Below are 72,089 nucleotides of genomic sequence, written 5' to 3'. Positions count from 1 at the left end.
ACGGTTCTTTAATTTTCAATGGGAACGTACCAATAAGCTTAAATCCAGCTAATTATTGGAAATTGATGAATTTATTAGTTCTACAAGTGGACGTATTAAATTAATTAAGTCAATAAAACTTTAACTTTAGCTGGTAGAAATAAATTAAAAGCACCAATATGTATTCTGTAATAACGTTTGCTAGCTAGTACGACACAGTTTCGTCGCAGATGATACGTACACACGTATCCTAGTTACTACATTTGACTTGGATTATTTAATTATGTCACTCACTCACTTTAAATCAATTAACTAATTAATAATTACTCTAAGTTTACTTATGAATAAAGTTATTGAATTGCTGCTTAGTTTGATTATCACACTATTAGTGCATGCGTTGCGGATATTGTATGCATGTAATGACAAATTATGGAACATGAAGTTGCTAATCCTAACTCCTAAGCTTTGCTCTAATAATGATTAATAAACTGATTAACGATAAGGTTAGTTACTTTTTGTTAATTACGCACTAAGATAAGGTATTGGATTTATCTGTTTTTTAGCAATATCTATGTTTGATTAAGGGGTCAATTAGGCAGCGTAAGCACGCACGATTAGGGCTGGTTACGATATATACTTACTTTATATATAATTTGATAATGTACTCTACTTTATATATAATTTGATAATGTACTCTATCGATCGATTCAAGAAGCTGGGATGCCATGACTATATGAGTAATACAACTTCTTTTAATTAGATTTATTTTGAATTTAGGTAGATCTTTTACTTTATGAGCTTATCATGCATGAAAAAGGGCGAAATGTATGTAACATGTAAAGGAGGGTACAGTGATTTAATTTACTGATTTGAGTTTAATTAATAAAATTTGGTTGTATGCCATCCTTGTAATAAACATTCAACTCTATCTCTTAAACTAATAGAATCATCTCATTAAATTTCGTATATACTTGTTCACCTTAATTTAAATTGGGAGTGGTTTGAGTACTTAATTAATTAATAGAATTTGATTTTTTAGCTTATATTATTCATTCCTTGTAAACATCTTCATTTCTACAATATTATCTTTAATACTATAGGTTTGTTAGTGGACCAATATCATCTACACTTTTATGGTCTCGTTCAATGCCTCATATCACCTTTATTTCGCTAAGGTAAATTGTGGACAAGTTTACAAGTATTGTATAAAAGAATCTCACAATAAATTGATCATTTTTTTAAAAAATATTTTAATTCGAAGTAGGTTTTTTTTTTTTTCTTCTTTTTTTTTTTTTTTTGAGGGGAAGAAAAATATCATTAATGTCTACCTAGTACTCGGTTGGGGTGTTATGCCCCGTGGGGAAGTTATAGATACTCTCGGAATAGCTTCAAATGTTCTGCACCATGCTTATAATGCTGCCGTATTCTAGAACCAAGTTTAATTTGCTCCTATAATACAAAAAATGCATTCAGAGAACTCTCTTTTAAAAAATTTAGAAAAAAAAAAAAAAAAAAAAAAAAAAAAAAAAAAAAAAAAAACCTGCCTCTTATGCTAATATTATGAACTATGATAATATCATAATATGCTCTTTTGTGGTCAGAAAGTCTTAGTTGACAAACTGTGTTGTTATAATGTACTCCCTCTTTCCTTTATTTTTTGCCCCATTGTAAATATATAGGTTATACTTATAAAACTTTGACTATGAATTTTCGTTAATTTATAAGTGATTATATATTAATATGGGATCTTATTAGAATCGTTTCATTGTATATTTTATTAATATCAAATTTTTATAATTTTCATGCATATAGAAATTGAGATATATACGTTTAAACACTTAGAGACAGTGAAAAGTCAAATGGAGTAAACAATAAGAAAAGAGGGAGTAATGTATGAAATCTTCTTATTACGTTTTCAAATCTTAGACCAATTCAATTAGGCTTTAACTTATTATGCAAGTTGACAAATAAAAAGTGCTGATAAAATAACAATAACTGAATAATTCATCTATAATTTTCACACCCGCAAGTTGCAATGCCGCTGCTAGCTAGCTTAGTACTATTAATTAGGTCATCGCATTCGCATGATTCTAACAATTACAGATCTAATTATTGTCTAACTATTGTTTAAAACAACTCGCTTATTTAATAAGCATATAGCTAGTATGTTATGTTTCGAAGTTATGGGATTGTTCGATAAAATTAATTTTGACCGCAGCCGTAATTTATTCTTGATTATTGTTGAGATTGTTAGTACGTACTGGATAATTGATGTTATTCTAAAAGTTGAAAAGTGACAATTAAGGATACTAATTGTGTTAGGAAATAAGGATGTAATTGTATTTGATTAATCTGGAACAAGTCAATGAAAAATAAGAATGAGAAAAGCAATAAAAAAAGATAAACAAAGAACGCAAGGATTTACGTGGTTCGATCAAATTAAACCTACATCCACGGGTAGGGAAATTGAGAGTTTCTTCACTATAATGGAGAAAGAACGAGAGAATAATACAAGGAGTCCTAATGGCTCAAAAGGTATGATCGAATTGATCAACTAAAGGGTCCTTTTATAACATAAGGAAACCCTAATTAAACCCTAAAATTGTTCCCCAAGTATATTCAAGTAGTCATCATAGAAAGTTTTAGGAAATTATCCCCAAAATAATTAAGCTAAAACTAGACCAAAAAAACTGAAATTTTGACTAGGCATGGGGTGCCTGGTTGCGTACTTCGTCAGCATATTTCCAGCAGCATCTGTTCTTCTTAAAACGGCCATAACTTTCTTGTTTCTTATCGAAATTAGGCATATAATCTACTGTTGGAAAGATCTTGAAACAAGCTATCACCTCCAACTTGAATCGCCTCAAAATCACTTGTAATTTGAGAGATATCTGCATTCAAAATCAGCTCTACTAGATTTTGAGTCACGATTATTTAACAAATTGAATTCAAAAAAATTAACCCGGTCACAACTTTAGTACTTCACCAAACATTAACATTTGAATAAGTATTATTTCGTCAAAGCATTAATCGTGAATGTGGAAATTATACGGAATATGTTTTTCTTTATGTATCGAAAAATGGATATATATAGTATATATATAGGTCATGCTATGAAATTTTAATTTCCTACTAACTAATTATGACTAGCTAAGATGGCTTTATGTTCATATCCAAGTTGGCTAATAAAAATTGAGTAAGAAAATTTGATTAGTAATGCATTACTCAGCAATAGGATTATTGGATCGAATATAATATAACTAATCCAGTTTCATACACTAATCACAATTACTAATGATAATCAAGAAGTAGCCATGTAATGCTAATTCTTCATGCATGTGCAATTTTATGGATTCAATAAAATTGATGGAATATTCATGAATTAATAAATGAATATGATTTTATTTATTATTTTAAGCCTTATAATTTATACATTGGAAAATCTGTGGGCGTAATTAAATTGGTCGTCTTCCTCGAGGTACTATTCACATGTACTGTATGTGCAAGTGACATCAAAGACCAACGAACGTCTAAATTTTCCAAGCATCATCATTTGCGTTTTAGGACTATTCTAGCAGAGCATACACGTCTTGGGTCGTTGCTATCCTAAGTCATGCATAATGCGATAAATCGTTACAGGCTGTGTTTTTATTCTCTATCCGGAATTTGTAGTCACAATATTATTGTCAATATATAAGACACATACTTCTTACGCATCATAATAATTATAACATTTGTTTTTGGTAGATCAAACTCTAAAAATGCATTTTCTCACGAGTATCTTGTGTGATTTTGGTGGATCGACTCGTTCCAATTTGTTTATTACAGATATAATTTATATTGACATGTTATTAATAACTGTAAATTAGTTTTCGATAATTGTACAAATAAAATTGTTATAAATATTGTAAAATAACTAGGTATATATGAAGTAATTTTTGTTAGATTCTCTAAGTAAAGTTATCACCTTTTTGAATTATGACTAAATTTTAGAATTTGGAAGTAAGTCCAAAATGAAAGGAATTGATCAAAAAGAGTCGGATGGAACTATTAATTAAGCAAAAACGGTTGTTCACTTATATTGTAGAGAAAGAAAATAGTTTCGAATAAGGGTAAACAAAATTATAAGTGAGGAAATGACTAACACCAAAAAAAGTCAGAGGAAGTGTAAATTTTTTCATAATTAATACAAGTATTTAGTTAGATTTAAAGAACTTACTTTTGATGTATCACATGTATGTAACAAAGAACTCATGGTTTCCTTTTATAAGCGCACACAACATTTATTTTTATGCGGTATTTTAAGGAGACTAAAGTCATGCATGTTGTACACGTACAAGAGAATACATATTCTATTAATGCAATTCAATAATGCTTAATCCTTATTTCAAAGCCATCTCATTGTTCGTTTAATGATCGAGTTTTGTCGAGAATGAGAAACTTTTACTACATATCGCGGTATTGGACTTGATTACTACATTAAAAAGTTATTTTTTTAATGGGTGAAATAATAAATAATTTGATCAATTAATATTGTAATATCGTATTCAAGAAATCCTTTAGTTTAAACTAACCATTTGAGTATTATTTCTTATAAAATTTTATTAATACCTCCATTTCATATTAGATACAACTTTAAGAAAAATTCTGTTTTATAAATAATACCCCAAAGTTATATCTAATATGAAACAGAGGTAGCATATAAATTTTCAAAGTTAATGACAATTATAGTGTTGACAACAAACAAAAACAATAATATTACTGCATGCCCTTGTTATTATTAATTTACTATTTGCATAATAAAACTGTTAAAGTTTCTGTTTTTTTTTTTTTTTGGTGAAAACTGTTTTAGTTTCCTGATTTCAGCGAGCAAATTTATTCATATTATTGCCTACATCTTTTATCTATGTGCACCATGTAATATATTCAAAGAATGCTTTATTATAGGTGATAATGAAATGAATTTGCACAAAGAACTCACTTTGAAAATAAGGCCTTAAGAACACTAATTGTCACTTTGAAACCTTAGCTTAGCAATCAAATCAATGCAAGTTGAGCAGATGAGTTTAACTAGAGTCAAATAGTTTAATTTGGTCGGTTATTACTTTCTACTTTGGACACTTGGAATTCAACGTAACTCAATAATCAATTCTGCCGAAGTACCGGACTAGCTGCTACTCAATCGTTTCAAGCTTGACTCCAAGTTTATGTAAGTTGTGAGCAGAACCGAATATGAAACTTCCAAACTCGATAAGCTCGAGCATGGTATATATGATCAAGTTATTTAATAATAAGAGTGTCTACCCGAGTTCAAGATTTAAAGTTTTATTATCTTCTCCCCATATGCTTTTAGTAGTTTTTTTAGCCCAATATTTACACTTCAAATACTTGAAATTATGTGATGAGGTAAAGGGATTTTCGTCTCCTAATACCATCATTTGGTAACTATAAATGACTGAATGAGTCTTACCTCACTTGGTAATCCTAAACCTTTAGGATATAAAGAGATAAGACTTTTTTTTTTTTTGAAGCAAGACTCAAAAAAGAGTCGTATCTTAAATCTTAAAGATTTAGGGTTCGAATCTTATCAATTGAGCTAATAACCTTTTGTTTGGTTGAATAAAATGTATTTGTCTATTAAAGGATAATACATTAATGATTTGTATGTCAATTGGTTTACATCCCTACAAATATAATCTTCCAAGAGTGTCCCCTCATCAAGAAAAGTATATATGGCTTCCATTGTTATTCTATTTATTATGCATGAATCACTTCCAACCAAGCACAAAGCGACATTGAAAAAATCAATTCATGAATTAACATAACTATCATGAGCTCTTTCCCTAAATAATGTTGGGAAATTATCTAATTCCCAAATTACAGCTACTCTTTTTTTAATTCCCACCATACCGTCCACGTCACCGGTTCAGTGAGAATTTTTTTAAAAACGGGTTTATTAGAAAACCGCTACTTCAAGTAGCGGTGTGCTACTAAAAACCGCTACTTCAAGTAGCGGTTTACTTATTAGAAACCGCTACTTGAGGTAGCGGTTTATATTTAAACAAATTTTCACAAAGTGGGGTTGTTGGTGTTTTGAGGAAAACCGCTACTTGAAGTAGCGGTTTTTAGGTGTTTAAATTGGTTTTTTTTACAAACCGCTATTTCAAGTAGCGATGTACTGAATAAAACCGCTACTTCAAGTAGCGGTTTTCTTAATAGAAACCGCTACTTCAAGTAGCGGTTTATATTTACTAAGTTTTTTTACATTCAACTACGCATGGGAGGTAAAGGCTGGGTAAGTGACCTCCTTTCACTTTCCCCTTCTCCTCTTCTCTCTCTACGCCTCACTTCTCTTTCTCTCTCCTTTCCTCTTTCCTCTTCTCTCTGAACTCCTCTCCTCTTTCCTTCTCTCCTCCCTCCTTCTCTCTCCTCCGCCATTGGAGGTGCTGTCTACGCAACCTACGCTCCTTGGAGGTGATGTCTGCCTTCTTTCTCGCCGGTGTCGCATGGTAATTCAGGTCAAATTCGACCATGAAACCTCTAGATCTAGAGGTTTCATGATCGAATTTGGCCGTATTAAACCAAATTCGATGAGAAATTAACATTCAATTTCGGTGTTAAGGTATGTTTTTTTTTTGTTAATTTTTGGGTGGTTGTTTGGTTAGGGTTGTAGATCTTGGTTTGGTTTGGGTGTGTTTGGGTGGGTTAAGGTGGGGGTTACTAGGTTGTGGTGGTGGTGGTTAATTTGATTTGATTTCAATTTAGTTCCACTCTATTGGCGATTGATACTGCAGGAAGTAATCAGTGTATATGCAGAAAATTCGACATTTTCAGGTTTGATAGTTCGTACTTAGCGTTTTGAGCCTTAAAAAGATGCTATAGTTCCTACAAATAATTTGTACAAAACGCACAAAGTATAAGATTTCTACTAGTAGTTTTTACTGTATGTTTACAAATGTTATAATTTCTGTTAAAATCTTGTCAATTCATAAAAAACTGGAAGGATTTTTGCCCAGATCAATCAAATCGATATTAGCAAAGCAAAATTCACACATAATCAATTTTGTGATTTTTTTTTTTTTTGGTATCAAATTATCTGTGTTTCCAGATTTTGGAGTACATGAACAATTGGTGGTAGAGAACTCGGCACTTTTTTTTTTTATTATTGTGGGTGGTGGTCAAAAATCACTTTCCCCTTCTCTTTGTATTTTATTGATAGTTTTTTTAAAAAAAAATTACATCAAAAACCGCTACTTCAAGTAGCGGTTTCTATTTTATAAACCGCTACTTAAAGTAGCGGTTTTAATTTTATAAATCGCTACTTGAAGTAGCGGTTTGTTGTTGGACCGATAAAAAAAAAAACCGGTTTTTTTCACTTAGCTGACGTGGACGGTAGATTGGAAATTAAAAAAAGATTAGCTGTATTTTGGGAATTAGATAAGTTCCCAACATTATTTAGGGAAAGAGCTCAATTATCATTCCATTAACAATTAAAAGTAGCCAATAAATACAAAAATATATCCATCATCCCTACTAAAAAAAAGGGAAAATAAACGTACTCAAAATACAAACAAATTAAATTAACTTGTACTAGCATCAAACTTTCATAGCTAAAACACCCGCTTCCCCACCAAAAAAATAAAATAATATTGAACCAATCACATCATTCTCCATATCTAAAAACTATTTACCAATAATTTTTTCCCTCCTGCGATAGCATTGTATATGATACCGTATAAGAAAATAATGTATACGAAATTCGATATTACTATCCCGAGTCGTGACTACCCGAGTAATTAATCTTAAGACTCCAAACTTTAATTTCCCCATTAAGCCCACCACTAAACACCGAAATCCCATCTTCACCCTCCATTTTCGCAGCTAATGACTTAACAGGCTTACTATGCCCAGTCAAAACGCTCAAACAACAGAATTTTCCTTCAAACCCACGTCTCCAAATCCTCACCGTCCGATCAGCCGAACCGCTGATCAGAAAATCTGAGACGTTGATCAAACACAAGATGGCCCCATTATGACCTCTAAGGGCCCCACTGACCACCATATACTTAGCACTATCTTCTCTTTCCCAAACCAATATCGAACGGTCACAAGCACCGGAGAATAAAATCGAACCGTCAGAATTCAACGCTAACGCATTTATAGCTGATTTATGTTTCTCCAATGTGGCAATCCCTGAATGCTTCTTCTCCGACCCGGATTTTTTGGCCCAAACCCGAATCCGACCGTCAGCCGAGCCGGTATAAACCGTTCCGTCGGTTGAAACAATAACGGCATTAATCGCATCTTCATGCGCCGTTACAGATTCATAACACCGTAAACTCTTTGGGCCCCACACTTTCAACGTTTTATCCCAAGAAACGGAGTATATTTTCCCGTTCGTAACGGCCAAACTAGAAACGGCGTCGTTGTGTTCAACCCATAACCGGGTCTTATGTCGCCTGACTTTCACGTGATTCTTCGGAACCGGATACCGGCGTAACCGGTCAGTTAAGGTAGGTAAAGTAGAAACCATCTTATGCTTCTTACTCGCGGTTAACTTCCACACCCGGATTTTCCCATCCTGGTGGGCGGAGAAGATCTTACCCTCGGAGAATGTTACGGACTTAACGGCACCGGCGGAAGTCCCGTCGGAGTTGAAGGTCTCGAGGAGAGAGAGGGTGGATGAATCGTAGACGTTGATTTGGTGGCCGGAGGAGACGTAGAGGAGAGATGATGCGAAGGAGAGAGAAAGTGATGAGATGGAGGAAGGTAGTGAGAGAGTACAGGAGAGAGAGTGGGTGACGGTGACGGTAGCGGAGACGTCGAGGAGAGAGAAGTATTGAAGGGAAGGGACAGATGGCAGGGTTTGAAGGGAGAGGTGACTTTGTAGGCTAGTGTTACTTGCGGGTGAGGTAGAGGAGGAAGAAGAAGTTGTCGCCGGGAAGTTGTTGGAATCGTCGCCGGCGACGGTGGAGGTACAGAAACAGAAGCGAGTTTTAAGCTTCATTTTTGTTTATTTTTATTTCTGGAAATGGAAAATTTTAGAAGAAAAGTAGACGGTTTGAAGAGAGGAGAAAGAAGAGGGTATAAATAGAAAGTGGAGGGGTGAGTTGTAAGGAGAGTGCCAGCGTGGAGGAGAGAGAAAAGTGAAGAAAGAATACATGCAAGTTGGTACGTTGACAATTTTTGGAGGGATGGGATGTCAGGTTGCATGCACTATGTATGTCTATGAGACTATGACTGCGTTGTGGTTTGCGTTGATTTGTGTGAATACTGATAAATTTACCGAATTTACTCATGGTCTTGCATTAGCTTTAAAGCTGGGCATGCGTGCCAGCCTGCAGCGGCCTGGCCGGCACACTCGGTAACGCGGTCGTGCCATGGGCGGTGCCACGTGCAAGCCAACTACAAAATAGGCACGGCACGGCACGAGTCCGCTGTGCTAGCCCTTTTATGGCACGTGGGCGGCCCGCGTGTCGGCCCGGCCTGGCACGCTCAGCAACGACTCTAATAAAACGGCCATAATGCCGTTGCAGCGTTACTCTTAATCTCTAACGGCTCTTTTTCCCTCTAACGGCCATTAACGGCTACTTTGCTAAATTTTCCTATAAATTCCAAATTCCATTCACTTCCAAATCACAATTCAACCCATCTCTTCTTTTAATCTCTAATTCTCTTAATCTCTTATATTTTCTAATTAATATTTATTAATATCGAAAAAAATTAAAAGTTCATAATCGTAATTAGTGGAAAGCGTTGAATCACGGTTGTAAGATCTAACTAATCTTTATTATTGTTGTAATTATTATTGTTATTACTTATTAATTATATTATTGTTATTAATTATTATTATTATTGTTATTGTTATAATTGTTAATTATGGCATCACCCAACCTGAACAACCCATCATTCTCTAGGAAAACCCCATTTGTCCGTGGTAATAATTCGAGGGAATCACCTAATCCAATGAGCCCCCAAATTCTGAGTCTTTCCATTCCGACCAATGACCCCGGTAACGTTCCCCTAGGGTTTGAACAATTTAGGCACGATGGTACTTCCGGTTTTCAACCCTATAATATGAATATGCTCGGATTTCCACAAAACCAATTTCCACTACAAAACCAATTTCCACCAAAAAACCAATTTCCACAATTCGGTCAATTCCCACCTAATTTCTTTGACCCACAAAATTTTTATACTAGCCAAGGTAGCCAACAAGATACCCTAAATGCCTCCGGTTCTACTACTAATCAACAAATCCCAGAATCTACAAACACCCAATTTCCAAACACACAAGAGCAATGGTTAACCGAAAATGACATGGTAAATATTAAAAGCTGCAAAAGTGATGTATGACATTATTTTGTGCCAAATAAAGCCCAAACAAGAGAAAAATGTAAAACATGTGGTAAAATATACTCGGCAGAATCCAAGTCCGTGACGGAACACTTAAGTAGACACTCTAGAAATTGTGCACAACTAGTTAGTGATCCAACCCAGCCAAAAATTTTCCAATTTAAACACGGCTTTACCTACAACTATGAGATGGATAGGGATGAACTAGGGAAAATGATAGTACACGCCGAACAACCTTTTCTTTTCTCTGAAAATGACCCATTTAACACTTAAATTAATAAAGCATTACAACCCCAACATAAAAGAATCTCTAGGAAAACCATTCGTTCCGCTGCCATGAAAAACTTCCTAGAGTACAAAATGCGGTTACAAGACGAATTGAGTAAACTTAATTATAGAATGTCTTTGACTGCCGATTCTTGGGATAGTGGTTATAAATATCACTATTTATGTGTGACTTGCCATTGGGTAGATGATCAATGGTTGTTACAGAAACGAATAATTCATTTCAAAATGCTAGAATACCTCCACACCGATATTAACATTGCTCACCATTTAATGGAAGCAATAAATGAATACAACCTTCGAGAAAAAATCATGCCTATGACATTTGACAATGCAACCTCAATGACATATACTACTAATTATGTCAAACAAAACTTGACCGATGTAATATTAGATGGTGACGCACTTCATATTAGATGTATTTGCCATGTTTTTAACTTATGTGTACAAGATGGAATTAGAGCAATTGGTTCATACTATATAAAAAATTAGAGATGCTATTATGTCTATTAATAGCTCAAACATGAGATACCAAGAATGGAAGAGTTTTCTAAAGCAACAAAAGATAAGAGCAATAAAAATCAAAACCGATTGTCCAACTAGGTGGAATTCCACCTATGACATGTTAACCAAGGCAATTGAATATAAGAATCCTTTAACAATTTTTTACTACGGAAAATTTCCAAACAATGATATATATGAGGATGATTGGGATAAATGTGAAAGATATATGCAATTTTTACAGTTATTATATAACATGACGTTTTGTTTTTCTTCTGTTTATAATCCTTGTGCTCAAAACTTTATTTCAAATGCATGTTTACTCGCCCAACTTTTTGCCGATCATCGCAACCAAAGTGATTATGATCAATATCTTCCAGCAATGGAAACAAAGTGGCGTAAATATTATAGTGAAATTCCTTTGATTTATATTTTTGCTTCCATATTAGATCATAGGCAAAAGTATGAAAATACATTTATGTTAGTTGACATTTATTTTCAATGCATGCTTATTGACGATAATGTAGAAACCTATAAGAGTAATGTGAAGGATCAATTTTTTGCTTTATATAGAGTTTATGAAACCAAATATGGCACCATTCCTCGCTCTGGCCCTTTCCAACCATCCAAAAACGTAAGTAAAAAGGCCAAGCATTTATTTTCACTAGCTATTAACTTGATTTCAAGGTTTTCAGGTGATTCATCAATAAGGAGAACGCAAAGCGATGTCTCGTAGTTGCAAATGTACCTGGAGTTATGACTTCACCAATTAAGGGCATGGACGACGATGAGATAAACAGCCTCGACCTCCTTGCATGGTGGAAACAACAAAGCTCGAAGCATCCAACTTTGGCGGTAATGGCACGAGACATTCTTGGTATCCAAGTCTCCTCCGTTGCCTTCGAACGAGCTTTCAGCGCATTCGGGAGGGTTTTAGACTAGAAGAACAAGTTTAATTAAAACCCGAAACACTTAAAATGTGCGTGTGTTTCAAAAATTGGTTGGATGTTGAAAATCACTCACAAGACCATTCTTACGACGACAACGACAACGATGATGGAACCTCCGCTTCCGACCGTTCGGGTTTGGCTAGTTCCCAATCTATTCAACTAGTCGATGACTTTGAAGGCGAAGAAGAAGAAGAAGAAGAAGAAGAAGAAGAAGAAGAAGAAGAAGAAGAAGAAGAAGAAGAAGAAGAAGAAGAAGAAGAAGAGTAGATGAAAAATAGACAATTTTTGTATATTGTAAGATTTTTATCATTATTAATATTATCATTTTATGATTTTTATCATTATCCAATTTTTGTTTAATATCCTTGTACGATTTTTATCATTATTATTATCATTGTACAATTTTTTCAAGTAATAATAATTTGAAGTATGCATCATTCACATCCAAAGTTCAATTTGCCTTTTTCCCGTTAAGTTATAATTTGTAAATAAATATAACAAAAAAAAATATAATAATTAATAATACAAAAATAAATATAATAAATTATAAACATTAAACTATAAAGTAATAGTATAAACTAAATATAAATATAAATATAAATATTAAATATAATAAGTAATAAAACATAAATATTAAACTTAATTTATTTTAGAAAAATAATAGTATAACCTTTTTTTAAAAAATAAAACAAAGAAGGGTGCCGGCACGCAAGCCAGCTCGGCATGTGGGTCATGCCGTGGGCTGGCCTGCGATTTTGGCTGGCACGGCAAGGCACGCTTCTTTAGGCACGTGGCACGGCACGGCACGGCTCGGCACGCCGGAGACCACGGCCCGCGGTGGCCCGACACGGCACATTGCCCACCTTTAATTAGCTTGTTTTATTTTCACACTCAGATGAAAAACCTAATTACACATGGTAAAACATATCCGACTTGAGGGTGTGTTCTATTCACCTGATTTTTACTTATTTGAACTTACCTGAACTAATCTGAACTTATTAGACCTTATTAAAGCTTATTTCAGTTGTAATTTGAACTTGGGCAACTCTTATCAGAACTTATTTTTCATGAAATAAACTTATCTGAATTTATTAGACTTAAAATACTTGAAAATAAGGTGAACAAAACATACCCTAATTTGACCTAAAAATGATAGTCTAAAATCAATTAGAAGCAATTTAATTAGAATTATTGCAGCCTGATCCGAAAATATTTATATATACTAGAAATCAACCTATGTTCGAATTAATAATCCAAAATGATCTGTGCCTAATCTAAAATCAAGCCGAACATATTAAATATTACTTCAACTCGATTGAATTGATATTTTTTTTAAAAAAAAAAATATTTAGAAAGTACCCTGTGTGTCAAAATAAATTAAGCATAATTACATAAGTGTGTAACAACTACTCCCTCCGTTTCACAATGACTTTCCTGTTTGGAATCTTTGGACTGTTAAAAATTAGAGAGAATCTTCTAAATTTCTCTCAATATATAAGAACAAATATAGTCAGATCATGTGGGATCTAGTTTGATTTGTCTTGATGAGTATATTATTAATATCTAACTTTTATAATTTTTGTTAGTGTGAGATTAAAGATATTTGCTATCAAAGATTTGCAAAAACTTGCATCAATCTACGTAAATAGGAACATAATTTTGAAACAAAGGAATTAACAAGTATACATTGCTAGGAAATCTATTAGGGACACCCAAAAAGAATAACGGGAAGAGCATTAAGAGACTGAGGTGATACCTTAGCTCAGACGTAGTCAAACTTGAATATTGGCTAAAAAGCAATTATTATATTCTACAGAGTGCATAAATCCATTAGATTAGGAGCAACCTAATGATCGAAGAGGTAATTGAGCTGATTATTAGATATTTAGAATAGTATTCAATAAGAATGCATGCTTTGCGTATATGATTTAAATAATGCTTGCGTATGATAAGGGTAGGTGATGGACTAGCTACTCTAACTCTACCTTTAGGCTTAATGTTAAAATCATGTCGAGTTTATTATAGTAAGACTCTACTTGTTGGTCAGGAATTTATTTATATGAAAGTGGTGCAATACAATAAAATGTACCGATTCGTACTATTTGGAGTTGGTTGTAGTGATAATTTGGATAAGCATAAAAAAAAAAAAAAAAAAAAAGTGGTACGGTAGTTAGTCTAGTAAGGATGATGAGAAAAAGTACTAAAAAGTAATAGTGTGCAAGTTGGTGGGGAATTGAAGTGGTAGCAACTAGCAAAAGCAGCTTCGATGAAGTTTTGGTGAGTAGGGCCGAGATATGGCGCGCGGCTTGCTAAAGTGTGTGACGCGTTTGATTAAAGATTTAAAGCTAACTGGAAACCTAGCTTCCCGTACACCACTACCTTTACTGCTTTCAATTATCACCTTCTATGAATATCAGGCCCCGGTAATAATTGGACTTTTTATTTTAAAATAAACATTATTATTTTTCCAATTTTTACATGTGTGTCTCATTTGAATTGTTTTATTCATTTCAATAGTATTGCACCTCGTTAACTTTTATACTATTTATAATTTTATTTACTCTCATTTAATTTTTAACTATAATCTACATATATTTAATGAATGATATATATAGTCATGTGAGATCTTGTTAAATCGTCTAGATTTAGACTTTTTTTAAAATATCAACTTTTTATAATTATTATTACTTGCGAGTTAAATTTATTAACAATCAAAATTATGCAAACGTGAAAGTCAACATGGTTCAATATTTGTGGAACGAAGGAAGTTTATCATTTGAAAATAAAAGGTTGACCTATACTTATGAGATATTGTTATTAGATCCATCTTGATGTATAGTTTTGAAATATTATTTTGTACTTTTTACGGTACAATTTTAGATTATACATTACTCGTATTAATTAAGATATAATTCTTGAATAAATTAAATGCATTTAAAACCGTAAAAAATGCTAATTAAAAAAAAGTACTTTACTACAGAGTAATAGAATGAATGCTAGAAAAAAAAGAGTATTTTGTCAAACTTATTTGCATATCTTAAATTTTATCCTAATTAATTGTGAATTTAAATTAGATACTCCTTATATTTCTTGATTTGAACTTTTTGAATACTTATTATTTTTGTGCATGTGACTTATTAACATCAATTATTTTCTTGAGCTTATTGCCTTAAAAAAAAATCTTGAGCTTATTTTTCATAAAATAAGTGAAAATGAGTAAATAGGACAAAAATGTAATCTTAATGGTAGGAACTAATAAATCAAGTAGTGATAGTAGATTATTAGTGGTAGTGATACAGATCGAAGCAAGGCCATCTTAGGTTTGTATTTTTTTTTAGTACAAATATTGATCTTTTTATTAGAGAACACTTAAAAAAAAAAAAAAAAAAAAAAAAAAAAAAAAAAAAAAAAAAAACCTTAATTATTATATCCATCATTAAGGTGGGACAAGAAATATCATCAAGTTAAAATCAATAATTCATACTACTATATATGTGATGAGCTAGCTCCAACTAATTAACCATTATGCTACTCGAAGAATCGTCTTCAATTCGTCCTTGTTTCCTTCTTTAGCTAGATATTGTAACGAGTGATTTTTAGTAACTTCTTGTAGGTTTGATTGACAAAAAGTGTTATGACAAATTAGGAAGTCAATAAAAAGAAGAATTAAAGTGTATGTTGTTATTTGTGTGGTTTATTGGAGTAAGTGACTCCTAGTAATTATTGATTCAAAAGAAGTAAAGTGTTAAGTGTAGTTGTTTTTAGCCACATGATAAAATACCAAATACTAATTATACCCAAATGCATAGAGCTGTTCTATCAAATCGAAACTACACACAAGTCAATTCAACATGAGTTAATGATCTTGGTGTATTGACACCTAGAGAATGATAAGGGTTCTTCATCGGGCTGGAATTAAATCTCTAATCCCAAAGTTAAAAGAGCTACGGCCTATATTTTCCAGTACTCAGATATATGGAGTACTTGTGAATTATAATCAAAGTTGTTGCTTGAATCAAGTACCATACCGACATGATCCATACTCCTTGCTAAAGGTTACGACAGAATCTAAGAAATCAACATTACCGTACATCCGTACATTTAGGGTCGCTAACTGTCTAGTTAGACCTTGTGACTTGTGAATGGTTAGTTAATTCTTCAAGCTTTATAAAATTTAAAAATAGTTGTTACGTAGAAGTTTTATTATAATCATATAATGAAAGTATGATCTTTCGATTAAGCACAACTTATATCTGAATTGAAATGGACTAACTCACCTAATTTTAGTGAAATGATTTGGTTTAACTCTAATTGTAATTCAGTTAGTCAACAACTTTTCTCTGATTATTTTGCTTTATCTAGGCTTTGGTAATAACGACAGAGGATGCTATGGCTACTCAATTAATCACCCGATAAACACATTAATTATTTACAAAGTATTTCTTAGGATAGGTCGATACTTAGTAATCTCCATATACTCCTTTTATACAGATTAAAAATTAATGAGCAGTTTGAAAAGATTAGAAAGTACGAGTAATTCTTTAGTGAGATGGTTGTAAGGTTAGTCGGTTATATATATACAGTATATGTATACAGTATATATATGGGTTACTACGACTGTATAATATAATTTTGAGATTAATTGATTGATTATGATTTATGAAATGACTTTTATAAAGTCACATATATGGTGTAGTGATATTTTTCTTTTCTTGGTGTGGTTGATCAATTCGGATGTTCGGGTCGAGTTTGGTAAGGTCCGATCCAGTCGGGTCCATTTCAAATTTGTGTCATGTTAACTTATTGTGTTCATGCGAATTCATATTTGAATCGAATATTTTTCAGGACGATTAGAATCGGATATTCTAGGCGTGAGACTGTCTCCTATGTACAATTTGTCATTATGTAATTAAAAAATCAACTACCCAAATCATTAAATGAGTAAGGACTAAGGAGCCCATGCATGGACCTTAACTGTCAAATTTCTCATATGAAATATGATAAATCATATTTATATAGGATTCTTAGACACATTTATGCTACTTTTGTAGCCTTTTTTAGTTTTTTTGATCGTTATTAGAGTCATGTTTGCATAAGTCATCACATATCACTCTATTACGCTACGTATGTGTTTTTCTTAATGTTAAGTTTCAGGTGATTTCATAGTCATTTGGACGCTTTTGAAGTGTTTAGAATTGATTCGAGTGATATTTGGACGAAAGGTCGACTGATCGAGTTCAACGATCGAAGAGTTTATGTACGTGAATGTTGATTTTGAGTATTTATGCATGATGAATGAAAAAAGCATACATCTTTCGAAAATGATATGAGTAACAAACCTTTGCTCACTCTTTTGATCATAACTTGAGTTTTACAGATCGGATTGAAGCTATTCAAATTGGGTTGGAAATTAGAGTTGAAGAGCTTTCCAATGATAGGTCACATGCTCCTATACGCTTTCTAGAACTTGAGATACAGCCCTGCGAACCAGCGGATGACCAGCGCCCGCAACTCGACGAGCAGCCCGCAGAGGAGCTACTGATCCGGGCGCTGGTTTGGGCATGGACAGCAGCTCGTGATGGGCCTTGTCTTCCCACTATCGCAAGGCTTTATCGACTATGATTCTAGTTGTCGCCTTTAATCGACCAATCATCAAACTACTTCTTATTTTTGTTTTGTTATTTTATATAATTTTATTTATTTATTTATTTTTAAATTAGAATATAGGATATTATAAATACTTAATGAGATATTATTTTTTCCTTATGCTGCCTTTCATTATTTTATACGTTTGTTTTAGTTTTCTCTCTAGCCCTAATTTCTCATGGACAACTCCATGGCCGGATTCCTCCATGGATTTGTCCTTGAGTTTGTTACTTTAATTCATAAAGGTATTTTATTTCTTTATTTTAATTATGCTTTCTTTTTTAGATTTAGTTTTAATTATTTATCTCATGCTTAAGTAGCTTTATTTCTAGGGTTTGAATTCCATGTTTATATGATGAATTTTGATTATTGATTTCTCTAATTGATAGTGTTTTATTGTTAATCTTGCAACCTGATGATCAATTGTTTGATTAATTATTCTTAATAAGAGTTTTAACCGAAAGATCATACTTTTAGAGGCTTATTTACAATTAGCAATTTTGATTATGTTAGCGAACATACTGCATATGTTGAATTGAGAGCGTTTAGACACGACCGTACGCTTAGCAATTGCTCTACATAAGTGATTAATTGAATTTTTGATGGTTTTATGATTGATTCTGAATTAAGCATGGTGAACCATAACCCTAGGTCTTTTTATTAATTGTATTCTTATTTAATTTAGACTACTTTTCTATCCCAATTTGTGATATTATTTAGTTTCTCCAATCCTTAGAAGTTAGATTGAATAATCATCTCTCTGTGGATTCAACCTACTTACCGTATTACACTAGGTTAGAACCCGTGTGATGCACGGTTTATATAAAATCTATTTTTATAATTTGTACATTTAAAAAAATGGATAAATAAAAATAAGAATTATGCACCTTGTACAAAAATATTTGTAATTTTGAAATTTTAGATTTTCATCGGAATTATGATATAATACATGTTTATATAAAATTTGTTTTCTTGGCCTTTTTTTAAAAAAAAATCATATAGTATATAACATATAATGAATAAAAAATTGGTCAAATTTATTAAATTCATGATAATTTTGAAAACTGATAACAGAAAATTGAAACATATTTTTCTTATTTCCTTTTTTGGTTTTTTATTTAAAAAAAAATTAGAAAACTTGAAAACAAAAAATGATGCCAAACAAGCCCTTATTCCTCGTTTTTTTTAATGTAATAATTTTTATAACTCCCTTGACAATGTGTAATTTCAATTATTAATATATTAATATATGAAGTATAGCTCGAGACAAATATAACAAGATCTTATATTATTAATATTTTCCTCAAATGTAGATCATCAAAGCTAGTCAAAGTAGAATACATGAATAATTTAAAAGTTAAAGTGTTGTACTTAAAAGAAAACGAAGAAAGTAACATAAAATATGTAGGCTTGTAGTTGTAGCCTTGTACTAATGTAGTACTCCGTATTCCCTTCCCTTCAAAACTTTTATATTTACGAAAAAATAAAAAAAAATCATGTTGGATACAGGTGGTTACAGTCACCGGCTTGTCCAAGCTAGGGTAACTAGTATGATCCCTGTGAAACGTTTAATTGATTATTGACATGTAATAATATCATGCAATTTCAACTTTAAACTATTGTAATTGATTAAAGGCTCTAATGTATTTCAGCATTAATTTGTTACATACAAATTTCTTTTTTAGATGAAATTTTAGTAGTGATTTATTTGAATGTACAAAATAATAATGTTACTCCTTGATCATAATATTATTATTATTATTATTGACAAATTTAGACATAATTCTAGTCTTTCAAGCAAATGGATATATTTGTGTGATATCCATCGGAAGACAATTTATAAACATGTCTGGTCAAGGTCCATGAAGACGAGAGCGAAAGATTTGTGATAACTAATCCTTCCTTTCATCAACTTTTGTTTTGCAATTTAATCAACGTGACAGTGGTTCTAGATCCCTGATTGTCACACATCACTGACAAAAGTAATTACGCTTAGATTAGTATGTATAACATCTCTCAATTTGGTTGATAAATTCATTTCAAGTCCAAATTTTTTGTATTTAGATCAATTTAGTCTGGAGTACAGTCGACTTTATAGGTCAAATAATATAATACTCTCTTTATTTAGAAGTTATCTTCAAAAACTACTTTATTTGGAATACTATGCTATCTACAAATATGGTTAATTATAATTCATAAGAAAGAAACAAAATGAGAAGGTTCTATGAGCCTTCCTCGAAGTATAAATAATCTCTTTCTTGGTAATAGCAACGTATTTGAGAGTGACTTACAATGATAATAATCAGTTTGATGTACTAACAATAATAACCGACCTTAAATCATCAACACTTAATCAACGAATTAAACACGAGAAAAAATCGAGCTTGGTGAAAACCAAGCTAATTAAGCCAATCATCTACGCTTAGTATAAGCTCATAATCATTTAATCACTAAAGACACTATTAGTGTTATAAAACATACATCTTCTTACACTTCTTGTTTTTGTAGTCGTCACTACTCACTAGTGTGTTAGACTAGATATTTATCGAAATAGACAAAAAAAAAACACAATGAATTTCCTATTCACCTCCGTAAAATATCCTAAACAAGCATATTAATAGACATAGTTTACTTTATTATTAACTTTATAATAAATAAAAGTAACAAAAATAGAAAGTGATAAGCTAGAGTATGAAGAGATAATGATGAGATTAGACAAATAAAGAAGTAAAAAAGGGTGACCACCAAAATCATATCAACATATCTCAAACTCAATCCCGCCAACTCCAATTATAACAAATATCATGTTTCTCAACTTGCCCACTTGTTTCAAACAAATATACAAGTATATGGCTTTTCAGCAAATGTTAGTTGCCCCATTAATTTAAATGAAGTATTCCTTAAAGTTGAGGCCAATTATAATTCCTGTAGAAGGATAATAATAAAAAAATCAATTAGCGAAATTGGTATTTAATATTGATCAATATTTCATATGCAACAATCAAAATAAAATGGAGGGACTGAGAGTAATCACAATCATTACACAAAATTTCTTTTAAGAAAAAAATTCGATAATTTATTGTTATATATCCTTTTGATAATAATAATACTACGAAGTAATAACAATAATAAATAATTAATATAAACTAATACAGAGTAGTAGTAATAATAATAATAATAATAATAATAACAACTTTGGATGGAGGCCCAGATTGTATTTCGGTTCTCCACTAATTTCTTGTAAATCGATTGACTTTATAGATTTTTGTAATTTTTCTATAATAATAATAATAACAACAACAATAACAATAATAAGTTTTATATTAAAACATGCACGCACCCTAAAGTATTTGGGGTTCTATGATGATAGCTTTGACAATCCTTTTATATCTAAATACCGTTGTTTTCATATCGATCGATTAATTAAATACAACATAATAATAGAGTTAAATTTGAATGTTAATGGTGTAAATGTTTATTACAACTTAAATAAACACATGACTTACTCAGTAAAAAAACATATAATGACATTAATATACGTACATAACATTTTCTTTAATTTATTTTTTTTTTTGTGAAAAATGTTTATCGGCCTTGCGCCGACTGACACCTGTAGCAGGCCGTCGCCTGTTACAGTGCGGCACCTGTCACAGGTAACACGTGACCAGTCACGTGCCACCTGTGAGGGGCAAATGATTAGGGGATTTTGCTCCCACCAATCGGAATGCGCCACGTGGGCCAATCAGGTCCTGCCAAGTGTCCCCCAGTTGGAACTGTCAGGGCTTGCCACGTGGCACGCGCTTATTCGTCCACCTTGGACCTATTATGTTATGACACGTGGCATACTCCATGCCTAATGGAGAAACCGGCCACCCAGGCCCAACTTCCGAGGGAAGCCCAATCAGCCCTAGGATAACCTAAACCTAGGATTGACACGTTTCCCAAGGTTATAAATACCTCCCTTAATCCTCATTAAGGGGGGATTACGAAAAAACACAGAGATTACACACAGAGTTACAGGCTGATTACGCTAAAAACTCACATTAAACACTCTCACCTAGAGAGACCCAACCACTTTAATTTCCGCATTAATTACTCCTTAATCAAGTACTAACTTGACCGTTGGAGGCGGAGCTCCCACCACCAGGAGTCTCCGGTGTTTTGCAGGTACAGGCGTCCGGTTCCAGTCTCGGAATTGTAACTCTCCCGCAGGACATCAGAAAACCCTGAAACAAGTTTTATATTAAAACATGCACGCACCCTAAAGTATTTGGGGTTCTATGATGATAGCTTTGACAATCCTTCTATATCTAAATACCGTTGTTTTCATATCGATCGATTAATTAAATACAACATAATAATAGAGTTAAATTTGAATGTTAAAGGTGTAAATGTTTATTACAACTTAAATAAACACATGACTTACTCAGTAAAAAAACATATAATGACATTAATATACGTACATAACATTTTCTTTAATTTTTTTTTTTTTTTTTTTTTTTTGTGAAAAATGTTTATCTATATATAAAAATGGAAACTCTTTTTTGAAACAAAAAATGGAAACTTTTAATTACTAGCTATACATAGAATTATATGACTAAGAAAATTGTCTTAAATTTCTATATACAAGCACTATATATTGTAAGACAATTCAAGGCTCCAATACAATGAATGACACCAAACCAAATTGACAAAATAAAATCAACTCTAGCAAGAGCCACAACACAAGGACTAAAAAAATGAAAAAAAGGCGTATAAGTTATTATTATTAAAGGACAAAAAACAAAAGAAGAAAACAAGCAAACTTCTCTGTTATTGCTACATTGGCATATATATTGCGCATAGTTTAGGACATTATTATTATTATTATTATTATTATTATTATTATTATTATTATTATTATTATTATTATTATTATTATTATTATTATTATTATATTTATACTTATTTTCCGTACCTCTCATATACTTGACTTGAAAAACTAACGTAACGTGGCGAGTTATGTAACTTGGAGTTCCAATAATGCCTATAGCTAGTTGCATTAAGCATGCATCCAAAGTATGAGATGCAACAACTTTCCCTTTTTTTGTTTCAAAAGTTCAAGTAAATCAGTGAATGAGATATTTTAGTAGATCAAGCTAGCAATGATGCATTATTTCCCAATCTACACTTTTCCCTTGATAATGAAAACACAAATTAAAGTATGTATTGAGGTGTGCTCAAATCACTAGTCCAATTCTCTATTATTTAGATGTGCTCGTTGTTATGCTTAGTGCGTGTCTTTTTCGAAAGTAAAGGAGGGTAGTTTGGTTTAGAATAAAAATGTTCGGCTTCTATGTTTGGTAGTTTGGTTTATTTATTATTGTTCGTGATTGTTGATTACATTTGGAATTGTTTACTCCTCATTTTGTATAGGAGCAAAAATAAATTTACTAGGAACATAAGTTTTGATAGGTTTTAGATAACAAAAAAAAAAAAAAAAAAAAAAAAAAAAAAAAAAAAAAAAAAAAATAGGAGGTTAAAGTTTAAACCTTCAATCTCTAGTTAAAAATATTGATACCAGTATATGGTAATTCTTGTAATTCTACAGTAGTCATTAAATAACTTAATATTCAGATTTAAGATAACAAATTCATGCCTTTTATAATAAATGACTTATATCAAATAGCTAGGAAGGTTTGTTTATTAGCTTTCACTAATGATAAATTTTTTTCTTATATGATTATCTCAAATTTTATCAAAATATAATTAATTAGAATACAAAGGAATTTCCTCAAAAAAAATAAAATAAAAAAGGGAATACAAAGGAATAATATCTAGCTAAGGTGTGGCTTGCCAAAAGAAACATCTGCCGGTCAACCGCGCATCCACTCAACTTTATACAATTATACATACTGCCTTTATAATTCATTGCTTGTATTAAGCCTGTATATAACATACATTATCTCTCCTAAATACGGTTTATACAAAACGTGATTAGAGTTTCACACAAATGTATAATATTGTACATAAAATACACTTTTATCGAAAAAATGAGCATTATGCTTATCTATAACTAGGTCTACTTTGGCCTTCCAATAAATTAAAACAATAATTATTCTTGTAAATAAATAAAAAGTAATTAATAAGTCTACTTTGACAATGTAATGCATACATTATCGCAATGATGTTGATTTCTACTTGCTAATTAATAATACAAACGGGTTGGGCAAAGAGAGAAGGGCCACGTTCGAAATTGAAACTAGCGTTGGTATTTAATAAATTTTATTTTTTTGTAGGAATAAAGCAAAGAAGAAAAGAATATGATCCTTGTAAAAAGTATCAAAAACTTATGAAGAGACCGTGTATTAAGATACCAATTCCACAAATAGAATTATACTTATTATTCTCACCCAAGTACATTATACCTAATTTGGGTTTGGTTGATCCGTGAGTGAGTTTTTAGGATCCTTCATCTTACCTACATGCGCGCTGAAGTAGTTAGACCTTTTCTCCCGATTCCAGGAGATATTGGAATGAGTCTGATTACTCGTTCTTGTGGCTCTCTAAAAAAAAAAAAAAAAAAGAGCAAACACAAAGGGAAAAAAAAACCAAAAAAAAAACAATGATACCTACGTGGGCTAACTACATCAATATTTATGACATGTACATTATATTTTTATGTGCCATGCAGTACAATCAAGTAAAATTAAGTGTAATATCTTTGATTTAATAGTCAACTTATCCAAATTTCCTAATCCCTCGTAATTAAGTGTTCACTATAATTTCACTAATAGAACGTAACCTTTATCCAATTTGTTATACATGTCTCCTTTGGGTACTGTGTTGATAAGTTTGAAGATTTGAGCAAAGTATACAATTATTTTCGGAATTTCAAAATGAAGAAGCAAGTATATATAACACGACAATCATGGAGTACTTCATATTGTAGCAAGTAGTATTATTCAAAGCAAAAACTATGGGTTATTTTCACGCTATCAAGATGTTGACTAAAATCTGCAGAGATCCAAACCAATGACGACCACAAATCATCAGGGGAAAAAAGAAGGGACATAATTTTTGGAGACTCAAAACTTATCATATCTTTGAATTAATGTACATACGACAATGGACGATCTTATATATTAAACCATGCAAAACATGCATGCAATTTGCTTAAGGTCAGTCCAAAATTTATCTTGGTTTATTTCTTTAAATTTCATATGGTATAGAAAATAAAGCCACGGGATCTGTCAAATTGAATTGGATCGCACCCATCAATATGAGAAAATAATAGCTGAGTTTAATTTGGACGTACTACTCTTTAATTCTACCAGTAGCAAATCTGTTAAGGTGTATTTTTTTCATCATTGTGAAAATATATACTTAACATGTATGAAATATTATACAGTTTCTGACACCCTATAGACATAATGTCGACACTTCGTCTTCAAAATCTTGATTTCGCCACTACTTCATACTTACGCTGCTACAAGCTCTAACAAGTCGAGGTTACTTCAAAGGTTCTTATTAATAACGGGCATTGGACTCATTTAACTAGTACCCCGTATTAGTCATTCATTACTAACATTGAATAAGTCACATGACTTTTCACGGGTTCTTTATAATATTTGATCCAAGGTTTTGAAAACCATCACATACAAGAGCCGTCGTTGGCATCGAACATGCACCAATTACCACCTGATTGGTATGTAAGTACCATTACATGGGGCCTCAATAACATACAACATAGAATTATCTTATTACACCTTAGAGAGAAAAAAGAGAAAAAATTGTTACAAACTTACAATGAATGGAATTAATAGTTAAAATATTACATGTACAGTATTGTGAAATGAAGAAAATATTGAAGGGATTATGACGGTTGTTTAAAAAGATGCTTCATCTTGTACTCTTTTCACTTCAAAAAAAGTGTTCAACGGATATCAAACATTAATGTCATTAGTATGATATAATAACAATATGTTCTTATTCTAATAAGAATAGTTAATAAGTTTATGAAATAAGTTCCAGAGAATAAGTTCTTAGTCTTATAATCTACATTGCTTATAAGAGTTGATTAAGAGTGATAAAAACCTAACCTATCATTTAATTTCATACCATGAGGTTGAATATTTGAATTGGAGTATATCTAGTATGATATTTTTTGTACCATAACTTCCAAGTATAAAGTACTGATAGATTGTGATGCATAACTAATCGATCAGAATTCAGAAACCTATAATGTATTCACTGGTCCACAACTCCACACTAGCCTCACATTTGATTTTAGCATAGACGCATAGTGGTTGAGTTCACGCATATCTTTTAATTTTAAGATCAAATGATATACTCTTTCAGTTTCTTTTTGTTCATCATACTTAAACTTTTTCCGTTGCACAAAAAGATTTTAAGCAGGAAGCACAAAAGGAAACGGCGGGAGTAAACTTGTGAGTAGATTCAAGGGACGAAACCATGTTGGGTTGGGCTTGTAAGAGAAATGTGTTAGGTACTTGAATTTCAATCTAAAACAAGTAGAGAATGCATCAGATTATGTTGTTGATTATCAAATGCATAATGTTCATATTTTCTGGGAAGATTATGATTATCTAGTATAATCGTTCTGAAAATGAAATGTCATGAAGGTCCAATATTCGGCCTCACAGATGACAGATGTACGAAAAAATAGAAGTTCTAGCATCAAATTCATCATGAAAAGTACGAGCGGGGACCGGAGGTTGGAGCCATCAAAAAAAAGTTAACCGCAGCTGTAAATCAATACAGAACAAGTATTCGATCGACTACTCAAGCTTTTCAATGTGGTATTCTTCTTAATCGACAAATAAACTTTTTACGAAGTATTACATTTCCTTGTGGATATTAGCTATCTTAGTAAAATGATTTAATGACGCGTTGTAAAGCATTCGACTAGATAGTCTTGTTCTAGTCTGTGAAGCGACGAGGTGTCTGCACATATGCCACCGTCCAGCAGAATTTACAATCCGACAAGAATGTAGCTTTCCTTGCATGCTTTTACACTACGGTCATGTGGTCTATTTCTTAACATACACGCCTCAGCCTACAGCAACCCCGGATACCTCACTTAACAGTGTGCTGCCCTAGTGCCCTCCATCCTCAGGTCATATGAAATTCTAGCAACAAACAGTTCCACAGGTTGGCCTAGTTGGCTCAACATCTCCTTTCACAATTTTCAAAGACTACAACTTTTGAATTCACTTTGTCCCATATAAGGTTGAAGTGAAAAAATCTGTCCAAAAATAAGCACAATAGACGATTTCAAATATTTTGATCAAAGAAATAATTTTCGAAAACCAAAAGGGAGCATGAGAAGAACATCTTGAAAAACAACTCAGAAATTGAAATCCCTCAAAAATCAGCATGTTTCACCAAAAATTTGAAGATGAGATGTGTATACCCTAGTTTATTTCCTATTGAAGTCTTCACCTGAAATAATAAGAAAACAGAATAACCACTCTATAATTTTCAAGCTAACAATGGGTTACAGGCTTGAAATGTTAAGTGTGAATCCATGTCCACAAGGAGGTGCAGAAACATAAGAGAAGCTCGGCCAAAAATGCATGTGTCTGGCATGCTGCAGCCAAGAATTCCAAAATACCGCCAAAAATGAAGTGAAGCTCGGCAAAGTAACCCTACTGGAAACACCATATGTAGGTCGCAGTTCAACATTAATATACATGGAAACCTGGAGAGAAACATAGAAAAATACAATGAGTATAAATTATACAAGACATTCTAGTATTTGAGCTAATAGAAGTAACAAAGAACATTGCAAGATTTTCCTATCATTGAGATAATCAGAAATCGTCAATAGTTTCAAGATTTGTTATTTCATGGCAAGAGATGCACGACATGGATATTAAAGTGTATAAAGACCTGAAGTCTTTGCAAGAAAAGTTAAAGTTCAGGAATGCAAATATTTGGCCCATAAGTACAAAAACTCACTAGGAAAATGCTTTAAATTATCAATCAATAATCAAAGGTAATTAATTATCAAAAGTTTCATTGATTGATGTACTAAGCAAAAAATCACAACAATAAAATAAAGGGTCTAAAATTCTTCATTAGATATACTTCAGAATAGGGATATTCAGCAGAAGTTCCTTCCTCAACTAAAAGTTACAATGTAAAGTACAAAACTATCTTCTCTAGAATTACATGCTCGAGTTACTGGGCGCAATCACAAGATAAGCTTGAAAAATATAGTCTGAAAAGCCTGTAACAGGAAGCTATTTCAAACATATAAATGGAAGGAGCCTGACCGCAATAGGATGTAGTAGTTGAGTAGACATACAATTCCATTGCAACTTTTAAGTGATGAATTATAAAAAAGAAAAAAATAAATAAATAAATAAATAAAAATAAAATAAAATTACTCTAATTACCAAACAACATAGATTAAGCAGATAAAAGTTGAATTGTCTTCCTGATTGCCTGATTGGTAACTAAAGTAATTTCATAGGAGCCCCAAGACTAGAAAAAGTACTAAGAATATCAACGCTCTAAAGAGGAACCCCGGTTTACTGGTTACTAAAAATGTAGGCAAATATACCCACAAAAGCATTATGAACAGAATCAGGAAATCTGGCAGTGTCTGGTACAGGATAGGCCACATAATTTAAATCAATTAGTCATCAATTAGCATTTACTTTTGCTACTAAATTAGCTTACAGTGCTATAAAGATTATAGTAGGGAGGAAATCATAAACTTAAAATTTACTAAAATACAGGTGAAGTCGGAACTTTCAAAGCTTTTCCAAGAAAATCTAGCCAAAAGAGCTTAGAATGCTCCAGCTTTCACTGAGCAAGTAATGGATAAGATACCAAAGTTTGCATTGACAGTCCACGAGGTTGTTTACAAGAAAAGAGTCAAAATCAAATTATTGAAGGAATCTTATAGAGAAAAGTAGGGAGCTCAATTAGTTAAGGGAGGGGCAGAGAAGTTAATGTTACTGTGTAAAAGATTGAATATGTTTTAAGTTATATATTTAGCATCAGAATTGAGGATGGTTAACAGTAACACTGCAGAGAGGAAAGCTTTAAAGGTATCATCATAAAACAAAGCAGGCTGTAATTGTCCAATTAGTCTAATTAACACCAGAATGTTGCTTTTAAAGTAGCAACCCAACTTCCAACTTGAATCCTGACAGTCAAAACTTATCGACAGACTGCTTCTAGAAAATTGGAACCCAGATGGACTGATTGCTCATTATGAGGACAAATTGGTCACAACAATTCACACTATCAAATATTCTAATCCCACACCAGTGCATACTGAGCACTACACCGTTCCCTCGCGTTCATTAGCTAGATAATAAAAGAAACATTAAAAGGAATCACCACTACCATGCCCTACAGACTGACGACAATCCTGACTGGCTCAGGGACTCAGAACTTCAGAAATAGTCCTAATACTTGTCAATCAACGCACACAAGATTTATCAAATTTCCTTCATCACAATACTTGAGAAAACCTCCAAGAAAAATATAGCGTCACTGAATTGTACAAAGCCTAGGAATTGTTAGTGAGTCCTCTATCCCCAACACACCCACCATGATCAGCAAAAGTCAATCGCTAATCACCCATTCGGGCAGCATTGAGTTATTGGTCTTGAGGACTCTTGAAAATTTCTGACATCAGGAGAGCCCTATGCCATAGAGAGGCAATGCAGGGTGACGACTTTTAAGCTACATTAAGGACATGAAAAAGAAAAATGAGTTGCAAGTGATGCCACTTGTGTACAGGTTATACTAGATACACAATCCTCATAGAATTGCAGAGGTTTGTGGACATCATTAGAGAGTACAGCAATTAATTTTGCCTATCATCTGAAAACTGGGAGCTGCTGCATAAAATTGCATTTACTAGCAATTGACAATACTTTGGCAATAGAAACTTGGGTTGGTATAAATAAATGCCTTTGTTGATAGTCAAAGACTTGTTAAAATTAAATTCTCATAACAGAGTTTTACCAAAGGTATTTCAATCAATCAAAGCTTTTGGTTAGTGAAAATTCAGCCGGGATTTGCAGATACTACTCACACTAGTTCTTTTTGGAAGTCAAAATAGATGAATCAAGGTCAGTTTTGCAACAAAGAGCAGCACTCTCCCTCCAATCTAAGTCTTGTGCAAAAAGGTTCGCGCATAAGAAATAACTTTCATAGAAGAATGAATCAATGTAAGAGAAATTTAATGAGTCAAACATCATAACATGGAAAAATGATAATTAAGAAAGAAATGCCAAGGGAAAAGAGACATTCACACTGGATTATATTCATTTCAATAAGATGTATCGAGTACTACGTGTTCCAGGAATCACAACATTCACATTTATGAATGAAGGAATTCGAACTGTATAGCGGCAGAGCATGAAGAACAACCTGCTTCATTAGTGCAACTGCATATACAGAGTTCCAAGTTAAGGCTCCATGTATAAGTGGCAGCCGTTCACCTTAGGGCAGTGGGTTTGTCTTCAGGAGAGTCCTTATACCTTTTTACATGGGCTTTGGACTTCTTCCAATCACAACACATACACCTAATACCTCCAAGTACAGTTGTATGGCAAAAAGATAGGCAAATTATCCACCTAATCAATAATCTCAGCTATTTTTCTCCACAATTAGACACTAATTTAAGTGGAAAACTTTACTTGGCCACTGAAATAGTCAAATTATCTCCACAATTACAAAATCAACTGAGGTTACAACTTTGAAGCAGGTAGGAAAATCTAACCTGAAATCTTATAATTCTGTTTGCTTCAAATTCCACTTTGATGCCATCAAAGTTTCAAGACTGTCTTTAGTTCCTCTTAGGTGTGTTGACTATTGAGCTAATAACTCAAAGTTTAAAAGGTGAACAATTGGGAAAAAAAAAAAAAAAAATCCAATAGCAGGTTTACTGCTTTAACTTAGAAGATTAGAGCAATAGCTCTTATAACTAAGTTCAGGAATTCCCAAATGATAATGTTAGACAAAAACTAAATCTATATAAATCCTATTACCATCAAAATCTATATGAGATGAGACAGAATACAAACAATATCATGATAAAGGTTTGGGTAGGGTAGCAGCATCCAATAAAATCCAAATTGATACTTTGTATACCAACACATGATACCCAAACAGAGCACTAAAAGGAAAGAATCAATGTGCAATTGACTTTTCTCGCAAATAGACTGGTTATAGAGTTATCTGTTACAGCCTTACAGGACACAAGAAAACAATCCTCTATACTATCCCTCGACAAAAAATGTACCCTAAACAATTAAACATACAGTACAGTGACAAAAAATACATCCTAGCAGCTTCACGAAATACTCTTAATACCTCATTAAATAGCTAGATAGCCAATAGGATAATCAAAGGAAATTACAACTTTAAAAACAGATAGGAAAATCCAACCTAACCCCATAATCATGTCTGCTTCAAAATCCACTTTGATGTCGTCAAGGTTCCAAGACTCTCTTTTGTTCCACTTAGGTGTGTTAACTATTGAACTAATAAGTCAAAGTTATAAAGATGGACGATTGAAAAGAAGTCCTGCCGGGCAACATATCCAATGCAGCACCTTACTTAGAGATTTAGAGCAATAGCTCTTGGTCATACAACTATTTCAGGAATGCCCAGGTGATAATGTCAGACTGCATCTTAGTCCATATGACACTAATGATTATCAAAACTTGAATGCCAAACAATAACAATATCATGATAAAGGGTAGTGTAGCAGCATCCTTACATCAATTGATAATTTGAGACACACAAAAGGAGCATTAACAGGCACATATTGGTGTGCAAATATTGGGAAATCGATTCTTTTCACGAGTACGCTGCTGTAAATTGCTCTGTTGCTAGACAAGAAAAAAAAAAATCCCAAATACTATCCCTTCACTAAAAATGTACCGTGAGCAGTGATAATAGTTACATCCTGCGGTATAGCATCTTACAGGAATAAACCCATATCAATTAACATTACTCATGCATTACATATAGTGAACCAGCGATCAAGCAGCTAAAAATATTGCTACACTCAAACTATAATCATTCTCGTATTGTAGCATCAATCTCGTATTCATTTCAAACAAGTACACAAACTATTAACAACACTACTACAGCAAAGTTCCGCCTTCAAGCTAACACCACTCCTACCACCTATGTTATACACTTATACCATAGTACATCAAAATCTCATAAAGTTCCAAAATACAACAAAATCACATAGAAATGCTTGGAAATAGCTTAATCCAACTTTCAGAACAGTTTATACATACAATGTCATAGCACAAAGTAGTACAATCACAAGAACAAACAACCAAAAACAAAATAACACAAAATCTTAAATAATTGTTCAAACAACAATGAAGGAGGGAAAACCTGATCAAGTCTTAGTCTTTCGACGAAGACGTTTCCTGAGCTTCTTATACTTATGCTTGTTCATCTTCTTCTTCCTCTTCTTCTTCACACTATCAGCCCACATCATTCCCGGGTCCTCATTTTCGGGTCCAGACCCCAACCCAGTAGGCGAAACCGGGTCCAAAAAATACCCAAATGAAAAACTTGGGTAAATCTGCGATTTGCTGAAATGGGTAAATTCCATTAAACCCTGATTGCTAGGGTTTAACACATCTCCATGATCAAAAGTTTGACCAAGAAGAAATGATTGATTAAACAACAATGGAGGAGAGAGATTTGTGGGGTTTTGATGGGTCAATGTTGCAATGAATCTGGTGGAAGATGGTCTGCGAATCAGTTCTCGCAACAGCCGAGCCATGTTTTTCTGGGTAGGAGGAAGGTAATGTGGAAAATGCTTAAAAAGATTGAGTTTTTTAGGGATTTAGGATGAAAAATTCTGGGAATTTGAGCATGCTGAAGTATGAACTTTGATTTGGGTTCTTTGATTTTTTTTAAATTTTTGGGAGAACAGATTTAGAAGAGAGGAAATTAGGGCAAAGTTTTGTAGCAAGGGTTTATTAAATTGGGACTTGGGAGTGAACTACGAAAGAAAGTGTGGAAACAAAAAAATAACAAAGGGCGGAAATAATTTGCCCTCACGCAGGATCGAACTACGGACCTCCAGTTTACAAGACTGGCGCTCTACCACTGAGCTATAAGGGCTTTTTGTTTATTGGTTTCGCTAAAATATTATTGACTGAGCACTTTCAATGTCTAGTTCATCTATTTTTGACTTGCTCTTAATATTTTTGTTTTAATCAAATTTTTACCTAATTACCTTATTAATACACTCTCATGTGTTTGATAGGAATTTTGTCATAAAATGAATTTTGGGTCATACATACTCTCAACATCAACAGGTTATAATCATTATCATGCTTATTTTGTTTAAACAAAAAGAATAATTAAGACTACAACCTTCACTATTTACTAATCCAAAATTTGAGGGTTAAGTGCTGGAATTGGGCGCGGAGGGGGGGGGTAATGATAAGGATTACCACTTTTGTCTTCCAAACACCTTTGATTGGCAAGATTTAAACCCCAAAAATAGTGGGATACGAAATTGAGCCTAAAACATAATGATGTAAACAAATTTCGATATAAGAGTTTGGAAATGTATTGTTTCAATATCTATAATATTATAAAATCTCAATGGGATAACATGGTATTGTCACGTGTCATCCTTCCTTTAATAAATTTGGCGCCACATGAGCAATGACATGTCATGACCTATTCATCTACACTAAATACCAAAATTCAATGCAAATTTATGATTGTGATACGGGAGCAATAGTCTAAAATGAGTTTTCTTGAAAATTCATGGAGTTTTTAGAAAGTCTACCCTATCTTTTAGTTATTATTAGTTATTAGGATTTTTTGTCTATGGGTTTTTACCTTTCACTTGGAAGAATTTTTCATATTTTTAGGCTTTAAGAATTTTAGTTATTAGGATATTTATTTGTTTAATTTATTTATGTTGGGATAGATTTAATAGTTGGTTACAAATATGATTAGGAGTTATATTAGGATTAGGATTCTTAATATTCTATCTTATTAGGGTATGATTAGTAGTTCTTATTTTATCTTTGTACGATTTTTCACCCTATAAATATAGGTGCATATCAATAGTGATTTTTGATGATGATGAGAGATTTGTTTTGGGAATTAACCCTTTCAGCGTTGCTCGTTTGATTGTTAATCAAAAACATTACTTGTTGCGACTTGTGATCATCTTCATATTCTTGCGAGAATTAGAGTATTATCCTTTTTATTTTCGTGCAATTTCTTTAGTTCTTAAATCCGAAAATTCAATGTTATTATAGCTTGCGAGCCTTGTGAGAGTCTTGAGAGATATACATCAGATTGAGATATAATTTGAACCACTAAATTTAAGAAAGACAATTACAATCAAACTATCAATGCCTCTTAATACTTATTGTACTTAATAGAATGATTTAAACTACACGTTGTAACTTTCTAGTTTGACTGTAATGCTCCTTATTTCGCAACTTTGTATTAACTATTCAATATATTATTATTTTATCATTTATTATTCAAATTAATAAGCAAACCTAAATTCATTTTTAAATTTCAACTTCAATTCACTGTTGAAATTTTATAACCGTTGATGGGCATCAAATTTTTCCACCATATATTTTTTAGTTTACTCCCTTTAATGTCTAATCAAATTGACAAATTAAAATATTCAATATTGAATTTTTACAAAAAAAAAAAATAACTATAATACAATACAAGCAATGACCCGGGACATCGTCCAGGCCAAAAACTAGTTAAACATGCATATTCCAAGTTATTAACTACATGGTCTACGCCATTTTCTCATTCACAATTAACAAACCATGTCATCCACTATTAAACAATGTTGGACTTAGGGTTCTTTTAGTTCACCATATGTTTGCTTATCTAGTCCTATTTGGTTGTTTGATTTGACCAAACTTTGACCTTATGTGTACGATAATGTATAAAGGAAAAATACATCAAATGGGGTCTTGTTAAATTCATAATAATATGTATTTATTAAAATGTAATTTTCCTTTTTTTCATTACAAAATAAAAAATATTTAGCGATAAAACCACACCTAAAGTGATAAATTGAATAAGAACTTATTTTTTTTGATATGATATGATCTGATGTGAACTTATTTATTTTTTAATAAGTAAAAATAAGGTGAACTAAACATGGCCTGTAGTTTAAAGATTTAATCTCAGGTTTAACCTCATAACTTAAAAATCACGAAATCAAATTCAACTAATAGTATTTTGGTGGGGATTTCCGTATCTTTTACTCGAGGTATCAATTTTATAAAGTTCTTCTCTTCCGCTTTTTACCTTAAAAAGTTTGAGATAATTCTTATGAATAGTGTTTGGACAATTAGAGCAACTACAATGGTTATAAATAGGGACTTGCTTGTAATATTAAATAATTCCTTAGTTACTAGCTAATTGACCATAGGAGCTAGAAAATGCAATTAGCTTGGCCAAACAAATTAGCTTTGGAAAAAGCTAATTTTTGCTTGGAAAAAACATGCCAAATTAAAAAAAGAATAAATTAAATGAAATATAATAAAGTTAATTAAGGAGGTGGGGTTCATTTAAATAATAAGCTAATAGCTAGCCATTGTAGCCAAAGTAGCTAAAATGACAATTAGCTTAAAACTTATGTGACAAGTAGCTAATTTGACAATTATCTTGCCATTGGAGTTGCTTTTATAGGCTCTATATTGCTTATTTACTTTTTTGTCCTCATTAATGTTAATTGCCTCATTTTTTAAACTCTTAATAATAATGTGCGGACATTTATACCTGTAAAAATATTATTATTTTTTACATATTTTTTCTCATTACTGCTACCAACAACTAAATTTGTGACATATTGAGTAAGGCAAAATCAAAAAAATTCCTCAGACATCTATACTTTATTATTATATACTAAAGTAATCCCCGTAATTATCCCCAAAGTACACGTGTCATTACCTCATAAAAAAAATTCCCGCCAAAACATATTTATTTATTTTTTTGTTATTGAAAGAAGTTTGCTAAGTTATGGCCTTATATTTAGGAAAGGGAATGATGCACAACAATAATAATTTAAATAAAATTAAAAAAATTTAGCGGTAAAGAATAAAAAATATTACATAATACTATAAAATACTATTAGGAAATTATCAACCATAATAAAATGAATAGTGAGTAATTTTTAATTAAAAATAAGGGTAAGCTTTCATATTACTAATACTAAAAATATTATTAATCCTTCCATCTCACATTATTTATTGTACTTTTTTTTAATGTCTTATGTAGTACTTACAAAGATTCTATTTTGTACATGTTTTTAATAAACGAATAATGAAATTGTACTGTAAAACCAAGCATAGCACGGTATCCTTCGATCATTATTCTTTTTTGTCCTTCTACCTCGAGCATTCTCCAATTCGTCACCATTGTAGCATTCTCCATCGTTATCATCTGCATCATGATTGTGAATTGTGAGGTAATTTTAAGGTTTTTTTTTTTAATTATTGATTTCTATCAATTTTCATATGTGATTCCTATTCTATCATATTATAGATCGATAATTATTTTCTCTATGATGAACCAAGATAAGATTTAAGGTGGATATTTAAATTTTTAGAGTTTAAATAATTACAATCAAACTTGTGTATAATTTTCGTAAAAAAAATAAAATAAAATGAACACATAGTACTTTAAAAATGAACATATAGTACAAAATGAACATTTAATACACTATAAATGAACATTTTGTATAGAAAAAATGAACATATTTTAACAATTTATATTATCTTTATTTTTCGTTAATAATTATATATAAAGAATTTGAACATATGAATATATGAAAATCATGTTCAATTTTAATGTACTAAATGTTCATAACTTTTTTTGACGTGCTCATTTTTTGACGTGTTTATTTTAAATACTAAATGTTCATTTTTGTGTAAGTGTTCATATTTTTTTATGAAAATTTCATTTTATTAAGAATGGTCCAACTATTCTATGATTGTATGATAAAATTCATTTTTAATTTACTAAGACCTTGTACTTTTGAGTTGTTCTACTCTGCTCTGCCCTGCTTAAATATAATAATTAATAATAATAATAATAATTAATATTTAATAAAAATAATAATAATATTTATTAATATTTAATAATAATAACTAATATTTATAGATAATAATAATAATAATAATTAATATATAATATTAATTGATAATAATAATAAATATTTAATGATAATAATTAATATTTTATCTTATTTAACAAATTTATAATGTTATAGATGTTGGATAATTTAGAGTGTTGTAGTGGAGAGATCGCTCCACTTGTTAGTGCGCTTGTGAAAGACAAGCGCGGACCGCTCCAAAAGCGCGAAAAAATCGCGCTGAGTTTCTGGAAAATCTGTAAAGTTTAGGAGGTGCACCCGCGCTATGGTTTGGTGCGACCCGCGCCTAAACCGCGACAAAATCGCGTCAGGTTTCTGGATAAGTTGGAATTTTGGAAGAACGAGGAGGAGCGCCCGCGCGCAGGGGTGGCGCGCCCGCGCCTCCTCGCTCATCTTCGGTTTTTGCGGTTATTTCCTTTATATCTTTTTCGATGTTTTGGTTTTTGAGACACAAAACATATTATTCCTCTCTGAAAAACTCTCTCTTCTCTCTACAATTTTATTGAAGAATCTTGCAAACTCTTCTTTAATTTCTCCATCATTAAGTTTATTGATTGAGAATTTATTCATCTTATCACACATCTTTGTGCTTAGAGTGTGGTGTTGACTACTGTATCTTAAAGTGAGTTTCCGGTTTCAACCCAAGCACCGTGGTGGGGGAAATTATCACTTTAGGAAAGTGTATACACGCCTTAGTCAAGTATCCGGTATAGAAGACTCGCGTGGTCATTGTTTTTCTCATGTTCTTGGTGGATATCGGCTTGGAGAGAGGTAAGTAAAGAACCATTCACAATAGTGTTATTTTTGTTGTAATTTCTGAATTATATTGTTAATTTAGTGCTTGGTTTGTGATAATAATTTAAGTATTTGGTGTTGTGTATTTAATTGAATTTTATACATATTCTAGGGTTTGTCCACCATTGTTATTTGATTCTAGTTGTGTAGAATCAAAGTAGTAAACCCTAACAATCTAAAGTGATAATTGTTTGAACAACATGTCTAGTGTGAAAGAACTTACCACAAACTTTGTCAAACTCAAGAAGTTTGACGGTGTGGAATTCCGACGATGGAAGAAGAAGATGTATTTTCTTCTTACATCGTTAAAGGTTGCCTATGTGATTAGCACTCCTAGACCGGTAGAACATGAGAATGAAACAATGGAGGATGTGCGTGAGAAATCTAAGTGGGATAATGATGACTTTATTTGTCGGGGACATATTCTCAATGGGATGGAGTATGATTTGTTCGATGTGTATCAACATGTCGAGTCTGCTAAGGAGCTATGGGAATCGTTAGAAAGCAAGTATATGGCGGAGGATGCTTCTAGCAAGAAATTCCTAGTAAGTAATTTTAATGACTTTAAGTTTGTTGAAGGTAGATCGATTATGGACCAATTTCATGAGATACAACGTATTTATAGTAACTTGAAACAACATGGTATCAATGTTGAAGAATTGTTTGTTGTTTCGAGTATTATTGATAAGCTGCCCAATAGTTGGAAAGATGTTAAGCATGACTTAAAACACAAAAAAGAGGACATATCTTTGTCCAATTTGGCTACCCATCTTCAAATTGAAGAGGGGATAAGGGCCATGGAGAAGGCTAAGGATGGTAATCCTAGCTTTTCCACCATTAATGTGGTGGAGGAAGGCAAATCTAGTGCTTCAACTAGTGGTAAGAGGAAGAAGTTTAATTCCTCTAAGGGCAAGTCCAAGAAACAAAAGGACAACAACAAGAATGCTTGTTGGGAATGCGGTAAGACTGGACACCGCAAGAAGGACTGCTACATTTTCAAGAAGAAAATGGAGAAATCCAAGGATGGTCAAGCTTCTAAGAGCAAGGACCAACCCACCAAAGGTAATTTATTACATGAGGTTGAATTTAGTTTCGGTATGGATTTAAATGCAACGGATCCTAACATTTTTATGGTGCAAGATGGTTACTCATGGTGGATGGATTCGGGGGCTTCAAGGCATGTATGCAAGGTGAAGCATTGGTTCAAAACCTTTCACAAGGTTGGTGATGGAGAAGAGCTCTTTATGGGAAACAACTCTACCGTCATGGTCCAAGGAAGAGGACAAGTTGAGCTGATGTTTAGTTCGGGCAATAGTATCATCCTTAGGGATGTATTATATGCTCCTAGTATTTCTAGAAATCTTGTATCAGGCCCAACCCTGAATAGACTTGGATTTAGATTAGTTTTTGAAGCAGATAGATGTATTATAACTAAGGGTAGCACTTTTGTTGGACGTTGTTATTTGTCTCATGGATTGTTTAAACTCTCATTAAGAGAGAAGTCTGTAATGTTGGATGATGTTTGTTTTAATGTTGGTAATGACAATAGTATGAATTTGTTTTCTTTATGGCATTCTATATTAGGTCATGTGAATTACAATAAGTTGTCTTTTATGTCTAAACTAGAACTTATTCCACCATGTGATATTGCTCTTGATAAATGTACTACTTGCATGCTTAATAAGATCACTAGAACTCCTTTCAAGAAAGTTGAAAGATGTTCTAAGATCTTAGAATTGGTTCATAGTGATTTGTGTGACTTTTATAGTACACCTTCTTTGGGAAATAAAAGATACATAGTTACGTTTATTGATGATTTTTCAAGATTTTGCTATGTGTATCTTTTATATTCCAAAGATGAAGCCTTGGTTAAATTTGATATTTATAAGAAAGAGGTTGAAGTGCAAGTAGAGTCTTTTATTAAGAAATTGAGAACGGATAAGGGAGGAGAGTAATATGATCCTGTTTATTTCCAATCTTTGGGTATTATTCATGAGACTACAACTGGTTATGCACCACAATCAAATGGTGTAGCTAAAATGAAGAGCAGAACTCTTCAAGAAATGGTTAATTCCATGCTATCTTACTCCGGTTTGAGTGAAGGGTTTTGGGGTGAAGCTATGTTGACGGCTTGTCACATACTAAACCGTGTTCCCACTAAGGGAAAGGATTCCACTCCTTATGAACTTTGGTACAAAAGGAAACCAAAATTGAAGTATCTCAAGGTTTGGGGTTGTAGGGCAATTGTAAGAGTGCCCGGCAACAAGAAAAGAAAGCTCGGTGAAAGGGGCTTGGAATGCATTTTTATAGGTTATGCTGAGCATAGCAAAACCTATAGGTTCTATGTGATAGAACAAAGTGACTATATTCCGAAACATTCGATTATTGAATCACGTGATGCAATTTTTGATGAAAATCGGTTTTCATCAATGAGTAGACCAAAGGATCTACAAGTTAGTACCAAAGGAAAGGAAATTGTTGATTATGATGATCAACATGTTTCTCATGAAGGTTCATCTAATAATGAGGATGAGACTCCTTATGTTAGAAGAAGTAAAAGACAAAGGAAAATTAGGAATCCTCTAGATGACTTCATAATTTATTTGGTTGAAGGATCTAGGGATGTCCTTAGTTCCACTACTCCATATTGTTTTAATGTGGATAGTGACCCAAAAACTTATAGCGAGGCCATATCTTCCCAAGATAGTGCATTTTGGAAAGAAGCTATAAATGATGAGATGGATTCCATCATGGGAAATGACACTTGGGTCTTAGAGGATTTACCTCCCGGTTGCAAACCTTTTGGTTGCAAGTGGATTTTCACAAGGAAAAGGAGACCGGATGGCTCCATAGTGAAATTTAAAGCCAGATTGGTTATCCAAGGCTTTAGGCAAAAGCATGGTGTTGATTATTTTGACATCTATGCACCGGTTGCAAGAATCACCTCAATAAGGTTGTTAATTGCAATGGCTTCGGTATATAATCTAGTGATTCATCAAATGGATGTCAAAACGACATTCCTTTATGGAGATCTAGAGGAAGAAGTGTATATGAAACAACCTGAAGGGTTTGTTTTGGAAGGACAGGAAAATAAGGTGTGTAAATTGGTTAAGTCATTGTATGGACTTAAACAAGCACCAAAGCAGTGGCATCGGAAGTTTGATGACACAATTTTGTCTTTTGGATTCAAGGTGAATCAAGCTGATAAGTGTATTTATAGCAAATTTGATGACAAATGTCATGATGTCATCATTTGTCTATATGTTGATGATATGCTTATTTTTGGTACAAGTCTACAACAAGTAGAATTGACCAAGGAATTCTTATCTTCGTCTTTTCAGATGAAGGATTTGGGGGAGGCGGATATCATTTTGGGCATCAAGATAATTAGGGACAATGGAAGGCTTATGTTAAGCCAATCTCATTACATTGAGAAAATGATCAAACGGTTCAATATGTTTGATAAGTGTCCCGTGAATACCCCCATGGAACCTAATGTAAAATTGGTTAAGAATTCGGGGAAAACGATTTCCCAATTGGAGTATTCAAGGATAATTGGATCCTTGATGTATGCCATGACAAGTACAAGACCAGATATTGCATTGGCTGTGGGAAAACTAAGTAGATTTACTAGTAACTCGGGTGCACAGAATTGGTTTGCAGTTCGGAGGGTCTTGAAGTACCTTAAAGGTACATTGGACTATGGTTTGTCTTATAGTGGATTTCCTTTGGTTTTAGAAGGATATTCGGATGCAAGTTGGATCACTTACAAAGAGGATGACTCTTCTGTAAGTGGTTTGGTGTTTTTTTTGGGGGAGGTGCCATTTCATGGTCTTCCAAGAAACAAACTTGCATTGCCGATTCCACTATGGCAACGGAGTTTATAGCTCTTGCCTCAGCTAGTAAGGAAGCTGAGTGGTTGAGAAATCTCATGTTAGAGCTGCCTTTATTGCCTAAGCCAATCTCACCGGTGGCTATTCATTGTGATTCGAATTCGGCTTTAATAAAGGCTTATAGTCAAGTGTATAATGGTAAGTCTCGGCATATTTCACTTAGACATAGCCTAGTGAAAGAGATTATCAATGATGGGGTCATAATTCTTGACTATGTTCCTACGAAAATGAATTTGGCGGATTGCCTTACAAAAGCAATGCCAAGACATTCCATCATATTTGCTTTGACTGGAATGGGTTTATGTCCTATAGCACAAAGTTGTGAAACCCAATCTAACGCTTGGAGAAACATCACGTCTTAGATTCAATGTGGTTGAATTACAACTTTGTTGTTTGTTAGAAATATTTGATGACCCATATTTCTATGTTACTTGTGACGGTAAGGTAGCGTCAATTCAAAGTTCTCAAAGATTTAAAGTTGAGAAGCTCTAAATGAAAGTGTCTTGTCACAAGGACACATTTACGTATATGAGAACCTACCTATATAAATTCGAAGTTTAGTCGCTTCAAGAAGTCTAGTTGGACATATAGACTTTGATGAACTTATGAAAGATACGGACACATGGCTGTATAAAAGTGTCAAGTGATGTTAAATTCGAGTTATCTTGTGTGTATTTCATCTTCCAATGATTAGAGATATCCGTGTGATTCAATCCATATGGAAATCATGGGATATGATCATCGTTAAGTGTGTTATACTGAGTGTCAATTCAATCCGTAGGGACATTGACATTGATGCATGAGATGAAGCATATTTGATGGAAGTAGAGAAAGGATTTAAAGGAACACTCTAAATGGGGGAGGATTGTTGGATAATTTAGAGTGTTGTAGTGGAGAGATCGCTCCACTTGTTAGCGCGCTTGTGAAAGACAAGCGCGGACTGCTCCAAAAGCGCGACAAAATCGCGCTGAGTTTCTGGAAAATCTGTAAAGTTTAGGAGGCGCGCCTAAACCGCGACAAAATCGCGTCAGGTTTCTGGAAAAGTTGGAATTTTGGAAGAACAAGGAGGAGCGCCCGCGCGAGCAAGTGGCGCGCCCGCGCACAGGGGTGGCGCGTCCGCGCTGCTGTGGTGGCGCGCCCGCGCCTCCTCGCTCGTCTTCGGTTTTTGCGGTTATTTCCTTTATATCTTTTTCGATGTTTTGGTTTTTGAGACACAAAACATATTATTCTTCTCTGAAAAACTCTCTCTTCTCTCTACAATTTTATTGAAGAATCTTGCAAACTCTTCTTTAATTTCTCCATCATTAAGTTTATTGATTGAGAATTTATTCATCTTATCACACATCTTTGTGCTTAGAGTGTGGTGTTGACTATTGTATCTTAAAGTGAGTTTCCGGTTTCAACCCAAGCACCGTGGTGGGGGAAATTATCACTTTAGGAAAGTGTATACACGCCTTAGTCAAGTATCCGGTGTAGAAGACTCACGTGGTCATTGTTTTTCTCATGTTCTTGGTGGATATTGGCTTGGAGAGAGGCAAGTAAAGAACCATTCACATTAGTGTTATTTTTGTTGTAATTTCTGAATTATATTGTTAATTTAGTGCTTGGTTTGTGATAATAATTTAAGTATTTGGTGTTGTGTATTTAATTGAATTTTATACACATTCTAGGGTTTGTCCACCATTGTAGTAGTAGTAGTAGTAGTAGTAGTAGTAGTAGTAGTAGTAGTAGTAGTAGTAGTAGTAGTAGTAGTAGTAGTAGTAGTAGTAGTAGTAGTAGTAGTAGTAGTAGTAGTAGTAGTAGTAGAGATTGTGCCTCGTTTATTAGGAAAAACTCTGTGGGATAAAAACCTAATGAAAGAAAAAAAGTACAACATTCTTCGTAATACGCTCGAAATGTTGCCTCGTTAAAAACCTTACCAGGAAAACCCAATGTGGGACAAAACCATGGTTAAGGGAAAAAGAGTGCAGCGCGTAATTTCTCCCCCTGATCAATCATAACTTGAGGTCTTCTAATATAATGAATCCATATAGTTGAGTGTCTTCTCATATGATGCAGAATAGTATCATTCCATGATTTTCGATCCTCCTAAATCTTCAAATCTTTACGCAACAAGTAAGTTTTCATATCACCATACCTATAACAATAATACATGTGTTTGTCCACATTTCATTCGAAATCTCTATTTAAAGTTTCCTTAACCATTATACTTATACCTTCTTCTGGAGGCCGTGAATAATAGAAATCAATGATTATTATTTGATCAAACATTCTTTAATAATTATATGGCAACACATGATATTATTAATGTTGTTTTTCAATCTTGTGTGAAATAATAATAATAATAATAATAATAATAATAATAATAATAATAATAATAATAATATAACACATGTAATTATATACATTGATCATGGTTCTTCTGGACCATAAGAAAACAGTCTCACGCATAAGTATCCCGTTAATATTCTTTATATTAGAAGTTTCATAAATGACACGATAATTCTCATGCAAATACAAAGAGTAATTCTCAATCTCACTAATTCTCATATGCTCAAAGTTCAGGTTGAGATGTCAATAATATAGTCACATAGACCAAAAGTTTGATATAATTACAATATTCAAAAATATAAAATTTGTAAGGCTGGATATATAAATACGTCGTACATAAGTTTTTCAGGAACTCTTCTCACATGATTCATAATAACATGCTATAAAATCGACGTCATCAATAATTTCATCAAACTATAAACCCATTGGGATATAAATATTTCTTTGTAATTTTCCATCAAAGTTACAAATGCGCCTTACTATATTTTGAACAAACATTCACATATACCACAATTATTGTATAGGAACTAATGCAACAATATGAGATATAGAAAACAAAATATACAATGAGTAATGCATCTAACAACTTTCAATATATGCAATGAATAAGACATTAACCTAGACTCACATATGCATATGAACATGTATAGGACTCAAAATAATGCAAGACATTGTACAGTGTGGATTTAAAAATCCATATTTCATTGGATTTCTGGTCCGTGATAAACTTATGATGATTATCATTAAGTCGACATCAAAATGGACATATATTCCAAATCTCTTATTCACTAGTCCATTCTATCATGCATATGCATTATTTGTTGGTTCCATCACATATCATCATATAATTCCTCAGGGTACAATTTTAATTTGCATGCTATTTTGACAATGATATCTGAATACATTTTTCATTGGTACCATCATAATTTTTCTTACATCATAGGTCATCTATTGTAATAATTTAGATATCTATACCACTTTTGGGGTATTTATACACTATGGTATTTATGTACTATTACACTATTAAAAGTGTTAACTGCACTATCTTGCCACATATCATATCTATATTTTGAAACCGATCATACAACCCACACTTCAGGTTTATTGATTCATGTATAATTGGCAAGATTTTATCTCAATGTATACACATAATTTAATATGACTAAAATGTATCTTCAACGCTATGCAACATGAGTCATAACTGAATACAAATCAAATCAAATCATAAATGTGCAACATATCTTGATAGTATAAAAAGTTGGCATATAATTTTTCAAACTACCATTATAGGGATCATCAAATTTTTATTTTTCGATTTTTCCAACTTTTGCTGATTCTTCTCTCCTTAAGTTGGTTAAATATCTCTTTTATAGGGGTGTCTAATTCTATACCAACTTAGTATATAAATTTGCATTAAAATTCATTTCATTGGGAGGATCAAAATCAAAATTTATCTCTCAGAAGATTTGTATAAAACAAGATTTATCTCTTCTGGAGAACAATTTCAATGAAGAATCATTTATTCATTAACTTTACATTTAATGTGTATTTATTATTACATTTTTCATAATATTTTCTCTTCTGGAGATCAATGTCAATGGGGAGACATGTGTTGTGCAGTTGTACATTTTTCTTTCTTCTCCTATTTCTTATGTGCTGACATATAATAGCCCCAATCAAAAGAATTGGTATACAAGCGTAAATCACTTGCTTGTAATTCTATTAGGTGGTGATCTTCAAGATCTTTGAAGACTTAAATAGTGTATTTGGTGAGCTTCTGGTCACCTAATACTTGACAATAATATATAAGTTATTCTGGTGAACTTCTGGTCACATATTGCTCTTCCGTATATATGAAAATCAAAACCTATTAACTCTTGAAATTTTCATTAACACAAATTATTATAGCTCAATCTCAATGTTATGTCTTGCCATTCAATTCATTTCATATATCTAACATTGAGAGAGTGTCAACACATTATCAAATGAAACTTCAGGCTTCCATAACGGGTATTTATTGAACCCGGATGACCTAATTTAATCATCACATCCAATCACATCTCTGAAATTGAACTCTTGTCAGTTTTTCAACACTAGTGATCACTTTATTAAACATACTTTATATATGGCCATGAATATGATATGATATAAAAACACCAACATGTGTTTCCTTATACAATTAGCAAGACAATCAATTAATACTTGATCTAATAATAACTCATACTCTGCTGGAGTACTTTTGATTATAATCTTGATACATGCTAAGCTTGTTGGACATTTTATACTCTTTTGGAGTATTTTATATAATCATGGTACATATCAATTTTACTTAACATAATCTCTTAAAGAGATTTATCACAATGTATCACTTTCTCAAATTTCCTATTGCCAATAATTGCTCCTTTCCTGTTTGAAGATTCTTATCTTTGGAACTTATTTGGCTACTACGCTTCAGGCGTGCTTTCGATTCACGAGAAAATATTAATTTTGATTAGAGCATTGACAGATGGTATATAGTCAATGACATTTATTCATGTTCATCTTCAGGATGGTGTCATTGTAATATAGTTAATAGTTATGTGGCAGCCTCTATTAAATAAATCATTGACATTTAAGCTAATTTATATACCAAACTGATCATCAATGTATCTTATTATTCATGTCCAAGGATTAGATATAATAATGAAATAAATGTTATATCCCCCTAATCCTTGAATATGAGGGTATGAAATTATTCCTACAGCCTTTAAAATCCCTTTGCACATTTTAAGCAATAAATTCTTTTGGCAATGTCATGTATTAAGCAAGGTAAACTTCTTCTTAAAAAAATCTTACTTGTTCATCTAGCCCAATTATTTTAATCTTTAGATTGGAATATCTTATAAGTATGGGCCTAATAAATATATTGATCAAGTAAAGTTTCTCACAATGTCATGTTCAATTTCTTAAACTCATAATAAGCAATGTTTCCCGATCAAATAGATGATGTATAATCATGTTAGCAATTCTTATGAACCTTTCAATGAATTAAAAGCTAGAAATCATAATGTAAAAAGGCTTATTATCCTTTCAATCATATAAATTCTCATTTACTACTGGGAGTGAATAAATTTAGTAATCTATGAATTATCAATCCTCACCCAGAGTTCAATATCCAAAATGCTATTCAAACTCTATTGTATATTCATTTTCATGCTTTAAAACTAATACTTCCTCCGTTTTCATATTATTTTTTAGAGTAAGTTAATGAGCCTTTAATCACTTAAGGAACTTCATGCTCATATGTATGAGTGCTTTTATGTTCAATTTACTCATCATTCTTATAATTTAACTTTATGTAGGCATATACTATAATATATAATTGAATTCAATCGCACATTAATCAATATTTCAACATTTACATCGTCTTAGTATGTTCCATAATAGTGTACAATAAGGCTACTAACATATCATATCAGTGTGATAAACCATACTTGAGATATTTCACAGGATTTATCAAGGTCATACATTAAACTTATATAGCACATAATTTAGCATGTACATCACCCTTGGTTTTACAGGTCATATGCCATATGTATAACACTTTAGAGAAATTAATTCATCATAACTGGAAACCCCCACATCACGTACGTATATCACGTGGGAATAAACATAACTCCTGTCGTGGTTTTAGGAAATGGCAACTAACTTCATGGGTGAAAGCTTATGATAAGCAAAATATAAAGGATAAAGATGATTATATCATCATTATCATTATTAGATATTGTTTAGAATATGTAAATCCCATGATTTACTCCTTAATTTTGATAACTAGCTAACGTACCTAGTCATGTATTGTATCTAGTCATAGTTTGGTATGTTCAATGTTCTAATCTTGTACTATATATACTCGTGTATATTCATCTATATAATTAAAGCTTTCCAACAATCTCTTTCTCATAACTCTATCATGGTATCAGAGCTTTTGATCAATATTTTCTTGCTTCCGCTACAACCATGGTTACACTATCAAAACCCTTTGCCGACGCCAACAAATGATGGTGACCATATCAAACTTCCTTCTCGGAAAGCTTCAAACCAAAATCACACTTTTGTTCAACTCTTTTTGCACCCCGTATTTCATATACCAAGAGATGCCATATATATATATATATATTTTTTCTCCAAACCCCTTACACAGAGAAACAATCCTTTTTCGGTATCCCGTAGTTTACCTACCATGTGATACCATATATGAAATTTTCTCTCCAAAACCATTATGGAGAAACACAACATTCCGTTCTAAACCACCAGAACCACCACCACCATTATAATTTTTCTATCTCGCCTTCAATGGTGGTGAAGGAACCTCTATATTTTTTTTTCTCCCATTTGCTGCAAGCATATGGTAGCAAATTTCTTTATTTTTTTTTAGTTTTTACAATCAATGGTTCATGTGTTTAAAAACCGTGAAAAACACCCATTCACAAACAATTTCTTATTCTCTCTCTCTATATACTATCTTTTTACTTCTTCACACAACCCCTCCACCCAAAAAAAAAAAAAAAACTCTTTTAATACACTTCTTTTTCTTTTTCTTTATAAAAAAAAAAAAAACATTTCTTTATTTCTCTTTAATTTCCTTTAAAAAAAAATTAAAAAATTCTAATGCTCCACTCCCTCCAAACCTTATTGGAGAATCACAATGCAATGCAACCTTTCTTACCACCACTTCAGTTCCTACATTGAACAAGATTTGAGATGTTATATCCAAGATCGGTCTCTCGTTCCCTCTTGCGGGGGCGTATAAAGGATAAAGATGATTATATCATCATTACCATTATTAGTTATTGTTTAGAATATGTAAATCCCTTGATTTACTCCTTAATTTTGATAACTAGCTAACGTACCTAGTCATGTATTGTATCTAGTCATAGTTTGGTATGTTCAATGTTCTAATCTTGTACTATATATACTCGTGTATATTCATCGATATAATTATATACTCGTGTATATTCATCTATATATTCATCGATTAAAGCTTTCCAACAATCTCTTTCTCATAACTCTATCACAAAATCGCTCAAATAAATCTTCTAATCCTATATAGCAAATATTCACAAAGCCTTCATAAACATTCGAGACATAAAATCTAATTCTTATTCTTACCGCATAAGTAGTATACTAGTATATTAGTTTTACATTTTTTTTGATTATTCTTACAAGCACGGAGAAATAACTAATATAATCTAGAAAAAAACTTGGCACATACTCCATGGTCAACAATTCAATTGTCTAGGTCTTTAGATCAGGGTGGAAGTTTAACAACTTGAATAATTCAAACTAAACAAACAAATCCATAATCAATCAGGACATTTAATAATTAAGGTCCATAATCAAACATGATTTATCAATGGACATAAGTATTAGTAGAGATAATAACAAGTAGCTAAGCAAAGACTACAAGAAAATAAACTCTCATGGATATTCCTTAGTGAGTCACATTACCTCATTATTTAGTATGACAAACTAACCCCCACATTGTAATACAATACATTAATATAACAAAAATGATATAAAGGGATACACTTACATATTAAGTGAGTTAGAGTATAACGAAATAATGTAGTAAGGAAGACTTTCCTGCATTAGAGTACATTGGGATCTTATAGGCTTTCGGGTGTGTTGGATTAAACCCTTGATCATTATTTGAGAGCCTTTTCAACACTTGTACTATCGTCGATATTCAATTCTTAGGGAAATTAATCCCAAATGCTAGCTGACACGTTATATAAGGGCTTCACAGTTCATTTGATGTTAATTTGTTTAATAAACTAAATAATCAATTTATCAAAAGTTGACTATGGTCTTTAGCTGGTAGCCCACAAAGAAATAATAAGCATTATTGACCCCATATTAATCTAAGTAGTTGCACATCATGGGGGATTTGGAAACTAAAATAAAACCAAATCAATCATCCTACAATCATACAACTTGATGGCAGTTATATTAAACGTAACGAGAAATCTTGAATTCGAAACCCACTTTTAATAACACAACCTAATTTGCTGCACCTTCTCTTTTCAGAAATTCTTGCTCAATAATTAATTTTCCAATAGTAAGTACTGTATTCTATCAATCCAAGAAGCAAAATATATCTACGTATAACCATATATAGATAATGTTTTTTTTAAAAAAAAATCATATATAAAGGAATAAAGTATGAAAGCATATATATAACCAAATTAATAAAAGCAATCATCATTAGAGGACAATCTAAAAGGGAGATTTTATTTTCTTAATATGACACAATACATAATGTTAGATCCATATATCAAAAACACAATAGTAATATAATGATAACCACAATACTCCGTATCAAAATAAGTCTTCACCAAAATTATTAATTAGAATATATCCAACAAATGTATACATGTCGATTTGTTAAAGAGTGTAAAATTATTTACCTAATAATTTGATAATAACAAAGTTTAGGCATACCTTTGATTGTCGTTTGAGATCAGTCAATTTATGATGCTTTAATTGATATTGAAATCAATCTAGAGTTATGGTGCTGATAACGTGTTGTGAAATAGGGAGAAAATATGAGAGATAGAGAGAGAATTAATCTGTATCTCTTTATTCCATATGATATTGTGCATATATATATATATACACACACATACATACATACATACAATATAATTAGGGTTTGATTGGATAAGAATATAACGTACCCTAGATCTAGAATATTCCGGAATGATACAAGGAGGATAATGGATATCCACAAATATTTCATAACATAATAGCAATAATAATAATAGTAGTAATAATTATAATAATATTAATAATGACGACAATAATAATAATAATAATAATAATAATAATAATAATAATAATAATAATAATAATAGGAGGGTTTGATTTCAAGGAGGGTAATAGTATTAATAATTACAAGGAGGGTTTGATTGTATCTCGGTTTCTCACTAATTTATTGTAGGTTGTATGACTTTGTCTGTTTTTGAGATAATAATAATAATAATAATAATAATAATAATAATAATAATAATAATAATAATAATAATAATAATAATGAGATAAAAACATTAATAATATTTTTTACGTGTTCATTTTATTACTAAATGTATATTTTTTTAACGTGTTCATAATATTTGTTTTTTTTTTTACTTAATGTTCATTTTTAAGGCCGTGGTCTAGCAATTCTATGATTATATGATAATCATGTTCATTTTTAATATACTATATGATCATTTTTTTTTTTAATGTATTCACTTTTTAATACTAAATTTTTATTTTTATTACGTGTTTATTTTTTATTACTAAATGTTCATTTTTTTTATGTGTTCATTTTTTTTTATGTGTTCATTTTTTTTTTTTACTACATGTTCATTTTATAAGTCGTGGTGCATGTATCCTAAGGACTTATTGGACGTTCCCATTAGCATTATCTGCCCTAGGCCCCTTAATTAAAAAAAAAAAAAAAAAAAGTTGCTCGTTCACTTTCAAGATTGGGCCGTGATTATCAAAGAAGGCCCATATTTTTCCATCGTCCTCCAACCCTTATTTCCAACCTGTATTATAAAACCCCAAATCATTCTTCTTTTCCAAAATCATCTGCACCTATTTTGAATAAACCCTAATTCATCGTCTTCAACCTCCCTCATTTTTTGTTACTCATTATTTTCAATCAACATTTTCCTGCATTTTATTTATCGTTCATCAATATTCTGCAAATTTGCTCTCCGAGGCGTTGCGTTAATCGGCTTTTTTCAATTCCGATGAACGTGTCAAGGGGAGCATATATAAATAATCCTGCAATTTCAACTTCGATTTGATTTGATTTGATTTTATCAAATCTCTTGCAACTGCGATTTAATTCTTGATTCGTAGTTCGCATTTTGAAGTTCGAATTTGTGACATTTGATTTTCTAATCTATATTTTATTTATTGTTGCTTCATATGGTGAACTCTCTCTCTGTAAATGAGAAGTGTTCTAGTTTCCGAAGCATAAATTGATTAAAATTGCCAGTCTTAAACAGCTCGATGAATGGATTAATCTATTAATCTCTTTACTTTCATCGCGTTACCTGTCTACTGGTACATTTTCGATACTTTCAATTTTAATTTGTTGAATACATCTGATTCGGATTGAATTGAAGTTCATGTTTTTGGATGCGAATATTTTTTTTTTTTGTTTTAATAATAATGTTTAAAATATGTTGTGGAATCTATAATCTTGATTCTTGAAATTTTTGAATTTGTGTATGTATTGTGGTTTTTACATTAAACTTCTTAATGATGATTTATGATGTCGGATTTGATGCTATTGAATTGAACTTCTGATAATAATGTTACAAAATGTGCATTACTCCAAATGTGGTAAAAATAATAATTTAATTTTGTAAATAATTCACTTTAGATGGACAATTTGAAAATTGGAGGAATTGATATCATACAAGTAGATTTTAGGACAGCGAAAAATTGATAAAACATTAGAAACAAAGTTTAGTGTTCCATATTATTGTGCATGAAACTGGTGTTTTCATTATTAGTGTACAATTAGAGCGAGTTAATGTGTAATTCCTGTAACGACTGGGGAATTGATGACGGAAATGTTGATTGCGATACAGAGACTTTGATATATTTTTTCAGGATGACTGTATCTTGGACCTTAATTTTGGACTCCTGAAAAACTTGAATAAATTGGTTTGAAATATCACTGCAGTTTGATGAGTTGAATGACAGTATGAGAGATTCAGACTTGAGAAGGGTGGGGTTTTTCTTAGTCGGATGCAATGATTTCTGTGGATTGGCAGTGTAGCTGAACATTTGAATGTATGAAGAAGATAAACTACTTCATCGAAAACTCGGAATCAATTGAGACATTAGAACATTCTTATCTTCTTGCAACTCTCTATGTTACATCAAACTATATCTGCTGTATTACCACATCAAAGGTTCAAGCATTAAGTTACAAACTGTATTACTAGATTTAAAACATCAAATCATGGCAAGTTATAATGGAAATATGGTTAGGTTCATTTTATTCTTGTGCTATGCTTCTTATTGTGGAAGTCCTATTATGTGAGATTTCCTAGTCAGTACAACAGCGATACATGATAAATTTCTCCATGGCACGGCCACATTCTGCACAAACAACCTTATCTGGAACGCTCCCGGTTGTGCCTGGTAGAATGAGACGATTGCAATGGTGTGGTGTTTGGTTCATTTGCAAATAATCGATTATTGCTTGCACAAAGCCTTTCTCCGGGACATCTTCTTTCCATATATCAAAATTATTCAAGCATATCATGATGGTCTCACCCTTGGCTTTGGTCATCTCTGTTGCCCCCTTGCTGATCAAAGCCCACCCTTGATCACCTGCATCGAAGCTCATCATTGTAACTATCTCTTGCATAATGGGGTCATCCTGCACCGTCTTTCCTTGTTGCACCTTGGAGTGCCACATGCTCTCTAGACGCACCCAGAAGTACCACACTAGAGTTACATCAGGCAGTACTTGGCTAAAGCCCTGAGCAGTAATTGCATCATTAATCTTACGGATTTTTTCCTTGAGGTTGCTTTTACCAACATATAACATCTCGAGGGGAATTTGAGCAGCTTTTGCAGTATCATGTAGTTTGGCGGTAAATTTCTGTATCCACTCCAGGTCTTCTCCTCCGTACAAACATATATATTTCTGGTCTTTAATCTGTTACAAAGTAGGACTCATGAGCTGATTAAAAAAGTAGACTTCATGCTCTTACAACATTAGCTTTGCTTTTGGTGTCCTGCATTAAACTAACAGCTATCCCTTCAATCTTTATTATTTGCTTGACTGACTATTCGTTACACTTTTATATTACTGGTACAGTTTTATCTGTTTGATAAATGATGCACTTGTACATGCATAACAGATGCTGGTCAATCATGTCATATATCTGTAAATTGATGTTTTGCTTGTACACTATAGAACTATGTGCGTTATTATAAACAATGATAAAGCAAGGATTTAAGAAAAGGAAGCATAGTACTGTCATACCCATTGGAAGATCATTGGTTCAATGGCATCTGCCAACAAATCGAGCCTCCATTTCTCTTCTGCCCAAAGAGCTTCTTCCCTTGTTCTGGTGAAAGGAAATGCCAGAGCCCCCCAAATCCACATCATGTATAGAGCATTGGGGTTTGTGACTCGACCTTGTGGATCCAGGACGACAAGCATGGGTTTCTTGCTGAAGTGCCACACCTCCTTTATGTACCTAAGAACTGCAGGGTCAATCAATGAAGGGTGATACACAGTGTACCAAGGCATCATTGATTGTAGAGCTTCAAACTGTTTTTGTTTTTTATCATCCCAAGGGGAAGATCTGTCGACCACCGGGAGCCACACAACTTCATATTGACTTTCCACCCTTGCTGGGTGTTGCCTTGATTCTTGGTACATTTGATCAAGAATTGAAAGCTCTTCATGAGAAAAATCCAGGTCTGTAATTAGTAGTAGAACATTTCTTCTCCTCAATACATCTATGCTTACCTGTATGAGAATGTGTTGAGGTCAATGCTAAGCTATTTTATTTGCAGTTATAAACTGCTCGACTCTTAACCTTAATCATAAACTTCTCGATCTTTTGTGTAAAATAAAATTTAGTTAGAGCAACAACAGATAGAAGCAGAGGAGTAAACAGTAAACAAACGATTTTATTTCCAGAACCATCCCAAAGGGGCAGTTGATCGTCCTTGGAATAAATCAGAAGCCTGAGAATTTTCATGTTGTCAAGATGGGGTGTCTCAAATGTGCGAATAAGCAACTGGTATGCTTCTATATGTTTCTTTTCATCTGCATTCATTGCAAAAGAAAATTTAATTAGTCTTGCAGAATACATGCATAACATGTACATAGTATACATTATAGTATACATTATGTGCATTGTGATTGTTTCAATGCATATTTCTCAACAATTGGTGAAAGGTAATATCTGTTACATATTGTATGTAGCTTTAGCTTACCAATCTGTTGGTAGCAGAGATCTAGTTGCTTTCGTAGATGTTCATATATGCTGCTGACCTTATGAGCTAAGCTTGACAGCTCCCAAGCCTCTGTTGTTGACGATATATACCTGATTGTAACCAAGCAAAAATAGATAAAACAAAAACTGTGAACAGTGTGAAGTATGATTTCAGGTAACAAAATGTTGCTATAAGTTCGAATGTCTGCTGACTTGTTTATCACTTCTTGAATAGTTTATCTACATGTATAGTTCTCTTCATAGATTTTTCAATGATGGCTTATAAGCGTCATAGCTAATACTATGAACTAAGATGTCTTGTGTTAGTGATAATATGGTAGGTTTCCTCAAATTACTTCATCCTCTAAGAGAGCATAAACTAGCATGTTCCTTCTAATAAAAGCTTAAGAAATATTCAAATCATGATCGAGTTGATTGTTACAGATTGGACTCATAAAAGCAAGAGGAGGATCACATACTCGTTACTCATGCTTATTAGACCCGCAATTTGTGATGCACAGGCCAGTGTACTCCTGATGATCCAGTAAGCAGCTGTCGGGATCAAAGCATCAGCACTTTCATATACCGGTGTATCTGCAGTTATGTACTGAGGTGGGAGCTCCTTGAATTCCACGATACAATTGGTAACATTTACCATGGCTCTGATTAAATTGCCAATTGCTTCAAACTTGGGTTTAAGGCTATCTGGGTTCTCCATTATCTCGGGAAGTTGCTTAAGGATTGCAACAGATTTTGCCAATGAGTTTACTGTGTAGAGTTGGGCAATTAACCAGAAATCACCATAATACACAGCAAAGGCTGCCAGAGCAAGGACCACTTTTGCATCCCAAGAGTAGTTTGAGACCATGTTGAATATTGATAGAGTTGTTGTATGTGCATCTCCACTACCAGAACACTTGCAAACTATCTGCAATAAGAATATTACTTCATATTAAGTTTATCCTTATTGGTTGATGTTTTATTCAAGTTTGTTTTTATAAGAGCAGACCAACTGGTTGATGTCATTGCAAATATCTTCTTCTGATACTAAAAAACTTAATCGAAATGATTAGACAAAGCAGAGATCTATGTAGCATTATGTAGCAAATTCCCTTATGGACCCTCTATGTTTTTAAGTAAAGATATAGTTTTAATACATTGCTATATGCTGCTCTTTTCGTTATCTGCTTAATATATGAGATTTTCTCGTTTCTAGTCAAACAGCTTTTGAAATTTTAACCAACCTCGTTAGAGATTTTGTTTATGGTGAATGCCAATAGTTCTATCAGCTCTCCATAGCCAGCTTGAAATGCCTTGTCATCTAGCGCATCCATGTGTGCTTGATCTCCCTGTTACATGTTCAATTGCAGATAATTCTATAATCAAAGCAGCCAACTTTATGTGTATCACAGAGAATATATATATGGAGTTGCATAGTATAGAATTTTTTACCTGAGTAGAGCCAGGGATGGTGGGTGCAGCACGGTAAAAGATGTCCTCAATGATGTGAAGTAGAGGTTTCACATCAATGTCACGGCCATCAGGGGCATGTGTGGCTCGAAGTTGGTTCAACATTGTTGTGTCATCAGAAGCCGAGAACAAATGTCTATCACCCCTGAATCGATGTTTCCTGCCAGGTACAGTAGAACTTGCCATTGTTTTGGCTTAAATGTGGATTTTAATAAATGAGCTGCTGATTTTATATTTCTCCTTCTATACCTTTTATAGTTTCATCCGATGGTTAGTTTTTGGAATAAAGGTCAAATGAAGCTACTACCTTGCTTGTAACAGGGTCAAAACTTTTGATCAACTGACAAGGTTAAGAATTTTAAGATAAGAACTTGACTGGCTTTGTAAGTTGTTCTTGCTTTATATAGATAGTCTGAAGATTCTTATGCTAGGAAACTCAAATGGTTTTGGTACTATTGCTGCCTGAGATTGATTTGTCTTCTTGAATACCCAGTTTCCCTTTTTGTTTGTAATTGGTAATTTGATGGTTATACTGTGAGAAATCTAGGACTCTTTATTCTGAAAATCTAACTGACCACAACTGTCAATTTTATTGTACTATTTAACCTGAATGAAAGACTTCATATAGGTTTTTCAGCATATTTCTTGTAATATGACTCTAGAATCTCCAAAAGCAACAACTCTTTCCTCTTAGGAGACGCATAATTGGAAAACATGCTTTTGATCGTAATAAAGACACAGTTATAGTGCGTTACTTTTGTTATGAGCATGCAATATGTAATTAGGTTATAGAAAAAGATGAGAAGATAACTGAAAAGAGAATTCCTTATGTCGAGGATCAATCTCTGAAGCTAGTGTATTATGCTTCTAATTGTGATATAATATGTACACTTAAAAGTCCGCTTTGCATATTAATATAGTGTACTGTGTCTTTTGTCAAATTGCACTACAACATGCATATCCTGTTCCAATAACTATTGGCTTGCTTAATGTTAGTGTTGAATATTCAGAGGTACCTATTTATTGAGGCTAACTCATTTTTTTATATGGTGGTGATTTATCTCCATTTTAGAAGAAAATTTGCTAGGGTACATAGGTGAAGTGCAGAGAAGATTTTCCCATCCTAGCATATTTCACCCAACATGTCCATCTGTTTTTTGAAGGAACACCAAAATTGTTTCTAGTTATGCCGAAATTTACTTAAAATAGTCCTTGAGGTCAGAGCGGACTAGAAATCTGCTCCCTGAGAATCATCTATCCTGCCTCAGCTACTACAAGGATCTCAATGCTTTCTGAAACCTCATGCTTGCTTGCCCTTTTGATGTTTATTATGCTAATCATTCAAACAATATCTTGGCTAGTATTTATAAAATCCCTGTTCAATGTTACTTTAATCCGAGGATGAACTGATATACTATTTAGTGGGAGTCCTAATAAAGGATATCAATGTTTTATTAGAAAAGATATCAATGTTATGAAAGATATCAAAGTTTTTCAATTATTGCTGGTCTAAATCATTGTCTTAAAATATGGATCTTATCACATGACCTGTAACGTCCATAGTTCTATTAGAAAAGTGCATCATTAAGCATGCTTGTTATTTTGTTTCATGCACCAATTACTACTGATGGCATGATCACCACTTTATCAGAAGAAAGGCGGATGAAGAATGCATCAGCTGTACTGCTGAAGTAGGAAAAACCTGGACTGTGTTGTCTACAATATCCACTAAATTCACTAAATTACCAGCTACGTATAGCTAGGTATTTTTAGCCATTACCTAAGCACAGTTGGAAATTTTACTGCGCATTGGCTTTGTTGCTGCCCTTTGAAACAGCTTGGAGCTATTCTACTTTTCGAATTTGCGGGGATGATTCTTAGTTAGCTAGCTATGTTTCAAATAGCAATAAACATTTGACAAGACATTGAACTGAATCAACCTTAAGCAATATGGAGTTGGGTTTATATTAGCTACATCTTCCTAAACACGGAGTTTCATTTATTGTTACTTCCACAACAGTTAGAAAGTCGATCATTCTTATTTGGAAAACCTACTCCACATCGTAGGCAATAAGCTTCTCCATTGGACGCTTGCACTTCTCACAAATGACAGTTTCTTCCATTAGCTCTTTATTGTATCTAGTCATTCTTGAGTGGGAGCATGGCTCAGTTGGGGGAGGTTCCTGAGAAAGTCTAATTGCCTCTACCAAACCAATTTCTGGCAGATACTTTTTCCATGCCGAGTATTTACTCAAGAACTGAGTCCATTCGTTACCATGAAGCTTTACAATATCTGCTGAAGATCCCCTACCAAATATCATCCAATCTTCATCATTATCATCCATACAGGTATCTAGCAATGCTACTACCTCTCTTAGAATATTATCAGTGTCAGTGGTCTGTTGGAGCCTTAGGTTTGATCGTCTGATACTTTCAAGGCGCTTCCAAAACAAAGCTATCTTGGACATAGTAAGAGAGTGACTTAGCTTCTCTTTCTCTATGGAAGAGACTATGTTGCTTACTAGAACACTTTGATTTGTCTTACCGACATAAATCACCTCAAGTTGTGCAGCTAAGCTTTGAATATCTTTAATTTCTGCACTAAATTGTCTTACCCACTCAAGCTTACTGCTTCCGTAAATGCAAATTGTTCTTCCTTTTTCTACCTGACATTATTATGAGATCAGTCAGTGTTGAAGTTTACATCAATTATATCAGAACAGCTTTCAAAAATTCAGAGCAAAGATCATACCCACATGGTGAACAAAGGGTCAATACTGTCAAGTAAGAGTCTAAGGTTCCATTTCTCTGTTCTCCACAGTTCCTTTTCTCTTGAGGCTGAAAAGGGGTATGCTTTGGCACCCCAAATCCATACCATGTCAGCAGAATCGATATTAGTTATCATACCTGTAGGGTCCAAGGCAACCATAACGGGGCTTTCATCGAATTTCCATTCCTTTTTTGCATAGTAGATTGTAGTTGAGCTGAGTAACCATGGTTGTCGAATTGAGTACCACGGCAAGGAGTTTGATATAAGATCGAATATGGTGACTTCATTGTTGCTCCAATTTTCGGAAGTTGATATGGGGATCCACAAGATATCATAGCTTCTATCTTGCTTATCATGGAGAGGATGATCATATGTCTGCTGAACCAGTAAAAACAATTCATGTACAGGCAGGAGTTCTGGTTTTGAAATCAGCAGAACAACCACCTTGTTCTTCAGTGAGGTGATTCCAACCTGTCACAAGAAGGTAAAATCCTGTTGAAATCTCCTTGGAAAATAATTGATATTTTATTGACTCTGATCAAGTTGCAGTAAGTACAAGAATGTAGGACAAGTTATCCTCTTAACAGCAAAAACAGATTATAAATTAACCCAATTCTGCTAAAATATCCACAATGAGTAACTCTTAAATTTTCACTGCCACTTTAGCCCGCAAAAAAGCTAAATAAGTTATATGGCAGTTAGTCTTTCGTTAAAAGTTAATCAAGTTATCCTCAGATTATCATGAAAATTTTGAAGTAGTTCTCCGAACCTTTTCTTTTGAATAAACTTAAATTATGATTTGTAATCTTTTAATTCTTTTTGTTTATAAGAAATTATTTATTACTTTGCATGATGTTTGTGATATCTGCTGAATACTCTTAATCTCAATTTGGATGAGTCTGCATGATAGGTTTCATTATTAAGCTTAATCTAATGTGGTCATATATTCTTGGTTTACTTAGGCTACATAGAATATAGATCACCAACAAGTCTAAGTAACAAAAAGAATGTATTTTCTTTGCTGAAATTTTGGGAATAGTAATTTAAAGTCAGGAAACCTTTGCTTGCATAGATGATTGCTTTAGCGGCAAGTCATTCCTCAGTCCAAACAACATCCAAAGGATTTCTTGGTTGTCAATGTGCGGCTCCTGTAATGCATTCATGAGCTTCCTGTGCATCTTCTGCTCTGCATTTTGAGCCAGATAATGAACCAATAGTCGCTAAAATAAGAGTACTACCTCGGTCTGGATCTAGTTGTCACACTACAAGTTTAAATTTCTTACTGAATTTATTTTAGAGACTATTTTATACTCGTATTTACTAATTTACATACCTGTCTGTTGCTGGCAGGCATCTACCTGTGTTCTAAGCTGAGAACCAATGCCGTTAATCTTGCTTCTTAAACTTGCAATCTCCCATACAGCACTTGATATTGAATATGGATCCCTGAAGTCAAAAATCAGGTTTAACAGTCAGTCTCCTTTTTCATAAGTTTGGCATAGAATATTTTTTCTGTATATTCTTATTGCAAAACTTGAAAATATAAGCACTGGTAGAAATAAATATGAACTGCATAACTGAAAGGAAAGAGGGTGCACTTGATCATCTTCGATGGCTCTCAAATTTGTGACGATAGAAATGCTGACAACAATGCTCCTGATGATCCAATAAGCAGCAACATACATTAACGATTTTGTAGTTGTTACAGTATCATCCTGCAGTTCTACGTGGGTTGTTGGTAAACCTTCAAACTGTGAAACACGCCTAATGACTTCTACCATTGTTTTAACTATTGAGGTCAATGCTTTAAAGATTGGCTCAAAAATGTTGCTGTCTGGAAAATGCTTAAGTAATGCAATCGACGCAGCTAACAGGTTCTTGTTCTGCGACTGCATTATGATCCAGAATTCGCCAAAGACTGTTGCTAAAGCTGAAAGAGCTAGAAGCAGTTTTGCATCCCATCTATAGTTCCCGAGTAAGTCAAACACACTTAATGTTCTTTCGTGCACATTTTCATCTCCATAGCACTTGCAGAGTATCTGTCATTTTGTATATTCACCACGTCAATCACCAATTAACAGGATTCCCTTCGTCCCAAATTGAACTTCACACTAGGGATTGGCTCAAAGATTAAGATTAGTTGTTAAACGTAGAAAATGAAAAAGTTAAATGTGAGTTCTTTTTACAATACCCCTAAATGAAATGCAAAGTTCATTTTGGGACGTAGGAAGTAAAGAAGGTGAGGGGACGTTGTTAAACCTCGCTTGATATCTTATATATTGAATCCTCTAGTAGATCTTGTGATTCTTCTACTGCGGTGCTCAGATCAAAAGGATCCTGCTGCGGAACAAATACCTGCCCGTGATACCAGGCTTAGTTAACAGCTATACTTTTATCAATGTATCATAACTTTTTTTTTTTTGCTTTTTGAGCTTTTTCGCCCTTTTCTGTGTGTCATTTGGATGATGGAATGACAGTTAATGCTTAATTGATTTTGATGTTTAATGTTTCTTGATATAACATTGGCACCAAAAAGAAGTAAACTAAATCAGTGGACACCTGAATAATTTGGCAAGCAGGTGTTATCTATACTACTACTCCAACAACAAAGCCTTAATCCCAAAATAAGCAGGTGTTATTTATCTAACCACAGAAAGAAAAAGCTAGAAAGAAGGGCGATAAAATTTACTTGTGATGCAGTAGCGCGATGCATGATTGTTTCAATCACTCGAAGCAACATCTCTGAATCAAGCTCGCGTCCATCTGGATCATGCATGATAAGTGTTGATAAGTATATTAGGTGACTCGTACTTCGTAGCTTTGTCCGCCCGATCGGGCGGACATTGCCCGGTCTGACCGGGCGGAAGAAGAAGAGGTGCCTGGCAAATTCGTTGAAGAAGCTGCTCTCGCGCCCGACCGGGCGAGCCTTCGCCCGACCGGGCGAGCCTTCGCCCGACCGGGCGAGCCTTCGCCCGATCGGGCAGACCTTGCCCGGTCTGACCGGGCGGTGGGGGTTGGATACGTTGAAGCATTCGTATGGAGTTTTCTTCTCGCGCCCGATCGGGCAGACCTTGCCCGGTCTGACCGGGCGGAGAAGGAAAAATACGGAACGCGGATTTTGCGGTTTTAGGTTATCTTATTTTATTATCTTTTTGCCCAAGTATCTTTTAATTAGGGATTAATATAAAACCTCCCTAAAATCAGTATTAGGGGGAAGAGAGACAGAGTGAGAGCCGTTCTTGAGAAATACAAGAATCATCTTTGTAATCTTTGCAGTTTATAGTGAAATCATTCGATCTCGGTGCCCGTGGACGTAGCTATCACATCGATAGTGAACCACGTAAATTCTTGGTGTTGTTCTTATTGTTTGCATTGAATTTCTTTATTGTTTTCTTGTTTGTTTTCGACCTTTGCTTCCGCTGTCGCACAACAATTGGTATCAAGAGCTCAGGTTCAATCCTTGGAGAGTTTCTTGAAGATAACAATGGCAGGAGATTCAACAATAAGAATTGAGAAGTTTACCGGGAAAAATAGTTTCGGGCTATGGCAAATTAAGATGAAGGCTCTGTTAAAACAACAGCAGATATGGCGTCCGTTGGCTCCAAAGAGTACTACTTCGGAGTCAGGAGACGGACCGACTGACTCGCAGTTAGAAGTTATGGAAGAGAAGGCACACTCTACCATATTACTTAGTCTTGATGATCAAATCATCACGGAGGTTGCTGATCAGGAAACGGCGGCTGGATTGTGGCTGAAGCTGGAGTCATTGTATATGACTAAGTCGTTGACCAACAAATTATTACTGAAACAGCGGTTGTTTAGCCTCCGGATGCAGTCAGGTACTTCCTTACGGGAACATCTAGAAAAACTTAACTCTATTTTGCTTGATTTACGTAATTTAGATGTTAAAATTGATGATGAGGATGCTGCGTTGATTTTACTTGTATCTCTACCGTCTAGCTTTGAGAATTTTGTAGAGTCTTTTGTTGTTGGTAAGGATTCTATAACCTTAGAAGAAGTGAAGGCAGCACTTCATACTAGGGAACTCAGAATGAAAGCTACGAGTGATAATGGGGATAATGGTAGTGGGTTATTTGTTAAGTCCGGAAAGTCTAAAAAGAATAAGGGGTTTAACAAGGGGAACAATGCTGGGTCGGGTGCTGGAAACGGCAAGGATGGATCTAGTAAAACTACTACTAAAACATGTTATTACTGTAAAGAACCGGGTCACTTTAGGAATAATTGTCCGGTGAGGAAAAACAAGTCCCAGGCTGCTGTAGTTGAAGAGAAACCGAATGAGAGCTATAATTCAGAGGAAGATTTAGCATTAGTCAGTTCTGCTAGGTCTGATGATTTATCTGATAACTGGGTTCTAGATTCGGGGTGTTCGTTCCATATGTGTCCACGTCGAGATTGGTTTGATACATATGAACCTCGCAATGGGGGTATGGTTATAGTCGGTAACAATGCTCCATGTAAGGTCACAGGTATTGGTTCCATGAGGTTGAGGACTGTTGATGGGCGGAGGTTAACTTTGACTAATGTACGGCATGTTCCTGCTTTAGGAAAGAATCTGATTTCATTGGGTACCCTGGATGAATTGGGGTACAATGGTGTGTTTTCAGATGGGGAGTTGTGTATTTTCAGAGGTTCTGAGTTGGTACTTAAGGGTATCAAAAGGAACACCCTCTATGTTTTTGAGGGTGTTACACTGCCTAGTTCTGCGGTTTGCGCATCTGTATCTCACCAGGAGATGACTAAGATTTGGCACATGAGGCTTGGTCATATGGGGGAGAAGGGGATGCAGCTATTGTCCAAGAGGGGTCTTCTATCCGGGGTCAAGGTTGCCAACCTTGAATTTTGTGAGCATTGTGTGTTTGGTAAGAAACACAGGTCAAAGTTCAGCAAGGGTGCTCACATTACTGATGCAGTGCTCGATTACATCCATTCAGATTGCTGGGGTCCATCTAGAGTTGAAGGTATGGGAGGTTACCACTATTTTGTGTCATTTGTTGATGACAAGTCCCGATACACATGGCTTAGGTTGCTTAAGTCAAAGGATGAGGCCTTCAAAGTTTTCAAGCAATGGAAAGCTTTGGTGGAAAATCGACAAGGAAGGAAGATCAAGAAGCTACGAACGGACAATGGGCTAGAGTTTTGCAAAGACGAGTTTAATCAGTTCTGTGCAGATGAGGGTATAGGTCAGCATCATACTGTCAGGAAGACACCACAGCAGAACGGTGTAGCAGAACGGGTTAATCAGACACTGCTAGAGAGAGTCCGATGCATGCTCTCTAATGCAGGGCTTGGGAGGAGGTACTGGAGTGAAGCTGTGTTAACAGCTTGTTATGTCATTAATAGGGGTCCTCATTCTGGAATTGATTCCAAAATTCCGTTTGAGATCTGGAGTGGTAAGTTGCCTAATTTTTCGAATTTGAAGATTTTTGGTTGTGTTGCTTATTATCATGTTATTGAGGGTAAGCTGGATCCACGAGCCAAGAAGGGGTGTTTTGTTGGGTACGGGGATGGTGTGAAGGGGTTTAGAATTTTTTCACCTTCGGAGGGTCGGGTCATTCTTAGTAGGGATGTTACTTTCGATGAAAACACCATGTATTCAATTAAAAATGCAGAGATTTCAGATTTGAGAAGGGAAGGAGACAATTTATTACAGACAGATGGGGTACTTGAGGTACATCAGTCTACCATTGCTGATTTACCTCGGGTACAATATATTGATGATGATGCTGATGTTCCAGTGCCGGGTACTCCTGAACCTGAGATTACTCCTACTCATTCTAACTCTGGGGATGAGGTGGAGCAATCTAATCAGGGGTCATCTAGTCAACCTGACACCATTCTTGAGATGCCTAAACGAGTTATCAAGAAGCCTGTTAGATTGATTGAAGAGATGGAGGGAAGAAATTGCTGTGTTGATGCGATGACAGGTTATGCATTGAGTGTAGCTGATGATGTAGAGTCATTTGAACCTGCCACATATAAACAAGCAATTAGTTGTAGTGAGTCTGCGCAATGGCTTGCCGCAATGGGTGAAGAGATGCAGTCTCTTTACAAGAACAGAGTGTGGGAACTGGTAAAGGTACCGGAAGGGAGGAAGCTTGTGGGTTGTAAATGGATTTACAAGAAGAAAGAAGGGTTGTCGGAAACTGAGCAAATACGTTTTAAGGCTAGGCTAGTTGCTAAGGGGTTCAGTCAGGTAGAAGGGGTTGACTTTGTTGAGATATTCTCACCTGTGGTTCGACATACTTCTATCCGTGTGTTATTGTCAATTGTAGCACATTTTGATCTTGAGCTGGAGCAGTTGGATGTTAAAACGGCCTTCCTTCATGGCGATTTGGAGGAGGAGATTCTGATGAAGCAGCCCGAAGGATTCGAAGCTCCTGGAAAGGAACACTATGCCTGCAGATTGCTAAAGTCATTGTATGGACTTAAGCAATCCCCCCGACAGTGGTACAAAAGATTAAAGGAGATGCTTAACTCGGAGTTTGACATGAAAGACTTGGGTGCACCTAGGAAGATTTTGGGTATGGAGATCTACAGGGATCGGGCTAGAGGTAAGCTTTTCTTGACTCAGAAAAGCTACATTGAAAAGATTCTGTCTCGTTTTGGGATGGAAAAATCGAAGCCTATAAGTACGCCAACTACTGTTAGTTGTAAGTTGTCTTTGTCTATGTCACCTCAATCAGAGGAGGAGTTGTCTTATATGTCTAGAGTTCCATATGCAAATGCGGTTGGTTGTTTGATGTATGCTATGGTCTGTACTAGGCCGGATATTGCGCATGCCGTTAGTGTTGTAAGCAGGTTTATGGCTCGACCTGGGAGGGAACACTGGCAAGGGGTGAAAAGGATTTTTCGCTACCTGAGAGGGACAGCTGATATTGGTCTTGTGTACGGGAATGATAAGGAATGCTTGGTCACTGGGTACAGTGATTCTGATTATGCAGCTGATGTGGATACCAGGAGGTCTGTGACTGGTTATGTGTTCACTTTGGGTGGTTCTGTGGTTAGTTGGAAGTCTACATTGCAGTCATCAGTTACGTTGTCAACTACTGAAGCTGAGTATATGGCTTTAACTTCTGCAGCTAAGGAGTCTATTTGGCTCAAAGGCCTAGTAGGTGAACTGGGTATTGCACAGGATTTTGCTACAGTGTATTGTGATAGTCTAAGTGCGATTTGCTTAGCTAAAGATCAAGTACACCATGATCGGACGAAGCACATTGATGTCAGGTATCATTTCTTGCGTACTGACAAGAGGATTAAGGTGAAGAAGATTGGGACTGCTGACAACCCGGCTGATTTCTTCACTAAGCCTGTTCCGTTTAGCAAGTTTAAACATTGCTTAGACTTGCTAAATATTGATTACTACGTGATGTAGTAGGCCCTGAGGGGCGAAGTTGGGGAGCTCCTGGTGTAGGTGTGTTGGCCTTAAGGTGGAGCTTGCCCGGGGCTTGTGATGCAGGTGGAGCATTATGAGTTGTTATACTTGGAGACGAGTATGTGATGGGTCTTGGTTGAAGACTTATCGGGATGTATGGCTTATGCATGAGTCCTGCATCGGGTTTGGCTTGAGATGTTTTTTCACTATGTCTTGATGGGGTCGTTTGCTGACTACGAGTTCTCGTCAAGGTGGAGATTGTTGATAAGTATATTAGGTGACTCGTACTTCGTAGCTTTGTCCGCCCGATCGGGCGGACATTGCCCGGTCTGACCGGGCGGAAGAAGAAGAGGTGCCTGGCAAATTCGTTGAAGAAGCTGCTCTCGCGCCCGACCGGGCGAGCCTTCGCCCGACCGGGCGAGCCTTCGCCCGATCGGGCAGACCTTGCCCGGTCTGACCGGGCGGTGGGGGTTGGATACGTTGAAGCATTCGTATGGAGTTTTCTTCTCGCGCCCGATCGGGCAGACCTTGCCCGGTCTGACCGGGCGGAGAAGGAAAAATACGGAACGCGGATTTTGCGGTTTTAGGTTATCTTATTTTATTATCTTTTTGCCCAAGTATCTTTTAATTAGGGATTAATATAAAACCTCCCTAAAATCAGTATTAGGGGGAAGAGAGACAGAGTGAGAGCCGTTCTTGAGAAATACAAGAATCATCTTTGTAATCTTTGCAGTTTATAGTGAAATCATTCGATCTCGGTGCCCGTGGACGTAGCTATCACATCGATAGTGAACCACGTAAATTCTTGGTGTTGTTCTTATTGTTTGCATTGAATTTCTTTATTGTTTTCTTGTTTGTTTTCGACCTTTGCTTCCGCTGTCGCACAACAATAAGGATCTTCTTGATGAGGACGTCTTGCTCTGAAGAGTATGAGGACTTTATGTGAAAACTTTCACCGTAAAAGTAGCTCAAGGCCATCAGCCAGTGACTACGACCTATGTACCGAGTTTATTAAGGGACATGTAGGTATGGTATCTATGCTCTGCTGCTTCTAATTAAAATTTGGCTGCTGTTTTGGAGAACAAATTGATTACTTAAATAAGATAAGAGAGTTTTTTTTATAGTAAGATTTCATCCAACAAGGGGTAAGGTATATAGCTAGTGGCATTGCTGAAAGATTACAGTATCAGTTCTACAGTAGGAAACTTTTGCTTTATTATATTTATTTGTCACTTTAAAAAGTGTATTTGTGCAAGTTCTGTTTTAATATCTAGAATTGTCTTCCAAATCTTAACAGTAATTTGTGACTCTAACCATCTAAAGCAAAGTTAAAAGCAAACAAGGTTTCGATATTTGATCATACAGCAAGAAATGTTAACAGGTTTAACGTTGGTTTTAACTTAATAACTTACTCGACTACAATGAACTTGGCCTATCCAACCTTAAAAGCACCTGAACTAGATAACCAATTTTTTAATTTTTTTTTTTTTTTTTTTTTTTTTTTTTTTTTTTTTTCACCCGGTTCACCCTTTAGGTTAATCCGGATTCGGGGATCACTTCTGGGTGGTTAGGTTCAATCCCATTCCAATTGTTGTTGCAAGGGATCGAACATGCGGTTCTCCCTATCAAGTGTAGTCCCAATCACCACTGCACCAACAGCCAATTGGTTAGATAACCAAATTACGACTAGGGCCGAAGCTGACCAAGTCCAAACGACGAGTTGACCGAATAATTATATGGATGAAGTAGATTAATGTTCCATAATAATCTAACTAATACTAAGTTAGATTAATTATTTCTAAACTGAATGTGATATATCAGTGTAATTTACGTTTCTGTAGACAAAAAAAACTAAAGAGGCACGCACACTTTGTGTTACTATCTTGTAATTGTATAACCCTTTTTGCTATTCCAAAGAACAAAAGGAAGTGAGGAACCAGTAATTTATTGGTAACATATCAATCTTCAAGAACAAACATCACTTTCTTTATTTTTATTGTGCCTAAATGTTAGTGATATGGTCCTGCATAAAAATTCTTGCGTTATTAAGTGAAGAAAGAATAGTTGGTTCCAAGGCCGGACAAATCCAAATTATCAAGCCTACCAAAAGAAGATCTCTCTTTTATTATACATAGGGGTGCTAATTGAGCAGAGCAACTCACGAACAGCTCGAACTCAACTCGGTCAAAACTCGACTCGAGTTGGCTCATGCTCGCTCGAATCAGCTCGAAACTCGATAAGTGTACAAGAAATTCAATATTTATATTTTTTTCTATCTTTAAAAATAAAAAATTTACCTTGACACTTAATAAATTTAAATTAATACACTTTAGTAGGAAACATTTATATAAAGAGAAGAAATAAATGTAATCAACAAATGAATGAAATTCAAGAGACCTAAACCTTTAAACGAGCAGCTTGTGATCGATTCAGCTCAACTCGAAACTTAACGAGGACGAGTTGAACAACCCTCTACTCATGATCGACTTGCTCGATTAGCCCCCTATTATACACCTTTCTTCTTTTAATATTTTACTCAATGTGTATAACCCGAATATTTTTTTTTAAATGATCGAGATGGAGCATTACATGGATTGATCCAAGAAGTTAAATACGGATTTTAAAACACCCTTTTGTACATTTTTTTCGTGCACCATGCATGTATAATACGATATATTGTCTCAATAAACTAAAAATTAAAATAAGCATCTCAGACAGAAAGTTACAGTAGCATAGTCGTACATAGCCAAATACATGTCTCAATATACTTATATACAGGTTATGTTTAAGTCCAACAATACCCAGAAATGTCAATTTGGGTTTTTGATCGGGTTTGGTGAGATCGTGTCGGGTCAGATCTATTTTTTAACTTGAGTCATGTTAAATTTTTTTTGTGCACACGAGTTGAAATCTGAATTGAATATTTTTTGGGTTGGTGTCGAATCAAGTTGGGTGTGATTTTGACACCTCTGATAATACTTGCTAAATTGAACGATATAGTTGGAGATATTTTGTGTAGGAAGGTTCTCACCTTCTCAATTATTGCTTTAAATGCATGATTTCAATGTTAGGAGATTCTCATATATATACACTCTCATGCAAGATGCATTCAAGTGTAATTATTACTCAATTTGACGATAATTACTTATTCAATCATCAAATGATCGTAACCTTGGGTGTAGCTTACATCCGGGTGTATTATGTATATAATAATGTTCATTCAAGTATCAGATTAAATTATTCATTTGCACAACATTTTCAATTTCACCATCATCAGTATCATGCATTTCTGTTTGATGTTCATTTAATTCTTCATCACTATCAGTTTCAGGTTCAGAGCATATCCATACCTTGTCATCTATGTTAACATCTTTCGGATTTTATTCAGCATTCTCATATTCCATCTGTTTTGATGGATTTGCTGCTGTAAATCACGTTCCTGAAGACGATCTCCGTACTCCGTAAAGTTTTGATCTTCAGGCTCCATCATTAATTGTGAAATTTGAAGATGTGTGAAGTGTGTGCAGTGTTCTGAGATGAAAGGCTAAGAGAGAGAATTCTGAAATGTGAAGACTATTTATAAAACCCATGTATTTTTAAGGCACTAAGTTTAGCCAAATTTTTGAAATGGTGGGAAGTGTTGACTGAAATCTGAAAATTTTGGTGGAAATCTGAAAATTTCACCACATGTATTACGTAGTACAGTATTTGCAATGTATGAGCTGTATTTTGACATAATGTAGTAGCTGATTTTTTTGTTAAGGGTGTCCGCACTCTTATTTTCCATTAAGTAGATTAATTAGAAAAGGGTACTACATGCAAGCATCTTCTCTCTCCTCTCCTTAATTTACGTGTCTATTTCAAGTGTGTCATCTATTAAGGAACGGAAGAAGTATGATGATGAGATATTTCACTTAATATTATAGCTCATACAAGCATCAAATTGTTGTCATGTATAAAGTACAACAACTACAATTATGCATATGAAGGCTTGTTGAGGTAATTGCAAAATTTCACAAAGGATGCTTATTAGGGCATAGAGAACTTTTTCCAGTTTTCATGAAAAATTTCTAACGTCATTGAAAGAGTTAGTTACACATGCAAAATTTATGATATTAGCTAGGCAAGATCTACGCAATGATGTGTGTCAATGTCATGCATATACGACCATGTACGAGTTGTTTGTTTGGGTATTTAAGTAGTAGGGTCTTAAAGGACCTTGAAAGGTACATATAAGTTTATAAACTTCCTTTAATATTCAAATGAGATGTAATTGATCCAGTGCGATTAGAATTAAATTTCAAAATAGTGACAAGAAATTTATACGTTTGGAAAGAGTTTTTTTTGCTTGGAAATGGATTCAATTAAACCATTACCTAGTGGTTGGTTAAAAGGTTTGTGTAGTAATTATCATTACCGGTTTCCGCCTATATGTTATCTTTTTAAAATCAAAGGTAACAATTACCCTTACTCTCCTCAAACAAAAAGAAAAGAAGTTCGGTTAAGTGATTTCTTTCCATGGTTAAACCAAACAAATGAAAAAGAAATGGTTAAATGATTCTTTTCCTCCCTTTCATTTGTTTCCTTTCCATTCCGTTTTCAATATTCATACCAAACTCTTTTTTATTTTTATATGAACCCTTATAGTTTTCTCGATCTTTGTACCTTTTATTAGTAAAGGAGGTTCATATACCTTTATAGATTTTTACAATTAATTAATTAAAAAAATTTAACGTTGATTTACATTAACTTCTAGTCTCACGGTGAGAAGGCCTCCTGTCGAAAATAAAACTTAGCTTAATTACCCTTTTGTTCATCACTTCACCTATTAGAGAGAGAGGACAATTCTAGTGCAAGACTTGAGTAAAAAAAAAAAATCTAGCTCCGAAAAAATCACATACTCATACGATAATTCATTCAACCCTTTGTTCTTCTCATCTTGAATCTTTTTGTAAGACACACAACAAAGAAAAAAATAATAATAATAAATAAAATAAAATAAAGCAGAAAAAAACATAAAGGATCAAAGGAAACTCTTAATAGCGCATTATATACTCCGTAGTCCGTAGCGTTTTGGAATTAAGCAACGGTAGCTGATTAGTTAGGTGAAGAAACTTATAGTAAGATCAAAGCCACCATTAATTAGTTAGGTCATGAGTATTATTGTTACATTTATTCCTGTATAAGGTATTTTATTTGCAGGTAAAACACGTTGGAATGCTTTAAATCAAGGAATCTATATGCTTAGCCGCTTACTTAGGCTTCTATTTAAGTTCATCCCTAATTTGAAGAATGTCAGCATAAATTATACGGAGTAATATTATATAATACAGTCTTTCGAACGTTTAATTTGTTTATGGGGAGAGATTGTTATATATATCCGATAGCATGGTGCAACAATGAGTAATTTGTTTTTATTTTTATGTTTGTTTTTCATTTAATCATTAAATAAAGAGCAAAAACGAACTTTGATCTAGTTAAATTAGATGTACAGTGCATTCCGGTGTATATAAAAAATTTCAGTTTATGGGCCCTTGCCATGATCTATC

The 72,089-nt window shown here is 33.7% G+C and overlaps 3 protein-coding genes, 1 long non-coding RNA gene and 1 other non-coding gene across 5 annotated transcripts; all 5 read right to left on the bottom strand.

The window, feature by feature from the left end:
* Positions 1-7,433: 7,433 nt before the first annotated feature.
* Positions 7,434-9,061, bottom strand: LOC110709905 (protein JINGUBANG-like). The gene has a single exon (XM_021888167.1). The coding sequence runs from the start codon at positions 8,984-8,986 to the stop codon at positions 7,748-7,750; it is 1,239 nt and encodes a 412-aa protein (XP_021743859.1). The 5' UTR covers positions 8,987-9,061; the 3' UTR covers positions 7,434-7,747.
* Positions 9,062-27,054: 17,993 nt separating this feature from the next.
* Positions 27,055-32,848, bottom strand: LOC110709898. The gene is made up of 2 exons (XR_002509048.1): positions 32,106-32,848; positions 27,055-27,420 (listed from the first exon to the last, which is right to left on the bottom strand). It is a non-coding gene; the product is annotated as an uncharacterized LOC110709898 (long non-coding RNA).
* Positions 32,775-32,846, bottom strand: TRNAT-UGU. Its single transcript has one exon. It is a non-coding gene; the product is annotated as a tRNA-Thr (tRNA).
* A 20,068-nt stretch (positions 32,849-52,916) lies between the features above and the next one.
* Positions 52,917-56,720, bottom strand: LOC110709891 (protein SIEVE ELEMENT OCCLUSION B-like). The gene is made up of 7 exons (XM_021888155.1): positions 56,360-56,720; positions 56,152-56,256; positions 55,387-55,835; positions 54,909-55,018; positions 54,596-54,738; positions 53,944-54,435; positions 52,917-53,613 (listed from the first exon to the last, which is right to left on the bottom strand). Exons 1-7 carry the CDS (start codon positions 56,561-56,563, stop codon positions 52,996-52,998), a joined length of 2,121 nt encoding a protein of 706 aa, XP_021743847.1. The 5' UTR covers positions 56,564-56,720; the 3' UTR covers positions 52,917-52,995.
* A 1,556-nt stretch (positions 56,721-58,276) lies between these two features.
* LOC110713699 (protein SIEVE ELEMENT OCCLUSION C-like) lies at positions 58,277-61,923 on the bottom strand. Its single transcript, XM_021892156.1, has 7 exons — positions 61,837-61,923; positions 61,407-61,502; positions 60,726-61,186; positions 60,481-60,593; positions 60,206-60,333; positions 59,130-59,618; positions 58,277-59,043 (listed from the first exon to the last, which is right to left on the bottom strand). Exons 1-7 carry the CDS (start codon positions 61,921-61,923, stop codon positions 58,429-58,431), a joined length of 1,989 nt encoding a protein of 662 aa, XP_021747848.1. The 3' UTR covers positions 58,277-58,428.
* Between the last annotated feature and the right edge of the window lie 10,166 nt (positions 61,924-72,089).

This window comes from Chenopodium quinoa, unplaced genomic scaffold, assembly GCF_001683475.1.
Source record: "Chenopodium quinoa cultivar QQ74 unplaced genomic scaffold, ASM168347v1, whole genome shotgun sequence".
Classification (NCBI taxonomy): Eukaryota; Viridiplantae; Streptophyta; class Magnoliopsida; order Caryophyllales; family Amaranthaceae; genus Chenopodium; species Chenopodium quinoa.
This window is presented reverse-complemented; position numbering and strand designations above follow the sequence as displayed.

Coding starts and splice junctions, on each gene's coding strand:
- LOC110709905 (XM_021888167.1), bottom strand. CDS start 8,986: ATGAAGCTTAAAACTCGCTTCTGTTTCTGTACCTCCACCGTCGCCGGC.
- LOC110709891 (XM_021888155.1), bottom strand. CDS start 56,563: ATGGCAAGTTCTACTGTACCTGGCAGGAAACATCGATTCAGGGGTGAT. Junction 55,019..55,386: donor CTAATAAGCATGAGTAACGA/GTATGTGATCCT, acceptor GGTTACAATCAG/GTATATATCGTCAACAACAG. Junction 53,614..53,943: donor AACCAATGATCTTCCAATGG/GTATGACAGTAC, acceptor ACTTTGTAACAG/ATTAAAGACCAGAAATATAT.
- LOC110713699 (XM_021892156.1), bottom strand. CDS start 61,923: ATGCATGATCCAGATGGACGCGAGCTTGATTCAGAGATGTTGCTTCGA. Junction 61,187..61,406: donor TATATAAGATATCAAGCGAG/GTTTAACAACGT, acceptor ACAAAATGACAG/ATACTCTGCAAGTGCTATGG. Junction 60,594..60,725: donor GTGCACCCTCTTTCCTTTCA/GTTATGCAGTTC, acceptor TTTTGACTTCAG/GGATCCATATTCAATATCAA.